The sequence below is a fragment of the Solanum verrucosum genome, unplaced genomic scaffold (assembly GCF_900185275.1).
Source record: "Solanum verrucosum unplaced genomic scaffold, falcon-dt-bn FXZP01000009.1, whole genome shotgun sequence".
NCBI lineage: Eukaryota > Viridiplantae > Streptophyta > Magnoliopsida > Solanales > Solanaceae > Solanum > Solanum verrucosum.
In genome coordinates, this window is record NW_026020231.1 from 5,217,949 (window position 1) to 5,271,421 (window position 53,473).

The following is a 53,473-nucleotide window of genomic DNA, read 5'->3' on the forward strand; positions in this document are numbered from 1 at the left end:
CCACATAACTTTAATAATTATAGATACACCGATATGAAAGTATGTTTTTCTATTGATCTCTAAATGCAATGTGAATTAGAGAATAATATAATAAAATATATTTTCAAATACCTATGCCAAAATGACAAAAATCATAGAGTAACAACTCAAAATTATACAGAGTAAAAATAAATTCTCTAATCGTTGAATTAAATCATTCATATTTCTAATAATCTTTTCAATACGATTTCTTATATTTACTTTTCTTACTAACTTTCAATAAGTTTAACTTGAGCCGAGTATCTATCAAAAATAACAATTATATCTTCACAAGTCGATAGAGATAATAAGACAAGGTTGTACACACACCACTCTCCTTAAATTTCACTCATAAACTTACATTGGGTATGCTATTATTATTGTTATTATAAATTTACCAAATTATCGCAAACACTATCTGCAAACAAAAAGAATAATCATTTTTATATTTATTATCACTGGTTTTGATTTATTTTCTTGTAGGAAAAAACATTTATTTTTCCCTTGTAGTGAAGAAAAATAAAATAAAATAAAAATTATTTTATTTAAAGTCTTATTTAATTATGAAGATTTAAAAAAATCAGTTTTGGAGATTTTTGTGAGTGCGGCCCTCGAAAAGGATTGCTTTTATAGGTAAAGAGTTATTAATAATGGCACTTCATTGATTGAGATATTAAGCAAATAATATTTGATTGGAAAATTTTAAAAAAATATTATAAATTACCTACCTTGTTGATTTTGTTCTGTTTACCAGTCATGAATCCTTGACCTAGTGGTTAGGAGAAAACTCCTCATCAACTAGTCAATCATTATAATCGAGAAGGCTGTTGTTAATTTACCAAAAAACAAAATTATTTATATTTACTAAAAACTAAAAGAGAATATTTTTTAAGAAAATTTTAAAAAGGTATTATAGATCATGAATACCTATCTTGTTGGTGTTCGAGAGATATCAATTTTGAACCCTTGACTTAGTAATTAAGAGAAAACTCCTCAACTAGTAAACCATTATAACCAAGAAGGTCGATGTTAATTTATCAACAAATAAAATCATTTATATTTAATAAAAATTAAATTTAGTGAGTTTTCAAATTTCTAACATAAAAACCCAAAAAAACAGTCATACATTATTGTTCCTTTTCTAAAGTTGCCATCTTTTTTACATTTTTCTTACCGTTTTTCCTTTTCATAATTGTGTATTAATTTTTCCTTTTCATAGTCAGCTAAGGACATGATTTAATTGAGTTAATATTTTAAAAGATCGTTGAATTATGAGAATTTATCTTGAAAAGTTATTGAACTTTATCGTGCATCAATAAAATTACTCAACTTAAAACTATTATTTTTAAAAAACACTCAACTACATTTTTCACTAAAATAAATTAGACATGACAAAATAAATTATTTCTTATATCATATTGTAAATTCCTTAAACTCGAAATTAATTATAAATTTTTTTATGTCGCGTACAAAACTTCCTACGTACTATGACATGATAATTTAAAAATTTATATCATGATAAATGAAGGAAAGCAAGAGCAATTTGGGCACGAAGATTATTAAATACGTCAGAATGTTTATTGATGAACTAATTAGAATTATTCCTTTCACTTTTTTTTTGTTTGTCTATAATCACAAGTCTGGAGAAATAAATTTTGAGTCAGTTATTTGGTTATGAATTTTATTTTTTAAAAGAAGATTTAAAGTTGAAGTTAGAATTGTATTTGGTTATATATTTTTACAATAAATATATAGAATTTAAATGTACTTTTTAAAAAATACATGAAATATGATTAAACATGAAATGGGTTATTTTATAAATTCATTTATTAACAAGAATTTTGCATGATTTACCAAGAGCTTTTATTTTTTGTAAGAATTTTTAGAGAATAAAGAAAGGAGCAGAATAAAGGGTTTCTCAAAAAAAATATTTATTTGTGGGTTTTATGTTTATATGACATAAAAAATAATTTATTTTGATACATTTAATTTATTTTTATTTTAATGAGAAATCTTGTTGAGTGATACTAAAGATAAAAATTTTAAGTTGAATGATTTTATTGATACAAAACAAAGTTCAAAGACTTTGCTAGAAAAATATATTTTTATAATTGAATGACCTTTTAAGATATTAACTCCGATTTATTTGTTAATCAAAGATTAGTTTACCTCGAATAGCTTTAATCATCACATGACTGCCGGTATACGTGTATATTTTCCTATTGATCTTCAAAAGAGAAGTGAATTAGAAAATAATATTATATATTTACACATATATGTGTCAGGAACCATATATAGTAAAAGCTCAAAACATGCAATGTAAAATAATTCCCTCTAACGATTGAAATAATTCATATTGCTAATGTTCTTTTTTATATGATTTTTTTTTTCTGATTAATTTTGATATATTTAACTTGAGTTGAGTGTTTATTGTAAACGATCACTCTATCTTCATAAGATAAAGTTATATGAAGATAGAGTTGAGGTTAATTGTAAGCTTTCGCATGACGCCCTATTCATTTTCATAACCCAACAAGTGGTATCAGAGCACATGGTCCAACGAGTCCATGGTCCGATGGTCCTATGATTCAACAAGATTGAAGAAAGGTTCAGGTGGTTTCAAATCAATTTGATGATAATAAAGATTTTTGTCTAGCTACTTGTGGAGAACAAGTTTTAAACCATATTTTCAACATTTCTGTTGCTGCAATTTTAAAAATAAAAACAAAATATTTTTAAATCATTTTTAACTCATATATTTTAAACCTTATTTTTAACCATGACAAGCAGCAGTGATGAAGATTATGTGAAGGACAAAGATTATCATGCAATTGAAGAAATGGTGGATCAAATTTTGTCAAGAAAATCCAGCCAAGAGGGGAGATTTGCTAGGGTTTTGCCCTGATTTTCTCACCTTATTTGAAGTTTATTTTTTCCTAAAAGTAAAGTCAAAGTATTACCATAAATGCTTTAACTTTTTTCTGAAAGAAAAATATAATATTCTACCATATTTGAGTTATTCTTTCCTTGAAAGAAAAGTTTGGAACTCTATAAATTGAAGATCCCTCTTCTCATATCAAGAACACAATAGAATCCACGATGTAGTCATTTAAGAGTTTTGTTTATGGGGAGATTTATTCTCTCAACAATTTTAATATCTTTCTTTTATATCAGTTTTCATATAATAATATTGTGTTTTTAGTATAAGTTTTTGTCATCTGAGTTATCAACCATATGATATGCAATTGTAAGCTTCCGCATGAGCTTGTTGGTTTATGAAAGGGATTAGGGTGTCATGCGGAAGCTTACAATTGCATATCATATGGTTGATAAATCAGATAACAAAAACTTATACTAAAAATCAAAATATTTATTATATGATTTGGCCAATTGGCCTACATATGAAAAACTAATAAAAAGAAAATATTAAAACTATTGAGGAAAAATCTCCCATAAACAAAACTCTTTATTGACTACATTGTAATGTTATTGTGTTATGCTATGAGAATATGGATCTTCAATTTATAGATCTCCAAACATTTCCTCTAAGGAAAGAATAAATCAAATATGGAAGAAAATTATATGTTCCTTTAAGAAAAAGTTCAAACATTTATGGTAATACTTTGACTTTTCTTTAAGGAAAAAAAAACTTCAAATATGGAAAGAAAATCAGGACAAAACCCTAACAAAAATTGCATATACACCATTTTCGTTAAGTCCGACTTATGAAATTACATAGGTATGCTATTATTATTGTTGTTTTACATTTATCAAATTACTACAAACACTATCTCTAAATAAAAAAATCGTATTCATATTTATTATCACTGATGTTCTTTTCTTGTGTCAAAGATATTTTTTATATTTTTTTTCCTTTTGGTGAAGGAATATATTTGTTGCGTTTAATAAATAGAAAGTATTGAGTCTTTTTTAACTTATGAAGGTTAAAAAAATATAATCAATTCTAGTAATTTGTGTGAATGTATCCCTCAAAATTGAGATACAATACAAATAATATTCGATTAGAAACATAAAAAAAAGTTATGAAATTGTGATATTTTGGTTTATGACTATATTATAGTTAATTATAAAATAGCAGTACAAATTTAACATAATACATGTAATTAAGTTATGAAATGATTATAATTTATGATAAATATAAATGTTTACAAGTAAAAAACTCAAAAGTAAGAATTTAAATTAATTGAAAAAGTTTAATGTGTCTAGTCAAATACAACAAAAAATAAATTTAATGAGTTTCCAGATCTCTGCAATAAAAAAAATAAAATAATATAATGTAATCAAAGAGAAAATATTTTTTTTAAAATTTAAAAAGGTATTTTAGAATACCTATTTAACCATTTTTTCTCGGGGTTACCAGCCTCGAACCCGTGACCCAGTGGTCAGGAGAAACTCCTCAACCAGTCAACCACTGTGTCAAAGAAGGCCAGTGTTAATTTAACAACAAATAAATCATTTATATTTACTTATCACATAAAATGGGTCAAACCAACAATTTTTTAAGGAAAAATTATTAAATACACAACACTTCTTTACCTATTCTCAATATTCCCCTACTCTTTTACTAAAATACAAAAATCCCTTATTTTCCCCCAATTCAACTTAACCGGATACTTTATTAGTTTAAGTATTCGCCCGTTATTAATTAAAGTATCCGCACTGCTATATTATGCATCTGCCTGTTAATTAAGTATCTGTGCTGCTAACAACTTAATAATTTAAGTATCCGCCCGTTATAAATTAAAGTATCCGCACTGTTATATTATGCATCCTCCCGTTAATTAAGTATCCGTGCTGCTAACAACTTAATAATTTAAGTATCCGCCCGTTATTAATTAGAGTATTCGCGCTGCTATATTAAGTATCCACACTGCTATATTATGTATCCGAAAAACACTAAAACAAGAGATTTTTGGTAATTAATGAAAGAGTAGGGAAAGGAAGTAATTTCTTTCTTATACTATGTCATTTGCCTAATTTTTACATTTTTTAATTACTTAAAAATAAGTCCAAAATATCTTAATGGCCAAAGTAAATAGGCCTGCAAATATTTTGAAATTCATATTTCAACAGAATTTCAATGCTTCGATTAATTTCATCAAAGGATAAGAAAGAAATAGAAAAGAGTTACAGTTTTCATTATTTGAAATGACAAAGAAAAAAATGTTTCTTTTTTAATCAATTTTTAGTTTATCTTGGTATTATACAAAGTAGGTCCTTAAAAATAATTTATTCATACGGTAGAGTCACTTTGTATATTTGAGTGAGGTATTGATGAAACCTAATAGTACTTTTCAATATGTTGTATCATTTGTTGACAATTATTTATTGTGTTTCAGTTATCATAATATTTATCTAGTGTTACTCTTTCTTTTCTAAATTTTATATAGTACACATTTTCATTACTAGTTATCAATTTTTTCATTATCGTATTTCTTTTTTCATAACTATTTTGATTTGTTGCATTTGAATTACGCGAAGATTCTTCAAAAACAAACTCTCTATATTTACGAAATAAGAATAAGTTCTGCATGCATTTTACACTCTCCAAACTACTGTTTTTGTTTAATTGTACTTGTGAATTCACGTGGGAAACACTTCAAGCATGGTAGCCAAGAATGTAATTGCTTTTGAGTACAACTCGTATAGGTTGATTTCGACCAAAAAAAAAGGAAAAGTTTTCTATTAGTTACATCCTTAATAAATAGACTTATTAATTGTTGCTTACTCATTTAATTAAGATCTATTAGTTTTTGTGGCGTGTCTACTAAGAATGATAAATCAAGGATTACAATCACATTTTTATATTAGTTTTACCTTTTCATATTCGATATAAGACGTGATTTATTTGTTAATAAAGATTAGTTTACCCCAAATAGCTTTAATCTTATGTATGAACGAAAATGTAAATGTATATTTTCCTATTGATCTCCCAAAGCAATATGAATTAAAAAAAAATAAGTCTACATATTTTTACATTTATGTGTCAGAAATCATATTTAGTAAAATAATCGCCCCCTTTAACGATTGAAATTGATTGCGGTCAGTCTCGCTACCTCTTTAGTTGACGTCCCCTAGTCCCCTAGTTGCTCATTCGCAATTACTACCACAAGAAAATCGTCTTTATTTCTAAAGGGGCTTATGCACTCCACGACTTTCTTATGTTATCGGGTCTCAAAGACTGAATTAATTAGATGTCAACCCTAGTCAGCGAGCTTAAAAACTTTCTCCTTTCTCCATCGGGTCTCGAAGATTGAATTAATTAGATGTCAACCCTAGTCAGCGAGCTTAAAAACTTTCTCCTTTCTCCCATGCTTTCGAATCACCCTGAATGAAGAGTAGAAGAACAAAATGCAAACCATATCATAGATATAAAGTCTTATTTACTCTTCAACAGTGAACTACTGTGTCAAAAAGGCCCGTGTTAATTTATCAACAAATAAAATTATTTATATTTACTAAAAACATAAAATGGGTCACACCAATAATATTTTATTACTTAAAAGTAAAGTTAAAAATATTTCAACAACCTATGATTATATTACAGTTAATTATAAAATAACAGTATAAATTTAGCATAACACATAGGAGTGTGCAAAAATCGAACGATCGATAAATAAAAAAAAGTGTTATTGATTTATTGCTATTGGATTATTGGGGTAAACAATTTTTTAATAGTTTTATTTTAAAAAGTTATCGAGTTATCGGTTCGATATTGATTTTTAATGTTGAATTATTGGGTAAATCCATAACCCATTAAAACTGTAGTAATTTACTACTTTTACCTGTACATAAATATTAAATAGTAATCTCAATACCTCACGAGTTATTTTCTTTGGCCTTTAGCCTTCAATTCACTTCACAAAGTCTTTGAGTTCACAACTTCACATTATACAAAACGTCAAAACCTAAAGTAAGAATCTTATTCCTCTTAATTTATGTTTGTGTTACACTTGTATAGTTCTTTTCATGATAGTTATTATTGTTTCTATTTTATGAGTTTTTGTATAGTTACGTTATTGTCTTGTTGCGTCAAATTTGTTAGAGAAGTCATATATTTTGTTTTATAAGTATTTTCTTATTGCTTAAACCAAAAATTAAATCATTAAGGACCAAAATCGATAAACAAAAATTCTATAAAAAAATATCTTATTGATTTGGTTATTGGTTAAGCGTATTTTAAAAAATCAAAAACTGATAAACCGAACCCGATAATCTATAAAATCGAACTGAACCGACTGATGCACACCCCTAACACATGTAATTAAGTTATGAAACAATTGAATTTATGATGAATATAAATGTTTACAAGCAAAAAATTCAAAATTATGAATTTAAACTAATTGAAAATTATTTATGCTTAGTCAAATACAATAAAAACTAAATTAATGAGTTTCCAGTTTGTACAATAAAAAACAAAGAGAAAATATTTTTTAGAAAAATTAAAAAAAGGTATTTTATAGAATACCTACCTTGTTGGTATTCGAGAGATATCAATCTTGAACCCTTGACTTAGTGGTTACGAGGAAACTCCTCAACTAATAAACCACTATAACTAAGAAAGTCGGTGTTAATTTACCAATAATTAGTAAAATTATTTATATTTACTAAAAGCATAAAATGGGTCAGACCAACAATATTTTATTACTTAAAATAATGTCAAAAATGTTTTAATGACCCAAGTAAATAGGCCTATAAGTATTCTGGTCTTCATATTTCAACAGAATTTCAATGCTTCACCTAATTTCGTCAAAGGTTTAGAAAGTAGATTAAAAAGAGTTACCGTCCTCATTATTTGACATAATGAAAAGAGTAAATGTTTCTTTTCTAATTTATTTTTTGTTTTTCTTGCTATTATGCAATGGAGATTCTTAGGTCTAATTCTTATGGCAGAGACACTAGGTTTGAGTGAGCTATAAATAAAACCTAATTGTAATTTTAATGTGTTATCATTTATAGTATATGTGTTCCAGTTATCTCTGAATGTTCTATATTACTTTTCTTATTAGTTGCCATTATTTCTCTCTGTTATTTTTCTTTTTTCGTAACTATTTAGATTTGCTATAATTGAGTTGCGTGAGAATTCTTTGAAGACAAACTTTCTATCTTTATGAAATAGTCTACACTCATAGACGGTTGTTTTTTAATTGATTTTTGACTCCACATGAGAAACTCTTTATCGTAGCCAAGTTTTATATATATATATATATATATATATTATTATATTCTCTATATCTGTTAATAGTTTGATTTCAACCAAAAAATGAATAGAAGATAAAGAAAAGGACAATTGATGATATGGTAGTTGATAGTTCCAATTGTGAGATGATTAAGGTTTTAATTAATCTCATCAAAGAAAGCAAATTTGTTTGATTTGGTCACGTGTGGTCTAATTGTATATATTTAGACTTATTAATTGCTGCTTACTCATTTCATAATTGCTTTTTTTAAATGTTTAATTAAGGTCTATTACTCTTTGTGGCGTGTCCACTGATAATGATAAAACAAAGTGTTATTCACATTTTTGTATTTTTTGCCTTTTCGTAGTCAGTTAAAGACGTGATTTATTTGTTAATTAAGCTTAGTTTACCCCAAAATCATGCAGGTTTAAATAACCCTTTGTAAACGTCGAAATAAATCAAATGGATTTAAGAAAATACACAATTCTCTTAAAATCAAGTGGCATAATAATAACGTATCTACTTCCATTTCAAAATATTTTTCGTGTTTTCTATTTCTTATAAAGAAAACATTTTTAATTAGGAAAGTACCTTTATTTATAATTTCTCTTTATTAAATATTTACTTTATTTATATATCATAATTCAAAAATCAACAAGGGAAAAATAATTAAAAAGTTAATCTTACTTCAAACTTATAAATTAATAAAATATATCCACGTGGCAGAGTGTGTCAAAAAATTAATATCCACGTGGTAGAGTGTGTTAGTTTTTATTTTATTAATTTGGAGTGAGTCAATTTTGGCACACGAAAAGAAGTTCAAATGAAAAGAAGTGAGTCAACGGTATTTATCTTTAAAATCTAAATGCAGGAACCTTGCTACCTTAGTAAACAAAAAAAAAAATAGCAAAATTAAATTGGGAGGTGACCTAATTACTAATATACGATTTGTTCTCCAATAATTTGGCCAGCTACCACTTTGCTTATTAGTGCCCTTATTATGCCACTTATGTTTTGACCATAATTTTAATGTCTATCCTTTATTTCATCAAATGTTTAGCGACGGATAAAACTTATAACTAGATAATAAAATTTACTGTTATTTCTTTTTAGCGATGATTAACTTTGAATTATCGTCAAGTACAATTTTATTTTGGTTGTAGAAATAGTAATGGGAAGAGAAAAACGAGGAACAAAAAGTTTTAAAAGTAAAATAATGAGGAAGAGTCAAATTTGACTAGACCTATGCGAATGGATCGAATATGTCCAACAAATAAGGGCAAATTTATTTATTCTTGCATAGTTTAGAGGTAAATATGACCTTAATTAAAAATAACGAGTGTATATTTGACCCTAATTATTAATGAAAGATAAATTTGTTCCGTTTCACATAAGTTTAGAGATAGATTTGATCCTTATTCAATAATTTAGCTTATGTTTTAAAGTTTTCTTTTCTGTATTTAGTTATAAATATTGTCATATAAAAGAAACAAAAAAGCTAGCTCTACTTAAGGGGAAGTGCAAAGTGTCACCATATATAATATATGTATCGTGTGGAGTAAAACAAGAGGTAGATATTGCTTCAAGTGCTCCATCATTTTGTTTAAAAATATTTACTGATGTCTTGTCCAAATTGCCTAGCTAAGAGAATAAAAGCATCGAACAATTTGGTTAATCTTAATTCTCAACATTATGTGGCTCATATTTCACAACCTGGATCATTTGAATGCTTGCACAATCAGCCACTTGTCAAATACCACTAATGTTTTTTTGGGGTTTTATTCCATTTGTAGATAAGGAACAAACTTGAGAACCAAAACTTGGAAAACATCAAATCTAAAACTAGAATGTTATTTAATACTTTGCTCATGCCAATATAAAAGTGCTATGATATTAGTTAACCAATCATATGTCGAAACATCATGTTGCCCATGTAATAAATGGAGGCAATTGATCGCGAGTCATTCCACTTGAAGTCAATTAACTGAATTTTAGTAGCTCATCTGATTCACTATTTGAATTTTTACTTTATTGATGAGAATTTTTTACTTCAATAATTAATACAACCAAACAACCTCTAGTTAATAATTTTACTAAGGTTTATTCAGATTTTTAGCTTCTCTTATTTTATTTTTGATAAATAGATAAGCACAAAACTAAAGATATATTAATTGGGGTGACAAACCATTATCAATTATCCATAACATCAAGTGGAACATTACTACGGCAAGCATAACCATTAATTCCCGTTTCCCACCTAAGATTTTCTATGTTGAAAAGATAATCGTAGTCCTTACTATTTGGATGTACATATTATAAATTTTGCTTGTGAGTAGCATGTAAACTATATTAAAGAGGTAAATCATATTAGAAAAGCATCGTGCGATAAATTTAATCAAAAGGATATGCAAAAGATTTTGAAGATGTTAATTATTGAGAGATCATATGCTCAATCAACTCGATCACTTGTGTATCATATAATTAGAAAAAGAGTAATTAAGAAAGAGATTTATGGTGGGACCAAACTACTTTGGAACCCCAAATTACAAAGTTGCGATGTTGATTAAGAAATACTCATTTAGAAGACTTCATTCATTATTCATTAGTAACTCATTTTGGAGTTGACTCAACTAACACCAAAACTTGCCTTTTATTCAAACGTCTTTTGAGCCTCTTTGAATATATTCCACATTTCACACACATTATAAATTTACTCATTTGTCCAAAATACACGTTTTGTTTTTTTTTCTAAATTTTAATAATTCAAAACTATATAAAAAAATATTATAAATAGAAGTTTTTTTTTCATATCAGTACGATAAAAAAATATAATAGAATATTAATCAAAATTTATATAAATTGACTCTCAAGAAATAAAACACGAAAAGTATTTTGGGACTAGAGGAGAACAAAAAATAAAAAAGAAAAGTGGTCCAATGGATATTCACTACTAAAATGATATTTATTGATAAGTACTCTCCAGAAATAATTAATAGTACCAGGTAGTTCTTTAATTTCATAAAGTAATAGAAATTTTATTTATTAGCTAGCTTTAATTTCCTCCAATGAGTAATTCACAAGACGTATTCCTTCCAAATTTTAAGTAATTAATATTTCGAGTTGAATATTAAACTTAAGTGAAAGCATAATTTTAATTACAAGATCAAAGAGAGATTATGAAGTAGTGTTTTAGAAAAATCATTTTCCTTAGATTTGAGAAAAATAAGTTGATTTGAAAAACATTTAAGCCAAACATGAGAAAATTGGAATTTCCGTTGAAAAACATTTTTCAGAAAATGTAATTCGTCGTACCAAACACACCCAAGTCATTGCATTTTTCTTAATGTTTTAAAACGGAAATATACTATTACCTAAATCATCTTGTTAAATTAGTGTCCTTAACAAGATTATAATTAAATCTAATACTCCCCCAGTCCAAATTTACAAATATCTTAGTTTGACTGACACAAATACTTAAAAAACATTACTCATAAATAGGAAAATCAATAAATAACCTTCCTAAATGCTAAATTAAAATCTTCTATTTTAATTGTTTTTATTAGAATACTAATTATTCACCTCCTCAATAATTATGAAAGCGCCAAATTTAAATTATGAGAGAAAAAATTAAAAATATTTCATATAAATTACTCCATCTACGACTTTTATATTCAAAGGAAACCCACTTGTGCACACAATTAAGAAATTTCCAAAAATAAATTAAAATCAAAATCAATCATAATCCCAAAGTCAAATTTCTTATTACCGGCTATTTTCGGTTACCCACCTTTGCTCTCCCTTTGTTATAAATACCCCTCACATTCATTTCAACCTCTTTCACCAGTTGCTCGAAAACCAAAAAATAACAGAGAAAAAAGAAAACAAAATGGTTCTCCTAACACCACCACGAACTCCGGCCCGAGCTGCAACGGCGATAGCCGGCTCATCAAAGCGGCTTATGGTGAATTTCATCGGTTCGATGTCTTTGTTAGCTTTGTGGTTGAAGAAAGCAAGCCGAGGAATTAAAACTCAAAAACTCGGGAGCGATTCGCCCAAATCGCCGCTAGCGAGGCCGAAGAAGTTCCTCGAGACGATTAGTAACAAAGCGATTAATCTGAGGCATAAGAAGAAGGCAGAAGGAGAGCTTGCTGATGAGGATTTCGGCGATGGAGGGCTTTGGCAGAGGGGGATTTTGATGGGAGATAAATGTCAGCCGTTGGATTTCTCCGGCGTGATTTATTACGATAGCGAAGGGAATCGATTGCAGGAGGTTCCGATGAGATCGCCGAGGGCGAGTCCGATGCCGAGTTATCTTAATTACGCTTCACCCAAAGTGAATTAGAGAGAGAAAGTATCAGTTAGTTGATGCTCTGTTTTTAGGCATGTAGTTTTTGTTGGTCAGTTTTCTCTCTGTTTACAGCTTATACTTTTTTTAATTGTGGTTATTATGTTTGTTTGGTTTGGGTTAATTACAAAAGAGATGGCGGATATGTGAATTAGCTGTCCTAATTTTCTATTAATCTGGTGAAAATACTGTATAAAAAGGTTTTGAATTTGGTGGAATAAACTGAATTTGGGCTATTATATGCTTCAGTGGGATGTTAATCCAAGTTGCTATCAATTTGCAAATTCTTGTTCATCCCGGTTTTAACCCCCACTGTGTAAGCGCACCGGATAGTTACAGCCTGCAAACCACATAGCCTTTAAACAACCTAAGGTATGTAAATCGCACTAAGCAAATTCTATGCGATAAATTCAACTTAGAAAACATTGAGGGGAGATCGATCCCAAGTTACGATAATATAAGTTAAAATTATATATACCACTCAAGAGTTTTGGCCAAAAACATCCGTTAACTATACCTAAAACTTAATGTACATCCTTCAACTAATTTATTGAACAAAAATCATCCTTAATGTATTCAAAACTTAGCAAGTTTCATCCTTTGTGAAAAAACGTTAACATACCCATCTACGTGCAAGTCACATGACTCTTAACACCCCAAATATCAAGTTCCTCAAACCAGCCACAATTCAATTTCTTTGTTCTGCTAAAAAAAATTAAAGTTATTCCAAGTTAGCTTTTGTATGCGTCAATTTTGCTGAGTCTATATGAACAATAAAAGAAAGGAAAAAAACAACAAAGCTAGGACGAGTCTTCTTCTGTGTAATGGTTGGACTGTGATTATATTTGATTTGGGTATTGATTATGGGAAGGAAGAAAGGCTTGAAACTAATTTAAAATAGGGTGCAATGAAATTTGTTGATGTTCTGGTAATAAAAATCTTTAACAACAATTTAAGAAAAAATTATTGGGTCTTGTGAAAATGGAGAGAGAGAACAATAAGAGCATATTCATGTCGAAGAAAATACTTTAAAAAATAAAAAAATGCAAGCACAACAAATAAATGAAAGGTCTTTGAATTACATCCGTAAGAAAGTTACCACAAATAATTATGGAAAATAAATCATGATAGCAGCAAAATATCCAATATTGAGCTTCATTGTACAAATCAACTTATATTACGATTTTTATTAAGCTGGAGAATCCTAAATTCATTCCTGGCAAGCTTTATCGGTAAAAAATTAACTCAAAAAAGCTTCAACTTTGAGAAGAAGAACATTATACAACTACTGGACTCACTTTAGGATGCTTATAGTCATGTGACTTGCACATGGAATTGAGTCTGTTAATGTTTTTAACAAAAGTTTCAGGGAAGGATGAAACTTGCTAAGTTTTGAATACATTAAGGATGATTTTTGTTCAATCTGATAGTTGAAGGATGTACATAAAGGATGTTTTTGGCCAAAAAAGAGACTCACCACTCAACATCTTCCTTTTTTCCAACTATTTAACGATTTCGATACCTAAAAGAAATATAGACAAAGCAATAGCTTTGTTTATCTACGAACACGAACACTATTTTATTCAAATCAAATAAGCTATAGTTTTCAATAGTAGAACTTGTTCCAGATCAAAAGGCCATAATATCATGCCTCCAAAATTTTATATTAATACTAATATTATATTAAAGTTAAAGGCTTTAAACGTCGATACTTGGTGATTAAATCGTTGAAAATATTTCAGGGCAGATACGAGCATCATCAAAGGTTTTGATTCCCTTTCAAAACCCACCAATACATTATCAATTGCAATAATTAATATAAATTAACTATATAAAAATCAAAGAGACAATGTCAAAAAATTTAATTTCTCTTGATTAAGATGTTTTCACAGAATTAAAGGGTTTTTTAAAGCAATCAGCCGCAATAGTAGTACGCGGGCATGAACTCAGTCATCTCCTAATTCTTTTGTTTAACGAATAATTGTGATTAAGTTAGTGACCTGGTCAACTTAATTAACTTCTTGTATTGTATAATAGAAATGGGCTAGTATGAAATAAGATAATAAGAAAGTGACACTTTCTCATGCCAATTTCAGTGTATGATTAAATTGTAGTTGGAATTGAAGAATTCAACTTTTGTTTTAAATTCTTTTTTTTCTTTAATTCCTAGTTGGACAAAGCTTTGCATCATAATTATGGTCTACGGGGAACACTAGACTCACATACAATTTGAACCACTCAATATCCAATTTCATTTCTGAAATGATAAATACTTTTTCATCCTTAATTGAAGATGATGAAATGATAAATAATTTTTCATCATTCTTAATTGAAGATGATGAAATGATAAAAACTTTTTCATTCTTAATTGAAGATATAGGATACGATTTTTTTATTTTTTAAAAAAAATGACATGAGATCAATCTCTCTAGTCAGGCTTACACAAAGTACCAATAGGCTAGGCATGAGTCATATGACTTGGTCCAATTGCATTTTTTTCATCTTCCTTGTTTTTTTTTCTTAAAAGAAGAAAAATGGAAGGTCAAAGTCAATTAATGTCTCGTAAATTATTTTGTCTTCCAAGTCCTAACTTACTATTAAGCTATATTGATAATTTCTACATATTCCAAAGAATGAGATCTATTTTTTCTTTTTTTTTGCCCAAACATTTTAGTGATTGGTATGTCATTTCGTATCCATAGCTCAAACGTGAAAAAAGACACTTGAATTAGGTGGAAATTATTGCTAGTCCTCTTATCTCATAAATTTTGTATCCGCCACGCGTCACTATCTCCTTCATCTATATTTTATATTATATGAAAATTTGTGGCAAGAAAAAGGACTAGAGTGTATACGTGTAATATATGAAAATTGTGACATTGTTGATGAGCTTGAGCACATTATTGAGTGCAACAAATAATTGAGCAAAAAAAAAAAACATGATGGTGCCCTTTCGGCCCGGTTACAACATTATCATCATTTTTATCCTCTTGTTATGCCTATTGAGGGCCCAATTAAATTCCATATAAAAGAAATTAAAATCCTCAACTAAACATCACTACATTCTATGTAAATCAGAACACTACAACAGTCCGATTTTATATTTATATAATTCAAAAAAAAAAAAAAAAACTCAAGAGGAAATTAACCCGGTTCAAACAAAACTTATAGAAACGGCTCGATTGAGCTCAAGCACCAGGAGCTGCATCCTTCACTTTATTATGAAGGTACCCGCCGTATTCCCTAGCGTAATCCTTCACATGGCTAGCCGTATCAGCAATTCGGCTTCTGGCGTAATCAACCCGGTCCGAACCGGGCGGGTGTAATCCCCTAATGTATCTATATAACCAAGAGAGAGACGCCAGCGTGGCAACCCCAAATCCACAAACAGATAAAAATCCGGCAATGGCAATAAACAGAACAGTACCCACAGGGACCCAAATTGGGCTTGAGATTAGAACCAAAGGAGTGAAGAAGATTAAACCTAAAATAATTGCGGTAAGTGTGAGTCCGGTGAGAAGGAGTAAGATTCCGCCGGAGATAATTAGGGTTAGAAATCCGACGAGTTGGGTGGAATTAGGGACGTGTTCTTGCAATTTGCGGAGGAATGAAGGGGTAGTCATGTTGCTGTTGAAGCCGGAGGAACGAGTTGGTGGCCTTTGTTGACGGCCGTAGTTGGGTTGTTGATCGGCCATTTTTGTTGCAGAGAAAGAAAAGAGTGTATGAATGTTGGGGAAGAGAGAGTGAGAGTGAAATAGAGGAGAGTACAGGGAGAAAAGGATGGGGTGATGTGACACGTGTGAGGAGGTGGAGTGCATGCAAGAGAAACACGTGGGAGTTATGCTCCTAGATGTGCTTTGGCAGAATTGGACCTTTTCTACTTGGCTGATTTACATTTGGAATACTAATGGTTCATATTTTACTAACCTTTTACCATATGGTTGATTCTACAATAATAATATGTTTAAAATTTTGGTCGATTCCTTGTAGAGTTTACGACCCTGAGTAAAAAAGAAAAGGTAGGATGGATCGAAAAATCAAACTATAAATTAAATCAAAGGGGAATATCATATATAACATTCTTTTGATGGTCCAGTAATTTAAGTTTGAGACTTTATACGGAAGGATGAAAAAAGAAAAAGGGAGTATCATATATAGCTTCTCAGCACCTCTGTTTCAGTAACATTTTCACTCCTTGTCCTTTTTGGCATTCTAGAACAATAGGATTATAACAAGCAAGATTTTTATGCATCATGATTCAACCAATTAGTATACTTTTTTATTTTTTTTTATGTTACCGGGACTTAAAGAAGAAAAAAAAGCCTTGTTAAGACACAAGCTCTATATTTCTTAAGAAAATAAATTCATTGTCTACTTTTCTCTATCAAAACCTGTACACTAAGCAGTAAACATATGATGCATCTACATAAATATAATACATACAACAAAACATGGACCTTCAGTTTCATCAATAAAAATTCTATCATGATTTTTGTTTCTTGTCGGAACCTGCCATTGAACTTTCAGCTGCTAGTTCCATTAACCTCTCATAATCAATTTCAGTTGATTTATACTTCAACTTAAATCCACTTTGCATCCATGACTTTACACAATGCAAAGCTTGAGTGCTCTCATAGGGCGTTAAGAACCTTTGCTTATCTATCTCATCACCTTTGCTGCAGAAAAGGTCTTCAGGCGCCAAAGCAGTTGGTTGTGCAGCCAAAAAGTCTCGAGCCATGGATGATAACCGTGGGTAACGTGCATTGTTTACCTTCCACCATTCCAAGACATCTGTTTGTATAGGAGCAGGAGGTTCTGATAAATATTGGGTGAGCTCATCTGTGGCGGAGGACATGCTTGCCTTGCGTTTCTTACGAGCAATTTCCTCTGCAAAAGAAACACTTCCTCCATCTTCGAGCTCATGTGCAGCATAAGACCCAGAGATAGAAGGAAAATGACTGGTGGAATAGTTTCTTATAAAATGGCTTCTGGCTTCCTCCAAGTGATTCTCCGAATTGAGACTTTCAGGAATGAGCTCGACTTTTATTCTTGGATCAAGAATAGCAGTCATATATGTGAAGGAGTTGCACATCTGGTCATTGTAGCTTCGAGCTTTCGTAGCCATTTCATCAGCAGCACTTTTCAGCCAGTCAGGGCTGTGTCGAGAGTCTCTACAGGCTGCAATTGTTTCAGAAATATGATCCATGAAAAAAAGAACCAAACCAATTGTTAGTACTTTGTTTGTACATATGTCATTGATGGTTTTATAGAAAGGTTCTAAAAATGCATGCATGCTATTCACAGCATTCTTCTCCGCGTTGTTGAGGAGCACCCTACTGCCTAGTAGTTCATCATACTTCCGGATGATAGTTTCCAATGATTTACCTGCCTAAATTTAAAAAAAATATATAATTAAATTCATCAATCATTTGTAGATTAAATGTAAAGCAAAACCATTTTTTAAAAATCCATTCTTGTGTTTCCTCCTTATGATGTTGTCCACTTCCATCTATAAGTAGCAAGAAACAACAACTCATAACTCAATAATGTTGGCGTATCTATGTTTCCTTTGTCCAATCTAGTAGAGTCTAAGCATTTTGAGTGCAAATATTTTGAACTTTTTACTTCGATAATTATCAAAGATTCTCTTTTTTAATATGGTAAACCTTGTGCCCCAATTCCGCTATTCAGAAGCTCAACAGTGGCTGAAAGTGGAGGGTCATTGACACTAATCAAAGTTTTATCTCTAAAAAGACATACTTATCAACTTCCCATTTCAAGCTGAACATGTATAAACCAACTGTTGCTAAGCATAGATTAGAGATTGTTAATCAAGTATAGTCATGAGATCAGAGAAGAGTATAAAATTCATTATAATAATACATTCAACACAATCAAACCCAAACTAATTATACACGTATTATAAAGATTGAAGAACTTCACTCCAAAAATATGACAGTTTAAGACAATCAGAGTGAGCTTTGAACTGTACTGATCCAACATCACAGTAAACTTATACAAGTCAGATATGTGTGTTTGCCTTGTTCTTAAATATTTTTATGAGAAGCTAGCAGCGTGATATTTATAAACATATCGGGAAAGAAAGATACCTTTCGTGCAATGTCAAGCATCTGGTAATTGCCACTCCAACGAGGTGAGGCATCAAGAGGGAATTTCCAAGTTCCTTCTTGATAAGCATTGCAGCATTGGAGAAAATCCTGAGAGATCTCAAAGGATGTGTTCATCTTTAGAACAAATTCTCTTATTTTAGAAATTATCGACTTTGTTGAACTCAGTCCATCATTTATGACTGAATTCAAAGTATGAGCAGCACATGGGAGATAGTAGAAATGACTCATTTTCTGGCTATCCATATCTTCTTTGAGAGTATGGCACGCGTGCAGTGCAATCGGAGTATTATCATGTGTGCAACAGAGGACTCTATTCTCAATATTATAAATCTTAAGAACCTTCAACAAAGCATGAGAAACTTCAGCAGCCCCACAAGGAGAGGATATGTGACAAATATCAAGGAGCAACTTTTGGAAGGACCAATTTTCATCAATCCACTGGCATGTCACACTCATATAAAGTAGTTGCTCGTAAGATGTCCAGAAATCAAGAGTTATAGAGACTTTGCAAGAAATTTGGTCTACTATCACCCTTACATCTTCTTGCATACTTCTAAAAACTTCGCAAAGCACTGATTGGAACTTGTCTTCAGGCCAAAGTTTTACTGTTGGATTAAGAAATTTAAATGAATTCAAAAGCCAAGGCTCATCCAAAGTCGAAGGAGGAAGAGACGCGAGAATAAACCACTTGACAAGCAACCAGTTCAAATGATCGAGCTCCAACTGAGGACCTTTGACATGAGGTTTAGGTTGAAGCTTCTTGACAACAGTAACAGATTGTGGTGCAGGACTTGCAACATTTACTGTTATATCATATCCTGGATGACGATTGCTAAGATGTTTTCCCAAATTGCCTAGTAAAACGAATGAACAACATCAAGGTCTATAGATACTGCATAATATCCATTAATTTAAGCACTTGATTATCAATTCATTAATGTATGACCTATTTCACATGAAAATTAAGCATTAATCGGGAAAAAAGGTTTAAACGTACCGGTGGCTGTTGCAATTGAATAACTCTGTCCACAAAATTTACATTTTCTAGTTTTCCCATCCGGTGCTGTTTCAAAATACTTGAGATACACTGATGTGAGGGCCTTTTTCCTTAGTTTTGTTGTAGGATCTTTCTCTGAAGATCCCGGCCCGATATCTATAGGTTCTACGTTAAGGATTGTACTTGGAGCTTCCACAACGGCAAGGGATTTGGATTCCATTTCTGTTACAGAAAAAATAAATCAAAGAAGATGAATGCAATGAATTAAGTAGAGTGAAAAAAGTACCTTTTAAGGTCTTATAACCAGTGTTGACATTCCAATCCATCGCGAACAAAATCAACAGCAAAACATACAAAATTAGTGTTGAAAATTTGAAATTCCAGTTGTTATCTCAGTGTTGAATATTGTTTCAGTAGAGATTGTAGTGAGAGAAACAGAAAGAGAGAGAGAAAATGTGAAGGAGGAGTTGCAGAGGAAGAAATGGAGGGAAGGAATTAAGTTTGAAGTGGAGAAGGGGAAAGGGAAGCTGAGAGCCAGATAGATTAGTGATGGAAGCCGATCTCAGATCCGACTGATACAGAATTTATGTGGAGACGAAGCTTCAGCCTTTAGTTTTGGTAGAGCCGTCACGCCAAACCCTTCTACCTTTTTTTTCTTTTTTTCTTTTTATACTTTCTATAAATTATTACTAACCCTTTCTATTTTGTTTCTACTCCAATTTAGTCCTAATTAATTTAATTAAGAAAATGAGATCTTGTTTGTCCTATCATACAATTTATGGTAATGAGAAATTATTACTTCACTTTTAGTTTAGAATCAAACATATAAATAACTTTTATTTCTAATTTATATAAATCATTATTAATAAATAATGTTATTTTAACTTCTCAAATAAAACTATTATTATGATGTGAGTCTTTTTTCTTTTTTTTTGAGAGAATTATTGAAAATGTTCCTACATTTGGCACGAATTATTAGTTTCATCCTCAAATTATTGACAAGCTTTAAAACACTCATTTACTTGACTGACTAGACTTAAATACACTCTCAATCTTGTAACCTGAGTGAAATACACCCTAAATTCTCATCAAGTTTAGAGGTGTTTTCAACACTTTTTATTAAGAGTCACATGCTTCTATAAGAGTTTGAAATCACTTGTTATAACGTCATGTGTCACATCGGGGTGTATTGTTGGTGTATCTAAGTTTAGTAAGTCGAGTAGATGAGTATTTTCAAGGTTGTCAATAATTTGGGAACAAACTAATATTTCACACCAAGTTTAAGAGTGTTTTCAATAATTATCTCTTTTATTCAAAATAAATTTTATTAACCTTAATTTTATTTATAATAAAATAATGTTCGAGCTAGTTTGAAGTATAAAATAACTTTCTCCATTAAAATTTAAATATATCAAGAAATTGTCCAATGGTGTGCTATACAGCTGATTTGTGTAAACTTTTCTAACCATTTTTTTAAAGAGTAGAGAAAAAATAAAAAAAAATGTGTGAAGTGATGCCATGTAGACAGCTCAAGCTGTGGAGACTTTCACTGAGTTGGTTGCATCAACTCGGGACTCAGTTCTCTAGCCGCCATTTTTCATTTATTTTAGTTCTAATTTTTTTATTTAATTTGTTTCTCCAAACTCTATTTTAATTATTATTATTATTATAAAAAAGAATTAGTTTTAAAAAAAATTACTATTAAACTAGCAAAGTAATTATGAATTATAGAATGTTTTAGAGTGTGAAAAATAAAAAAACCATTTCTCAATTTTGTCTTCTTTATCAAATTTATCTTTAACTAGTAATAATATTATTTGTTTAATCCTTTCTTTCTGAGTTAACTTTTGAAATTATATTAAGTGCAAATAAAATATTTTACATCGTTAAACTAAAAACTTGTTAAAAAATGATGTTTATTTTTAATTATCAACTACTATGGGAAAGAATTATCCGATATCATTAAATTATAAGGTTTAGTAAACAATCGTGTTTTCGATTGCTTTGTTTTATTTTTCTCAGCTCACTGATGCCATTTGTTTTGGTGGATTTAGAAATAAGGATATTTAAAGTATATCAAATTTAAACGAATAAAATAGCACAATAATTTATCAAAAAATAGAAAAGATTAAGTTCTGAAAAAATTGTCATTTGTAGTACTCATTGGCATGTCACTCACGGTCTCGTGGGCCTTTTGGGCTCTAAACATTTTCGATACACAAATTTTGTCGCTACGATAACATTTGTCTTGTTCACAAGTTATGACAGACGGGGCATACCAATAGTACAAATTACCATACAGATTAATGAAAATTACAGCTATATTTGTTTTCGTCATAATGAATCACATAATTATGAATATTCATTAGCCAAATTACCAACCAACTTGTAAATTTTGTGAATCCTTTTTTTTTTCTGTCTTTGTTCTATGCCCTGTTGAGTCAAACTAACAAATTCAAAAACCACTTTTGTCATCAAATAATTAATAACAGCAGATATACATAATTCTTGATTTTTAATCTCTTCTTGTCCAGCTTCTGGATCTCCCCTTTCTCCAAATAATAGCACTCGGGTCTGGACAAACTTGATATGGAATTTTTGGTGGATTAATTTCCGGGACACTGCACACATTACATTATTAAATCAAATCATCAATAATTTTTATTTTTTTTATGATTTATACCCAAATAAACTACCAAATATTACTAAAATCGTACATGATCACAATTTAAGACTTGCAAGAAAAATAGTAATTCCAATTTTTTAAAAGGATACGTACAAAACATTCTTTATATTATTAGTGGTAAGGTTGGTTCAAAATTTGTTTTAAATTATCAGAAGTACAAATTTCATGTGTGACAAGTTTATAATTGTTCTGATTCCCTTTATAAGAATTTCTATTAATACCTCTGTCAACAAATATATACTATCATCCAAGATGTGATGTTAAGTTTTTTTTTGGGGAAAAATAAGCAAATACCCCATAAAAGCAAAATAATTACAAACATATACTTCTTTACCTTCATACCCCATTAAATAATTACAATATATACCTCCTTCACTAATTTCGCTTAATTGATACTAAATCACTATCATATATACTGTATCGGTATCATTAATGCTGATAATTTCGCTGAATTGATACTACATCAGTATATATATACTGTATTGGTATCATTACGATTTGTTGTTAGGAAATTACTCATTAATCAATGATACTATAAGAGTATATATATACTTTTATAGTATCATTGACAAATGCGTAATTTTTGAACAAGAAACCTTAATGATGCCATAAAATATATATATACTCTTATAGTATCATTGACTAACAAGTAATTTCTGAACAAGAAACCTTAATGATACCACAACAATATACATATATACTCTTATAGTATCATTGACTAATAAGTAATTTCTGAACAAGAAACCTTAATGATACCAATACAATATATATATATATATATATATATATACACTCATTTAGTATCAGTTAAGCGAAATTATCAACCTTAATGATACCAATATTGTATATGATACCGTTTTAGTATCACTTAAGCGAAATTTATCACCCTTAATGAAAGGGGGTATAGACTATAATTATTTATGAGAGAATGTGTACTTCAGGAATTACTTTGGATTTGAGTATGAACTTGTAATTATTTTGGATTTTATGGCTCATTTATGTAGTTTTTCCCTTTTTTTTTTCCAATTCGGTGTCCAGTACTTACTTCCAACTAAATTTGGATTCGCGTTGGAAAGTCCTACATTGGGTTAAAGAGCTTCTTGACAAAGGCGACTCCGTATTCAGGGAAACTCAACCCGATATCTCTGATTAAGGATGAAGAAGTACTTACCACTGCACCACAACCCTCGTTGGTGTGATGTCAAGTTGGCAAGCAGACAAACTCATTTATTTCTTGTACCTCTTTGTTTGTAATGAAGACCCTATCCTTAAATTCTATTGTTTACAGCTATACCATATTGCCTTATTTGTTCCTCATCACATCACAACACAACTATTAATGTAGTGTCTTTCATTTAATAAAATATCCAATTCATTTGATCACTTTAAGCTAATTGTTAATATAAGGAAGGTTCAATATTTTATATCATTCGAATACTCGTTTTAGGACTCAACTAATTTAAATTCGTGTCAGAAAGTTTTACTTTGAGGGTAATGCGTTTCTAACCAAAGACAATTATATTTTCAGGACTCGAACTCAGAATCTCTAGGGGTGGTGATAAGGAAGGTTCAATATTGATTTATTCTTGAAGAACCCTTGTTCTAGAGTCAGGACCACAGAATATATTATATGGAGCAGGTAATAACAGACTTGGATCCAAATGCATGAAATTAGGCATAAATATTCTTACCTCAGTGCTGCTATTTCAATCTGTGACAAGTCCATGTTGGTTGAACTGTTAGGTAAGGAAATAGTCCTTTTCCTTGTTGTGGTGGTGGTCAAAGGTGTTGGTTGCTTGATAGCCACTACTTTGCAATTCAAATTGCTAGCTATACTGTTATGGGCCATGGCCATCCTAGTAACAAATCAATTATAAATATTACAACTAGTTTAGTTCCACTATGATAAAACATATTCAAGAAAATTTAAATCTATAGATGAGATGGTCATAGCTTTTAACATGTAACAGATACATATTTGACTAATCGAAAGTGACAGATAGCATATTGAAACAGAATATGCGCTCTCCAATAATTTAAATATTTGAATGAGATGATCACACACGATTGTGATGTCAAAACAATTCTTGAGGATATGATATTTTGAGGATCATCTGATTGGCATGAATAAAAAATTTAGCAGTTACAAATAATGAGGACACACAATTGCATGAAACCTGCCGGCCAATGGGCAGTGACTGAAACGTGGCAGAGCAGAAAAGATTGGCCAGTCTAGCTAGCACAAATCGTAAACAAAAACAAATTTAGGAGTTCCAACAAACTCAATTAATAATTCACAAATCCTTATCCTACTCTAAATATTTTAAATCAAATAAGAACTAACTTAAACTATTAAAGTACTCCCTAATATAAAATCTAGTTTAAGAGATAAATTGAATCATCGTCTATTTATCCTTAATCAGAAATTTCAAGCATAAAAAGATTTCGGATAAAATGTGGTTTCACCATTAATACTAAAAGTGGCTGTACAGAGGAGAGTTGACCAACCATGGCTGTAGGCCTTGAATGGCTTTATTGCTAGCAACTTCCTATCCATTTCCTATCTACAATGGAATAAATTAATTCACTTATCATTTAATCAATTTGTCCCTAAAGACTAAACTCCATAGTATTAAACGATTTTTCTTATTAAAGAGATGTACTACTCATAATCAAAGATCTTCACGCTCGAAGATGTGACCTAGTGATTAATTAATCAAAAATTCATCAAAAGTAAAAATATTAGGTGATTTCTTTCTATTTATCCAAGTTTTGATAGTGCGCGATATTTGTGCTGGTAGGAGGTAGTAGATACCAACTTACTTGTAGATGAAGCTATGATCATGAAGTCCAACAACAAGAGTTGAAGCTCCAATTTGTCTAACCATTTCAGCAATTTTGCCACCATCTTGATCTCCTTCAGTGACCACAATCTCTGTCTTGGTCTGTAACAGATCAATCACCTATCTCTGTTATCATATATGTATCAGTAACATTACAAATTTCTAAAACAGAACATCATGGTAAAAAAAACAGAGTAACCTACGTTGGGAAAATTGTTGCAAAGGTCTTGAAAAGAGAGAGCTAATTGAAAACCTTTAAGGCGAAGAAGCCTAAGTTTGTTGCTGGTTCTGGATCTCAAATTTGGGAAAACGTGAAGAAGTGTTACTAAATCTCCATATCGTAAGAGATTATGAAGAGCCCATTGTAGAGCTGTTCTTGATACTTGTACATCTTCTACTATTATCACTATTTTCCTCACATCCATATGGAAAGAAGTTAAAAAAAAAACTTTGTTCAGAGCTCTAGTTTTTCTCTTTTTTGATGTATAGTAACAAACAAAACATAAACATAAGACTCTGTCTGCTTATGTTTTTTTTTTTAATTATATTTATTGAAAGTAATAATATAGTCGAATTATATAGGGCCTGGAAACTGCAGGCTGTGCTTGTACGCCAAATTGGACCGCGCAAAGACTAGAAGTGGAGCGTAGTCAAATGAACGACTAGGATTGAATTTGAGCTAAATAATATATCATAATTAATAAGTTCTAATTATTTTCTTACTATTTTTTTAATACTTAATAAACCCCTTTTTCTTTTCATTCGTAGCTATATAAAATATATTAAATTAAAACAAAAATAAAATCACAATTAGCCATGAAATAGAAAATATCAAACTCATTCATTTATTAAATCAATAGATTTTGACTCAGTACAATTTAAGTTGTGTACAATAAGTCGTTGTGATCAGACCCTTCTCTGGACCTTGTGCATACAGGGGCGGAGCCACCTTGTACTAATCCGAACCCCCTTTGGCGGAAAATTACATTAATTATATATGGTTAAAATAATTTTTTATGTATATATAGTAGATGTCGAACCCCTTCGACTATTTTTGTGTCTATTTCTATAGATTTTGAACCCCTTATTAAAATTTTTGGCTCCACTACTGTGTGCATAGCGAAAGTTTTAGTGTACTGAGTTGCCCCTTTAATTTAAGACATCTAAAAATTGGACTAATATGTAAAATATTAACGCATAAAGTATTTTTATGGTACACTGGAATTTAAAAGGCTTTGATTTAGTCATATTTGTGTACCAAAAAACTCTTTTTTGTACCCAAATTTATGTTTATATGTGTGTGATTATGAGAGATTTAATTTGTTAGAGTGGGATACAACATAGGATTTAATGTGAACAAAAAACATTTACTCATGTAGATTTCATGAGCAAATGACTTTTAAGATGCTCAACCGTTCAACAGTGTTCAACATTAATCATGCAACTTTTGTTTTCATTTCACAATAATACCAGTATTTTAGATTTTGCACGCTTCTTTTAAAATAAAATTTTAAACAATAATTATTTTTCTTAATATATTAAACAATACTTATATTATATTACTATTTCTTTTATATAAAAAAAAACAAGTGAAGTGACGAGAAACATGCTCAGAAAATTGTGGTTATCTGTTTTTGGTTCTTACTCCTTTGTCCTCTTTTCATCATCTTTTTCTTCCTAAGTTTGTTCTAGGTTCAACATTATTTTAAAATAAGAAAACTTATTTCTATGTTAATTAGATTACAAATTCTAATAAGACATAAATTAAATCAATTAAAGAAACTAAATATCAAATCCTAAACAATTTAATTTTTTACTAAAACTTTGAATCATTCTAACATACAAAATGCATACAACCGTAGTTAATAACAATATTATATTCGATGTAATTTATATATAAGGGAGTAAAATATAAGCAAACCTGACTAATATCTCATAGAAAGTAGTAATATTTTTTTTAAAAATATGAAGCCTCAATTCAAATAAAATAGTTCAAATCAGTATAAAAGAAAAAATACGGGAAGTGATATATTATTCAATAATGTGAACACTCACTCTGAGGAGGAAGTGACTGGTGAAAGCGATATGAGTCAAAAAAGGGTCTTTTGTAACTGATCTTAGATTATACCTTTTAAATTAAGAGCAGTAAAACATCCTCTCTTCACTTTTACTTCTTCACATTTTAAAGTAATTTTTTTATTTTTAATATTATATCAAATATAATTACTTTTTTCTCAAATTGTACGTCTAAAACCTAAGATAGTAAAACCATATACATTAATTAATATGGTAATATGATAAAATATTCATATTAATTGTTATTATTTTTAAAAGATGTATCAAATTTAAAATGAATGAATAAAAGGGAACGGAGACCGTACTATCTTTACAAATGATTCTCAATGGCATTTGAAACTTTTCTTCTTTTTATTTTTCTTTTTGGAAAAGTTTATTGAATTTTTTTCTGAGGAAAAACAGCCTCGAGATCCTAAAGTACAAAGGCATGCAACAAGAAGCGGTTTGTTAGTAAATGTTGTTTGTTTTAATAATTAGCTTATTCAGACGACAACACTTTATTAATCAAACGCTATGTACGTTGTCTGATTTGTCTCTTCTATATATTCTTTATTAGTATAATTCATTAATTTTTTGTATATATGCTAGCTAGAGAAAAAAAGAGTGCTATTTGTGTAAATTCACACACCAGAATAATGATATCAAAAGAATAATGCTTTAATTTCATCTATATTCTTTATCCACCAGGAAGATAACAAAAGAACAAGGATTTAATTAATTAATATAGTATATAAAGTTATAAACTTCTTTTTGTAGTCTTAATGGAAATTAGGCAAATTCCCTGCTATCAGGCTCTAAGTTGCCAAGTTGGAGAACATGTCAAAGAGAGATCTAAACACTCTCTAAAAGTTTGTCTGCATGAAATATTATATGTAAAACTATAATATACCATTAGTTTTACGTAAACTTACCTCTATTTTATGAAGGTAGAATATAAAGAGTAATATTACTAAGTTTAACAAGTAACGGTATGCAGTAAATGCAAGCTCGGATTTAAACCTTGCAACAACACTTGCAAATTACCATTATAGTCGAGCTCAATTATCAGCATTTACTTTTCAAACCTTATAGCATGAAATCGCCGAATTTTACTGCTTGTTGCACCCAGCTCATAATCCATTAACAAAAGCATCCATCCAAGAATGTCAAGAAAGTTTGTAAAAGAAGTTAGAGCAAAAGCAAAGATGTCTATCTCTTCCTCAGGAAGTGATGGTATCAGCTGATCATTTACCACTAGTATAATTACCAAGCCTTACAGCTTTGAATAGTTTTCGACCATAAGATTAAATTGAACATGAATTCTCATTTTGAGACACGCCTCCACACCTGTTTTACAGGACCACGCACATTGCCATGTCCTCTGCCACCCAGTGAGGCTTGAGATGTCCTAGACGAGTGTGGTCCATTCTCATGATCCAGATGGACTATTGGGATCTCTACTCCAAAGGTCTGGCAACACATAAACAGGTCTCTTAATAGAATGAAAAAATGATGAGTGTTTATAATGACAATATCGGACAACATTACCTCGTTGTCTATTCTCATTTGTTCAGAGAGCATCACTCTGGATTCATGCTCTGGTAGACCATAAGAAAGACAGTCAAAGAACTCGTCCTTATGGTAAACAGGCTGCAGAACAGAGAGAAGTCAATAAATAACCAGCCAGAATTAGAAACGCCACATGCACAGAGCATCGCAAACCTTAATTAGAAAGCTTATAAATTTACACCAGCTTGCTTACCTTCCTATGGTGTACGTCTCTGGCATCACCGTTGCTGAAGATGTCCCAAACTTCTTTCTTGTTGAACTTTTTGTTCATTCTCTCGAAATCAAAGTCCACTTCAAATCTTCTTATGACACCGGCATTCTGAACATGGAAACAAAAGTTATTTTCAGGAAAGTTATTAACAAACCAACAAGGAAAAAATTAAAAAAATAATTAAGAGAGCAAAACTCACATTTCCCTATGTGCAAAGGATTTGAAAGGAAAAGGAGATCTCCACTAGGGGGAGAGGAATGAGGTCAAATTTGTAGTTGTTAATTAGAGGAAAACAAGATATATATGTATCCAAACATTGTCTATTTGGATCCAGATTTAGTCGGAGATCCAATGCAGGTTCCGGACACCGAGTGGGAAGCCCAAAAAAAAACCAATGGTAAATAGCGAGTGTACATGTGAGACGTAAATGAAATTTTGGACTAAGAGATGTGGATAAAACAGGAGGCCACAGGTACAGAAAATACTTGAACTTTATTTTTGGCTTGGCACCAAGGAAAGTGAAACAAGAGATGGAGGCAATATCTCTATACAAGAAACAGGCCAAAATACCAGTTTAAACTAGCAATTCAAAGAAGTCAAACAAGTGTGTTGAGTTACCACATTTGGCCGTCCTAGTGAACGGCCTTTGTGCGAATGAGGGACATGAATGCATAATAAATAAACATCCCCTAAGACTCATATCAATACCTATGTAGGCTTAAATGAAAACGCAAACAGAAGAGATAATTACCTGATCTCTTCCCCGAGCAGACTGATTTTTATCATGAGGAGATGATGTAGATCCCTGCAAGTAGAAGAAGAACGGAAAAAAAGAAAGGGTATTGTTGAGCACATGAGAAACAAGTAGAAGAATATTGACTAGTGTTGTTTTGGGACAATGTGATCCAAAAAATTAGAAGGAAGCACAAACACATAACAGAACCTCCAAAGAAGGAGGAGTCAGCTTATGGCTTACCATGTACATTAACCTAATGGTCTAGCTTTTGTGAAGTGTTAAAGCATGACGGAAGCCAGGGTGGAAGATGCTTACATCTTAAGTTTCATGGGGTTGAGAGCAATTTTGGTTAGTATTTGCAGCTTTCATTTTTTAAAATCTTTAATGTAGTTTACAAGTAACTTCATGCAGGAAGAATAGACTTGATTGTTTGCTAATCAACATTCAGCAATATTTATGGTTTAACTGATCAATGACAAGGACCAAATTAGGTTTACCCACGAAACATAATTTTAAAAAAGGGTGACATCAGCTTAATTGTTTACTATAAATGGCCAAATCATATCATGAGGAAGAACAAACTAGTAGATGAGGGACAAAGAGTGGACATACAGTTTCAGTTGTGGGTTTCATCAGTGACTCCGAGGTTTCTTCACTGCTATTTGATGGAAGAGGCTCCATTACCGGTGCTATAGCAGTCTTTTCTTCTATGTTTGCGGTCTGCAGTGACTGAGATGGAGAGGACTGCCTCGCTCCTAACTGTTCTACTTCTGGCAAAGAAAATGTCACTTGTCGGCCAGATAGCAAGGAAGGAAGCGTAGTTGGGGAACCAGTACTATGACCCAGCAACAAGGGATGATGGTGTTCATAATAACGGGATCCACCAACTACAGAGGTATTGACATTCTGGTGTTGCGCTTGCTGTTGAACTGGGGCCTGTGATGCCATCAAACTCGGTGGAGGCGGAGGAAATTGGTGTTGAAAATAAGAAACTCCTCCTGAGGACCCAACTAATCCTGGCCAATAACTAGGCACAGCAAGCCTACTGATATTTGCAGGTGGAGGAGGAAGAAATGAGCCCCCAAAGCTTGAACTTGATGCTGATAGGTCACGGGGACGGGGCTGATTCAACTGGAATGATGTAACAGGGAGGATGGGCTGTGCACAGGTAGTAACATTTGCTACTTGTGCAGCACCATGAGATGTTAAGGCAATAGTTGTAGGAGTGGGGTGACCAAAACGAGGCTGCAAAAGATTTTCATGCAGAAGGTTAGACAAGCATCCAGGGTGTAATCAGAAAAACTAATCCGTATAAGAAAAATATACCCGTAGTATCGCAGGATCGTCAGGTACAGCAGATGTAGTTGAAGGTGAAGGAGAAGATATAACCTGCAGATCCTGAGGCAACTCAAGGCAAATTAAAGGAAAAAGAGAAATCCAGTACGAGATCATGTTTTCGGAAGAAAGAAAGAGTATTTTATAATGTCTATAAATGGAGATCTACTGTTTATTCAGTTGATGTTTCAACATTAAGAAAACCTTCCAGCTCTGGTAGAGAATGCAAGGATTTCTTCCTCATTAAAAAAACCTCCATCTTTTTCTCCTCATTCCAAGGCACTAATTTCATATAAAGGATACCTTTTCTATCATGTCTTCTTTTTAAGAAACAAAACTGTATGCAGATTAAACAAAATGATAAATGCAGGATGTTCACCATCCAATGTCACTCACAGGCCGGCTGCCACAAACTTCCAATACCGCAACGCAGTTCTGCTTCAGAATTATGGGATATTCTCCACTTTCAACATCAAAGGACTTGTACTGAACTCTTTTGGCCGTGTAACTAACACCATATTGATGTACAACAACAACTAGCCCCATCCCAAGAAAGTTGGGGTCGGGATCATAGATTACCAAATTTGTTTTAGGGAATACAACAGAATTTTCAAGGAAGGAACAAACTAACAAATTTTATCAAATGACTGAAAAACTCACCTTTATGTTGCTTCCGCGTAAGTATATATAATCGTAGATTCGGTCCCGTCCAGGAATCTGAGGGCCATATTTCAAGCGTCCTTCCGACCCAAAGAATTTCACTGCAGCCAGATATAGATTATATAATTATGCATCAAAAGGGTACATGATCATATGAAGACAATTCAACATGAGAAGAGTGTTCTACGCCTCCAATACTTACTAATACATAAATCTGGACAAATAACTGAATTACTGTCAGTAGCAGCTACACTAGATATATTTAAAATTATTAATAGATGAACAAAAAACAAAATCCAGGAACTAGAAATCATCATATTACTTAACTAAATGGAGACAAGTACATAAAAGATTCACTTTCTTTATTTGGTTGCTTGCAGCAAAAATATTTGTTAATTTCTTTCCAGAAAAAAAGTGTTTTATTTCCAATTAGTAATTGGAGAAGTTACTATACATTTGTGGGAAAAGGCATAAATTCACCCTTGAACTTGTTTCGAAAAGTCAGTTACACGCTTAAACTATCCTGACAACGTATTACACACCTTTACTATTTAAAAATGAACTTTTTTACCCCCTAATCTTTTTACTATCACCCTAGCCCGCTCCCCCCTCCACTATCAAAATCCTCTCCCCCACCCCAAATCATATACTATTTTAATGCTTATTCGATTTCACCATTTTTATTATATTTGATTTTTCTCTTCGACTTTGTTGGTGATTGATAAAATTGATGATTAAGTTTAAAAAATAAAATATAATGATGGATTTGTTGGCGTGGGGTGACAAAGAAGCGGGAATTGAAGGTTGTGGAGAAGAAAATTTTGATATTGACAATGGTGGTAGTGATATTTGGTGGTGGGTTTGTACCTTTTGATGGTGATGAGTTTGTTTATGGGTGTCAAATTTTGTTGTGGATCTTACATTATTGTGGGGATAATGGTGATAGTATGCTTTCGATGGTGGATTTGATCGCAGGTGGTGAAATTTATGGTGACTATTTTGATTTTCATGGTGAAATATATAGATTTGGTAGTAATATGGCGGCAATGGTAGTGGTTTCATGGTGGTGTTCATTGAAGAAGAAACAATTGAATAATATGGAGAATTTTAGCCAAAATTTGACATGACATCTAATGTGGTAGTGATGGCATTGATGTGGTGCAAGTGTGATACACTTTCCATTGTGAGAGTGGTGCTACACGTCTTAGGCGATAAAAACATTCAGTATTTAGTGGTAGAAGTGTGTAATAGGTCATTATATTAATTTAAATGTGTAACTGACTTTTCGAGATAAGTTCGAGGGTGAATTTATGCCTTTTCCCTACATTTGTAACCATATTCTATTTCAATATTGACGATAAGCTTCAAAACAACTGAAAATTTCAGAAACTTAATCTAAAAATATGCACTTACTGAAAGATGAGCTTATTTAGGAATATAATTATAGTAAATGTTATTCCCTCCATCCCATAATGAATGCTGAGATCCAAAGTATGAGGAACTATTACGAAATACAAGTAAATTTTGAACATTGATCCTTTCGTTAATTGAGAATGGAAGTTTGGGTTTAGAGCTAAATAAAGAATACTACAAACAACAATAACATCAAAGTAAAATTCCACAAATGGTGTTTGGAAAGGGTAGTGTACGCAGACCATACCCCTATCTCGAGTAGAAACAAAAAAAAAAAATACTAAAAACCATTTTTAAAATAATTGAAAATATCCCTACTAAGGCTACCTTGGTGAACTCCCAAGGTAACATTGAATTTGTAAAGATTCTTAACTAATTTAAGTGGCCTCTCTAGCAAGTTGTTTGGTGTTGTTAGGGTTAATGCTTTCCCTAACAAAGTAGTGTGAAAGAAAAGTTCTATTTTACTTTTCACTACTTTTTTTTCTTTCTTTTGTGAAGCTACTTACAATTACGTACCCTATATTTTCCTTGTCTACACTTTCTTTGCCATTTTTATTTCCTAGAGGAGATACATCGCCCATCTTGTAAACCAAGTGATTGATTTTTCTTCTTTTTTGTCAAAACCAACTGATCTTTAATTCTTCCTTCTAGGATAAATTACATCTTTTTGCCTTTTTTGTCAATGCTCCCAACAAAACTTTAATAATAGCACCAACAAATACGATAACTGATGATATTTGTATCGGTAGCTGTCACTAGATGATCCAATTTGTCAGTGTTGATCACCGGAAACTCTCACAACACACATACATACCAAAATCACTACAGAATTCCAAAAATCACCCAATGGCCATATTAACTGGAAAAAAACAACAACAAGAGAAGTACTATTTCTGTGTGGTTTTGTACAAAACAATTCACAATGAGTTTATAGTACCACGAAACCACTAAGAATCCATACAGATAACTGATGAAGAGTTATCAAAACACACAGATTCAAAACAAAAAAGGAACAAAAATTAATATCAAAGTGAGGAAAGGACTATTTTTCTGTGGTTTTGAATAAAAAGAACTGAAAATCGACGCCAAAGAACCACAAAATCACTTAAGAATGAAGAGTTATCAAAACATACTGATCCAACAAAAAAAGAACAAAAGTAGTATCAGAGTGAGAGAATGACTATTTCTGTGCGGTTTTGTACAAAAAAAAAACACTCAAAATCGATGTTATAGAACCACAAAACCATGAAATCACTTAGAATTAGTCCAGATAACCAAGGAAGAGTTGTCAAAACATAAAAAAAGAACAAAAAGTAGTATCAAAGTGAGGAAAGAACTATTTTTGTGTGGTTTAATACAAAAACAAACTCAAAATCGATGCTATAGAACCACAAAACCATGAAGTCACTAAGAATCAGTGCAGAAAACCAATGAAGAGTTATCAAAACATACAGATACAACAAAAAAAGAACAAAAAGTAGTATCAAAGTGAGGAAAGAACTATTTTTGTGTGGTTTAATACAAAAACAACTCAAAATCGATGCTATAGAACCACAAAACCATGAAATCACTAAGAATCAGTCCAGAAAACCAATGAAGAGTTATCAAAACATACAAATACAACAAAAAAAGAACAAAACGTAGTATCAAAATGAGGAAAGGGGTTTTGTACAAAAAAAAAAACTCAAAATTGATGCTTCAAAACCATGAAATCACTAAGAATCAGTCCAGATAACCAATTAAGAGTTATCAAAACATACAAATACCACAAAAAAAAGAACAAAAAGTAGTATCAAAATGAGGAAATGACTATTTTTGTGTGGTTTTGTACAAAAACAACTCAAATTGATGATTCAAAACCACAAAAATCCTTACATATAACCAATGAAGAGCTATCAAAACATCCCGATCCATCAAAAAAAAAAAGAGTACATCAGATACTCAGTGAGCGAAGGAGCATTTCTCAGTAGTTTTATACAAATTTAAAACAACTCAAAATCAACCCGATCAAACCACAAAATAAACTACTAAGAATAACCAATGCAACGTTATAAAAACATACAGATATAGCAAAGAGTGAGAAAAATGTATACCATATTGAAGACCAAGGCTATGAGGGTTAATTTCATCTAAAAATCCTTCATAGCGCATATCAGATATCGAAGTGACAGAAATAAGAGCTCCGATCCTTAATTCGGCCGTCCTTGCTCTCTGATGAATGCCGGTAGTTGCTGCTGCTGCCATGAGAGAAGTGAAAACCTAATAAATCGGTACCGATCAATTTATAGAGAAGAGATTACAACAATCCGAGCGAAGGAGAAGAAGGAAAAAAAACCACTTCACGTTTTATTTGAGCACTTGTCAAATGCGAGGGAAGCACTGTTTTAGCCTCTTTTCCTATTTTGTATATTTGTATTTATGTAATGACCTGTTTTTCCCTCCTCATCTAATTTTCCTCTTTTGTTTATTGTGTGCTTTCCCACGTGAGATTTTGTTTTTTTCTTTACCTTCTTTTGTTTTATCATAATCACTTGTTTTTTTAAAAAAAAAAAAAAACTAGGGATTGGATTCAAACTGCTATTCAGCCTATTTAAACTTTCAAAATATTTTATTTAGATACAATAAAGTCTTTGAATTATATATTTTTAGTTTATATTTTGAAAAAATGTATTTTCATTCGTGTATAAGGTAGTTAAGTTAATTATATAAAATGTGTTATTTCCTTTAATTAATCGTATCAACCTCAAGTAGAAAATGTATGGGGTTTTACGACTTATTGAGACTAATGAGTGTAATTAAAAGAGATGAAATGTTTTATTTGTTCAATTTTACTACCTAATAAACGGATGAATATATAAAAAAATAAATCAAAAATTAAATATATTATGCATCTATCATCTATTTTATTTTACGAGTGACTATTATTTAGGTTAATTTTCCTTTTTTTAAAAATTGTTCTAAGTTGGATGGCGATCAAAGTGAAAGATTGTATATCTCTAACGTGTTTTTGTGGTTCATTTATTTTTTATGTCCAGAAAATTCGATATAAACAGCTTTGGATAAGAACATGTATTTAGAGCTGTTTGATTTGTGTGTAATTTGTTTGTTTTTATATATTTAGTGGCATAAAATTATGATGACCAACTAAAAATATTGAAAAAAAAGTGCATAGTCTCTTCATTTAAAAAATAAATAAATATATTGTTGAACTCTGTAATTATTTGTAGACAATCATAGGATTTAGCGAGGACTATATACTATTTTGTTGACAATAATTTTAATAAGCTATAATTATGAGATTTAGCGAGGACTATATACTATTTTGTTGACAATAATTTTAATAAGCTATAATTATGAGAGATGAACAAGTAATTGTTTTCACTTTAATTTGTTTTTTCCAAATGTATGATCAATACACTCATTAAAAAAATTGTGAACATGTGAAAATTCAATCATTTAATGATTATTTAGATAATTGGAAAATTTGAGATGTATAGAGCCATCACTGTCTTAGATGTTTATTCACTCAACTTCTAAGGTCACAAATAATATTAATGTCGATATATATTTCTTGATGTTTTTTATTTTATAAATTAAATCTCTTCCCAGAAAAATCATGTGGAAAAGAATAAAAGGAAAAGATCTTAATATTGAAGTTATGATAAATACTATATTTTTAAAGGTTAATCTTTCCAAAAAAGAATTTCTTTTAGGTATATTGCAACATTAGGTTTTATTAACACTCTTCAAAATAAAAAGCTCCATTTAAAAGGAAAGAAATTTATATAAACTACGTATTAATTCTTTAGCTAATATGATCACTATTAAACTAGGTCTTAGGCCTAACTCACACCCCAAAAGCTAGCTCAAAGGGAGGAGAATTGCCAAAGCCTTTTAAGGAGCCCACCCATCTCATTAATCACCAATGTGAGACTTTTGTCATTCTTTAACACTCCACCTCACGACCAGTGCTTCGCATTTGGTGTGTGGGCAATTTTGATTTTAGGGGCCCAACATTGGTGAGATGGGCCCTGCTTTGATACCATGTTAAATTAGGTCTTAGGCCTAACTCACACCTTAAAAGCTAGCTCGAAGGGAGGAGGATTGCCCAAGCCTTTTAAGGAGTCCACCCATCTCATTAATCACCAATGTGAGACTTTTGTCATTCTTTAACAATCACAACAAGTTTTTTTCTTTTTATTTACTTAATTTGTCATATTTATACAATCACGTGATGCGTAGACATGTTCACTAGTAACATGTATAACTAACATTTTATGCAAAGAGCAGACTTGTTCACTAGTAACTAGTAAGGTATGTAACTATCATTTTACGCAAAGAGCAGACATGTTCACTAGTAAGGTATGTTGTAACTAACATTTTGACCTAAGTTTTGATAGATGTTTATGACTTTTTCTAGTTTATACCAATTAGAGGTGACAAAATTAGCTCATGAAATTATATCCCACGGATTACTTAGGTGTATTTTTGATCATTTGTTTTTTTCTCGGCAGCTATTTAAATAATACAGTAGTTGTTTTTGGTTTCCCACCCAGTGTCTTGAGCCCGCATTAGAGTTCTGAAGAAATCCAAATCGCATACTGCAAGGCTCATTCGGGAGTGGCGCTCCCAACAAAATTTTTCTCATACCCATGGCTCGAACTCGAAACCTCTGATTAAAGGTGGAGCAATCCCACCACTGCGCCACATGTTAATTCCCTAAAAAATAATTATTCTAAGTTGAATGATGCTCAAATGAGCCAAGTGAAAAAGGATGGCCCAGTCAAGTCTTTATAAACCAGTAGCATGATAGTATTAGAAATTAGGGGATTGGCTTCTGCTGTTTCTATCCACAGAATCAAACTTTAGAAAAACAGACTTCTTCCACCTATTTGAAATGTTGAGAAACAATTAGAGAGGACTAAAATCAGTAAATTATGCAGTCTTCAGCTCAATTTCTTCAGCCTCCAGCAACCCCTCTTCCTCCTAAACAAATTCAAGCCACAACTATTAGCAAATGTATCAAATTTTCGCGTAGAGAACTTGCCATCAGTACTAGTTCATCCTTGCTTTTACTATTAGGATCCCAAGCTATTGAGCCATTGAATCTATCAAGGGCAAGAGCAGATGAACTTCCTCCCGATAAAACAGAACCAGAGCAAGAACCTTCAAGAAAAATTGAATATTGTTCAAATCAGAATGTAACAAAGAGAGCATTTCTTGAAGTATCAGTTGATGGGGAACCTATAGGAAGGATTGTTATCGGATTATATGGTGATAGTGCCCCGTTTGGGTCATCAAGGTTCAGTAATCTTGTTAGTGGAGCAGCAGGGGTAAGCTATAGAAGAAAAGATTTTGTGAGGATAATGCCAAATTATGTACAACATGGTGGATTGAGGTCATATGGTGTGGATGCTGAACTTGCCAAGAATACTGGAAGAACAATGGCAATCGATAACCTCGTAGATGAATGGGAGAAACAGAGTGAAATGTGTCAGGGTACCAAGAATGTAGCAACAAGTGTTAGCCTTATTGTTAGAGACCCTTCAAAACCACCTCCAAAGATGAAGCTGGTTGCTCGAGGAGGGAAGCTCGAAATCGATCAAGAAGAAGTAGGAAAAGATGTGAATGGAACAGAGTTTACAATTGCCCTTAAAGACTCACCTGAGTTAGATACATCTGCTTTAGTTATTGGGAGTGTCTTGGAGGGGATGGATGTTGTTGAGAAACTTGGCCAAGTCAAAACTGTGAAAGAGAATACAAGTTCTCCTTATTTCAGGTACTGGCAATCTCCCATTCACTTAGTTCAGGTGGCTACTAATGATATTTGACAAAACAAGAACATATAAAATAGACTAACCAATTAAGAAGATCATAGTATATACAAGACATAACCAACCAATTTTCTGGTTTTATCGACAGGGCGGCCAAGTTGATAGGAGATAAAAGAGCTGTAGTTGCAGAGAGAGGCTTCAACAGACCTTACTCAAAGGTGAAAATAACAAATTGCGGCTTGATGGAATGATCAAAGATGCCGTTGAGAGATTTTTGTCCTTCCATTTCTGTTGAGAGGAAGAACTGCTCAAATAAAAGTGTACAAAAATCATGTACAAAATAAATTCCTCCTGAAATTTTTACCTCTTCAGAAAGCTTACAGCAATGGTAATAATGGTGTCTTCCCCTTGTTTACTTTCTCTATCTAAAAAAAGCAGATTACAATCCTCTTCCAAATAACTAGTCAATAATACAAAAAGCCTCTCTGGTCGGAGATATCATATGAAACAATGTCTTGCTAATTACCACTACAACAAGCCTAGAACAGAGGCTCATCCTTTAGAGTATTCTTCAAAGCACATGGTTTTAACATGCACGTAAAATATAGGCAATAAGATGCAGAAACTGTCTCCACCGGGAAGGTGATCTTATCACCCAGTCTTAATGGTGAAATTTTTTTTCCTCGTGAACCATGGGGTGTACTCCATCACATGGATAACTTTGCTGAATTAACTTGGACGAACAAGCTTCCTTCGTTTAGCCTGTGGGGATGTAAAAAGCTTTTGCACTGAAGCAACAGGATCATCCACCTGCATAGACCAAAACAAGATAGGTCAGTTGCTTTCTGGCGATAGAATTTTTTCATTCATTGCATTACTCGGACCATCTGGTATCAACAGATCAAAAGGAAGCTTATCCTTGCACTGTCTCAAACACCACAGACAAACCACTAACAATGGGTTTTAAGGGCCAACTCACCAGATAGAATTCCTCTAACACCACTATAAACTAAAACATTAAATTCAAATAAACAGCTGCGCCCAAGCAAAATTTTTGACAAATTAAATGAGCTATAAAATCAGCTGATAAATCGTTTTCAATTATCAGCAAACAAAAAGACAACACTGACAACTTCAATTCTCTGAATTATGCTTGGTCTAAGCATGGATTCAATTCTCTGAAGTACATAATGCAGTATTCAAATGCTTCCTTTTTTTTGGAATTACTAACATCACTAGTTTAATGTAAATGATCTTGCCTCAAGTTCTCAAGTTATATATCCAAGAACCTCAAATTGTAGTTATCCAAGTCAAGGGCATGATGAAACTGATTTTTTGTAAAGGAATAGAAGGAGCAGCATTCATCAATAGATCTGCCAGACACCAACCTAAATGTGACAAATAAGGTTTGCTTTAATTAGCTACAGATTGTTATCTGCTTCATATTTTGCTAGCCCAATTACTACTATAATTAACTAACAACATGTCTTTATCCTTACTGACATGCTACTTTATCTATTAGTACTAGTTTACTACTTCCTTACCTTAATCAAGGAAGATGGAGTATGATTGGACAAAGGAGAAGAAGATTTCTCATGACGTTCTAAAGCAGATAATGTTTGTTCCCATCCTGGTGGAGAGCCACCATTAGATGCTATCCAGGGGCAAAAATATCTGTGCAGCTTGAATGGATCAAACTCCAAAGCTTTATCTAAGGATAGAATTGGCAACTCCTTCCCTGAAAAGATAACATAGTCTGTCAGTTACACTTATACGCCCAACATAGAAAAAATGCACCTCCTTTTTCTTTTCTATTGCTAACAATATTAACACCCCCACCCCGGACGCCAAACAGAAAAGCATTAGGATACTGCATTTGCAGCATGCAGGGAGATGTACCTCCTTAAACACTTAAAATTGAAGTATACATACTAAGAGTGCTGAGTGTTGTTCATCAGAAGAATTTCTGCATGAAAAAGTGATACTTCTGTGAAATTGTATATTGGTTGAAAAATCTCTTTCCCAAGCGTATATGTCTGATATATAGGCAAAGCAGATAAAACACTGAAAGAGGCAACATGATGGAACTCAAAATGAGATCACGGAATAAGGAAGGGGCCTGCCTAGACTTGAAGCTAGAGAAGACTGAAAAACTTGGGCATCATGAGGTGTGGTCTTTGGATAGACAGCAGAATGTAGATAGGTGTTGTACTACTGATTCATGGACATAAAAGAGAATACCAAAAGGAAGATGAAGCCTAGCACTTCATATGGTCCTTTTGAAAGATGTTCAAAATAAGAAGAGACCGAACAGTCCTTGGACAGCAATGCAGGTCCGATATGCATTTCAACGCATGCATACCAAACTTGGACCATTTCATGAAACTGGAACTATATTAAAAAATGCTGAAAAACTAGGTTAAACATGGACATTTCTGGAAACTGGATCTGTATTGCTAAAGTGCTAACAAACTTGGTTCACCCTCCAATTGCCACTTTAAATCCACTTCATGGAACAAATTGCAACAGTGCCAATGCTAATGGGCAAGCATGATTATAGAACACTACACAAATTGCAACAGTGCCAATGCTAATCGGCATTCATGATCATAGAATATTGTACAATTTACAATAAACTGAATTACCTCGACTAGATGATCCAAAATCATTTCCAAACTTGTCCTTACAATGTTCCGTGACTGCTGGATCAACCTTGTTCATACTTTCTGCATTATCAGCCATTTCAGTGGTGTTACCAGAAACTTGTGCTGCAGCCTGGTTGTTTTCGGGTTGAGCTTCTGTAATCACTTCCGAAGTAGACAGTGAAGTTCCTTCCTCAGTATTTTCTCCTGCAAGAAACTCTGGATTTTTGCATACACCAGATGAGCTCTTGGTTACTAAATCATCCTTAAGCTCAGATTCAGCAATAAACCATGCTCTCAAATTCCGTCCAATGATTGGCAGAGATATTTTTGCCCTATAATTATGTGTTACTGGAGGAGGACCACCGGCAATCGTCAGGTTGAAATTTGGTGGTCTTCTATCTAACATAGCGTTAGCAGAAGTTGCAACTTGTCCTGTGCATTCTCTACTCTCATCACGATCACTGTTGCCTGAGAGAAGATTTTCATCACCGTCGGTGTGATTGATATGGTCATTGTTGACCTGTGTGTATCCACTTACTCGTAGAAATTCCAAAGGCCGAGAAACCATGGAAAAATCCCATAGACCAATACAAGCCCCACAAAACTTGCAGTCGAGAACAACAGAATTTGGATTGATTACTGCTTCTTCAGAAGCTTGATTGTCATCATCTGGCTTGCTCTCAGAAGTCTTATCAGTACATGAACTGTAGACAGTAATAGTCTGACTTTTTCTGCTCAAAATAGACTTATCTGAGAGATTAGCATCCTTACTAGATTGATTCAGTTGATCCTTGGGGTCAACCAAATATGGCAGTCTGCGGAGTTCCCACCCACACAAGCTAATGAGCTTTTGTGCCTAAACATGATTCAATATATCACAATATCAAAAACCACAAATTGCGATTCAATATATCACATATCAAAAACCACAAATTGACAAACATAACTACTTCATCTAACAAAAGCAATTAATTTTTAAAAAAATCAGCTCATATAATATTTTAAATAAGTCTAAGCTAAGAAATTAAATTTATAGTTTGATAGGATATAGACACTGCTCACCAACCCCACCTGCGCTCCCCAAAGAAGAAGAAGAACGATAAAGTCTCGTGATAATTCTAAGATTTCTCAACCCCCACCCCTTCCCTTCAAAAGAAAAGAACCTAGGGATATAGGGTTGGCAATCAACCGGAAAATGGATAAGACAAATTTTTATAGCAAGATGTACACTTGGACACTAACTCTTGCCATCATGCTTATTAAATCAGAGAGATCAAGTCCAGTAAGGGTTAGCAGCACTTTTGTACTTGTCACCATTCACCTGCAACGAAAAACTACATGCTCACATTTCCTTTAATACCTGATAATATGTGAGAGAAGAAACTGAAGTGGGTTCATTTCTGGTTTCTTCTTGGGGAGTTTGCATGGATTCATCACGTTCCACAGTTAAAGATTCTCGCAGAAATTGTTCCAGCTGAGGGTTTCTCAAGAAATCAATGGCCTTAGGTGAAATCACAGGAAGAGCAGCAAGCTGTGATAGAGCAGAATGCCGAATTTTATACTGATCAACAAGCACAACAGTAGCCGTAGGTGGAAAATCTGCTAGTTTTTCATCGCAGACATTGTCAATCCAAGGGCAAAGTAGCTTGTGTCCACTATCTAGCTTCAAGCTGAACACCAAGGCCACTTTGTCAACTGATGCCCACGAATGGGAGAACCATGAAATGAGAAGCACAAATTAGTTACAAAAGGAGAATGAGGTAACAATGACCAAGTGCTTCTGTTTTAAGAAACATAGTGAGATATCAAATGCCACAAACGTAGTAAAGATGTAGAGCTTACCTTGTTGTTGTGCCCAAGATGGCGGAGTAGTGAAGAGCATTCGTGATCCACATGCGTCACAGGCAATGGTATCCATATCCACATTGATCCAACCCCTTCTAGAACAGTTAACAGCACTGATTGTCTGCCAAGGAACAAAAGCATTGTGGTATAAGATTTACAACATGGCAGAGTGGAGACAGTTTTCTGTACAAATAGATTAGCAGAAGGAAAATCACACAAGGAAAGATGCTTTTTTTTTCAAAGGAAAGATGTAAACCTAATCTTTACAAGAACATAAAGAAGAAATAAGTGGATAATAGGAATGTAAAGGAGATGATAAGTTCTAAAGGAAGAAGAAACACACACTAAAAAATCTATGACGAATCTCCTAGGATAAGGATCAAAGCCTGTATAAGCTCGAGCAGTCAACTACAACAATTAGCTTTGGAGTTGTCCTAAATGATTATACTTCTCGATTACAACAACTGAGAAAAATCTTATCATTCAAGAGGTACAGAAAGAAAGTTTGTTATCTGTTCCCTTATGCTTCTCTATTACAAGAACAACTGAGTAAAAGAATATGGTGAAGAAGCATAAAAGAAAGTTCTTGAGGCATTACATGTTTGTTACTTAGGTTTGGCAATGGGGTGCAGGAAGGCCGCCATTCTGTCCCCCCAACCACAAGATTTAACTTAATGGATTCTGGATTTTTAGAAAGATGATTATAAGTGCTAATAACTGGGTTCTAGATTTTCAGAACAACTCAACACAAATACACTATTTGAAGAAAAGTTACTCAGTCGGCTGAACCCATAATTGGGCTTCTACCTCCTCCACTTGCCCCGTTTATACCCCATCCACCTTACCTGCTCAAGCTGAACTGCCCTTTCCAGGTGAAACTCTAAAAAAGTCTTAGTCTGTATATCTCAGGGATGTAGTACTATTTAATTTAGTAAGGTTTATGTATGCAAGTACTACAACAACAACATAGGGTAAAATGTACACATAGAGAGACTATTCCGGATAGACCCTCGGCTAAAAAAAGGATTATACATGTAAGTAAATCTCAACATTTAAATTAAGAAGTTCATATCATAATCATAATAAGAAGGGGCAGTAAAATATGGAACCTGTGGTTTAGCAAACCAAGTCATAGACTTAAAAGTTGATATCCTTCTAAACAAATCATCCCGGTCCCATGGTCTACACGGCGGAGCTTCCCCTGAACCTTTAGTAGCTAATAAGTTGTACTTGTTAACTGTTTTGCCAATTGATGACATATCCGGACGCTTCTTGCCTCTTGACAATTGAACTCCAGATGCACTACACCAACCAAATCAAAACCCCATAATTAATCACCGTAGCTCAAAGTTGAAAGTAACAACATTCATGAAATCTGTACGCCGAACAAACAAATATAAAATTGTAAAGAGAAGGAAAAGGAAACCTGGAATTGAGTTTGGATTTAGGAGGAGTTCGAAAGATCTTATCCATGGCGTCCTGAAATCGCTTCTCTGATTCTTCAGCCATTTTTTCAGTGTCTTAATTTGTTCATGGAGGAGTAATCGCTCAGCTGCCGAGAACTTCTTTTTCCGGTGCCCAAATTAATTTTTGAAAGGGAAAAAGTATACAAATTAAACTTTCGAGAATAAAAGATAACTTTACCCTTCATTTGTAGATGATTCTAAATAAACCCGTTAAAAAGGGATCAAATATATTCTTAAATTATTCGAAAACATCTAAATATACCCCGTTTAAAGTTTGGCTCACTCGTGCCTTCGCCGTCCAATTTTTGGCATAGATATGCCCTTATGGGTGTTAGTTGGTCTGCTGGAAATATCCAGCTCATTTTACATTTCTTTTAAATGTCAAATAGAATTGTCACGTTATTTTTACATTACCACATGACATTTATATTATATAGGAAAGGGGTCAATTATGCCTCTAAAATATTCGGAGCTCTTTTAAAACACCTATCTGACCCATAACAAAGGGATCAATTATACCCCTAATCCGACCCATAAATCAACCCCTCTTTGAACTTGATCTTTCCAATATTAATCTCCTCTGACGTTGGGTATTGTGTTGGCTGATGTTGAACCAATCTCTGCCACAATTCAATAAACCTCAATCTCAGATTCAAGATTACAAGTAACCAATAGCAGAAAAAACAGGCCTCAATCTTGGATAGGTGTTTTAAAAGAGTTCTGAATAGTTTAGGGGCATAATTGATCCCTTTTCCTTTTAATATAAATATCATATGGTAATGTAAAAATGACCTGGCAATTCAATTTGGCATTTAAAGAAATGTAAATGAGCTGCATATTTCCAGCAGATCAACTAACGCCCATAAGGGCATATCTATACCAAAAGTTGGACGGCGAAGGCACAAGTGAGCTAAACTTTAAACGGAGTATATCTAGACGTTTTTGAATAGTTTGGGGGTATATTTGACCCTTTTCCCTTATTAAATAAAAATAGATAATGGGTCCTTTGGTTTTAAGTTTTAACATTACTTATATTCAAATGGTTGAAATTAGTTATTCTAACATTATTTTTCTATTGGTTATTTGGTATGTTAGATTAAAAATAATATATCTTACATCTTAGTAGAAAAAAATTGAGGGATTTCAAGGGTATTCTTTGTTATTTTTCATTATGTAATAAGTAATTTTGTTATTATTCTTTCATAATGTGATTGAGATAATTTATTTCGGTACTAATTACTAATTTAAAATAAATTATTTAAATATAAGAAAAAAAAATGAAATCTATGGTGTAAAATAAATCATAAATATTTGTAAATTGATATATTTAATATAAAAATGTGTTGTTCGTTTTGGGATTGAGTAAAAAGAAAAATGAGTTTTATAAATTGGTAACATATAACTAATTAAAGAAAAAATAAGGCAGAGCAAAATTTTTATTTCAAGACTATATATGCTTGTCCAATATACCAAATGACCCTTAAAGTAACACACTTCCGTGGTATTTTAAAAGACACTGTATATAAATGTGTATTTTAATTTAGATTGAATTAACATGATACAAGTAAATATTTAAATTATTATAAAATTGAACAAGTACATACATTCTAAAATACGGAGAAATATATACATTATCATCGATTGAAAAACTGTTGTAATTCCATTATCTTCCTCACTTCTTTTGACTTAAACATTTCTTTGATAATCTTAATATTCGGGTCAGATTGTGCATTTTTCAATTAATATCATGGGGTATTTTTCACCTCACTAATACATGTAATCATTTAATTTTCTAAATAAAAATTTGAGTATAGATGAAATTACAATATATTCGTTTGAACATAACACCTCACAATTTTCTGACTTAAACATTACAGTGAAAACATGCATACCATTAGAAAATTAAACATAAATATGTTTAGGGTAGTTGTATGCTAAATAAATATGAGCGTGTACGTCAAACTTTTTTTATGTTATAGGCATATATCGATTGACTAATAAATAATTCTACTCAGAAGAAAGAAGAACCACTTGATTCGGAATGTTATTGATTTATGAGATAAGGTGAGATATTTTAGGATTAAATTTATATATATATTTGATAATCATGATATTCGAATCAGCTTTCGCACACCTCAATTAATTTCACAAGATACTTGTCACTTCACACCAACATCAAGTACTAGATAACTATATATGTCCACCAAAGTTAAGAGCCTCGCTGGAATTGATAGAAAATATAACTAATCTCAAAATAAATTCATATCTCAAACTTGAAGTTATTTTATCCCACCTAGAAGGTGAGATAAATTAGTCTCAAGATTATAGCAGAGAAGCTCATAAAGTTATAAATGCATGATCATAAAATTAAAATGTATATACTAAGACTAATTGGAAATAAAACACCTAATAATAAAATAAAAAGGTAAGAAAAGAAATACTCTTCCTATTGTTAGATGAACTAACTAAAAAATTACTACCAAGTAAATATGAAAAGGAACTTGAGGATGTCATAATCTTTAGTAATTTGCTCATTAACCTCAAAATCTTTAAGAAAATGACGCCAACACTTGTTCCTATTTGCTGAGCAACAATTGCCTTCTCTTCTTCTTTCAAATTCTTTGCAGACTCCCTAAGCAAATCATAAGTAAGACGAATTAATATTAATTTAAAATAGTAAATATAAAACGAAAAATAAATATATATGTTTTAGAGAACATTACATGTGCGAATGTAGGAAAATAAGACGATATTGATAGAGTCAATGTCTTTGGATGAGACATGTTAAGTAAGCTATCAATTACAAATCTCATAAAAAATTCATGTCGAATTAATTTGAGCTTTGTCATGTCTAGCTCTAAGTGTTCAATATGATGTAGCAATTGTGTTGGAATCCACCATTGTAGTCCACGTTTGTCCATTTCAGAAAACTTTGTGATCTATATCATTCGAAGAAGAAAAAAAAGTGAATAATTCTCATAGACGAATAGCTAGGTACTCATTAAAATTAAAATATGTACGTACCTCATCCCAAATGCACATGGACAATACCATAATGTTGCTGAAATTGTTAAGGTGAATTATCAATTTCTTGAACCAAGCATTATTGATCGTAGGTGCTTTAATAAGTAGTTCAATCCTGGTCTCTACGAGCTTTGAAGAATCACTTGGTGCTAAACAAGGTATATATTGTGTACCTATGTATTTGAAAGTAGATAAATTGGGAGTAGAAATTTCAAGTCGTTTGGTAAAAGATAAGGTCAAAGTTCTAAGTGATTGGCTTGAAATTTTGGTATATTTTCGTGTCTCACAACCAAAATACAAAGTTTCAAGATGAGGAAAATCTGAACATAAGTCTTCATTGAGACCGACTGGAAATCTCTCACAATCCAAGTAAAATTCTTGTAACATTGTACAAGCACGAATATCCATGTAAACTGCATTGTTGTTGAAATCACTAGGGTAAACAAAGTGAAATACTTTTAAATTTGGAGCAATAACTTGTATACTTTTCATATAATCATAGTGCTTCACATAAAGCTTCTCCAAATTGTCTAAATTAGACAACACTATAAACATTTCTGGCTTATTATAGTTCCTCCATTGTCTCTCACAATTCACCAATCTCAATTCTCTAATACAAGGGTACTTACTAATAAACCTTGACAAAGATTCTCCATAAAACCTAACACCATCCAATTTCAACTCTTGTAAAGAAGAAAATTTAGCTTCACCATTGAGCACATATTCACCAAGTGTGCAACAACTTAAATGAAGAACACTAAGACATGTGGACTGAAAAATATAAGGCAAATAGTAAAAAGAATTCTTTAACTTCAAATACACCTCATGGAAATCGTTTTCGTCCATCAATCTCATAAGATTTTTAACATTTTGATCACCATAGCAAGAAATAAATCGAAGGCTTAATATCCGTTTCTCTGCCTTAATTAACATACTTTTCGATGTCTCAAGAGAGTCAAGGATCCAATCTGAGAATTTCATGTTACGTTTATTTTGTAATAAGAAAATTGACTCATCGAAAGACAAGAGAGATGGGGTGTTTCGATTCCAATGTTTGGTAACAAGACGGACATTAACTATGTCGTGAAAACTTAGGTAGGAAAATATCGAATGTAAAATATGATCCGGCAATCGTAACGTTGGATCGACATAATTAGTATGAAAATCAATTGTTTGAGACATAACTATTATGGGGAATTGAAACAACTCAAATCATATAAACCCTAACTTTAGCCCAATTTATTCATATTTTCTCAACAACTATATACAAGTACAATATAAGTAACTTTTTTTAAAAAACTAAAAGTTATTTGACAAGCAATCGAAAATTGGGGCCCAAGTTTTCTCTCCATTTTTTTTTTTGGAATAAATTAAAGTTGTGTAGATACAATATTAATTGTCTATTAATTAAAAGGCAAGTAATTATATATATCAACAGATCGGCGCAGAGTATTTTCCAATTGATTTATGTTCTTTTTCACATAGGGATTATTAAGGAAAAACTGGAGAAAAAATCCAGCTGGAAACAATTACTTGGACTAGGACTCTAGGAGAGTAGGAGTAATACTTGCGGAAGATTTATTAATATATAGTCCTATTCGGGTTTCAATTTACTTGACATAGTTAATTCTAAAAGTCAATTAAGAAAATCTTTTATTGTGATTTATATGCTCTATTTTAAATATTTACTTGACATAGTTAATTCTGAAAGTCAAATTAGAAAATCTTTTATTGTGATTTTATGTGCTCTATTTTAAATTGTTAATTTTTGTAATTTATGATCCGTTTGGAGATGCTATATGAAATCATTATTTAAAATCAGATTGATTTGATATTGAAATTTTGTTTGGACAAGCAAATTAGATTTTCTTAAAGTTGTACTATTTTTTTCTCATAAATATGAAAACCCACAAGTTGTGAAGACTATAAAAAAAATCAATTCTTATACAATCCTTTACTTAATGAGCAAACCATATATATATATATATATATATAGTTCATAAACAAGATATCAAAATATCTTAAGACGTCGCATTGATCAATCACATATCTCGATGTTTATTTTATAAATAAATATGTGACTAAAGTCTTTGAAATACACATAATTTTATAAGATTTACTAATCAACAATAGTTATTTGTAAATTGATGTCCAAATGCACAATCAAAAGAGAGAAGGCTGACTTTTGAAATCCTAACTACGCCATATAACTAATTGACCAAACTAATGAAATTGATGCCATGTAAATTTGAAAACAAACTACACCTCGTCCTTTACACTAATTATGTTTTCTACACAACAAACTTGAAAATCTTTTAGAAAATGACTCCAACACTTGTCCATAGTTTCACAGCTACAATTTCCTTCTTGTATGCTTTTCAATTCCTCGATGAAATCCTGTACAAAATTAGCAAAAATGTTGAGATTAAGAAAGTAAATATTATAGAATCATAAATTGAAAAAATCAAGATTTAGAACATTACATTTGCCATTGGTTGCAATCGAGACAGTATCAATAGAGTCAATGTGTCTGGATGAGACATCCAAAATAAACCATTCATAATATATTTCATCAAATATTCATATCGAATTTTGATCTTGCTCATATCTAGTAATACATGTTTGATATGATGTAGTGGAGGTGTTTGCTCTCGTCCAATTACTTTGCTCCGTAAAGTTTCACCTTCACATTGAAGTAACAGGTTCTGAAGAGGATAAAATATATGCATTATATAACAAAGTAAATAGTATAACAAATAATAGTAAAGGTTTAACCTCGTCGTTGTTATCATCATCATCATCATCATCACGAATGCACAAAGAAAGTCCAATATTATTGCTAAAATCTTTAAGACGATCTCTCAAATTGATGAACGTCAAAGGTTTATGGATCTTCTTCACATGATATGCTAGTCCAATCTTGGTCTCTAAAAGACTTGGTGCATCACTTGGATTTAAGAATGGTTTAAATGTTGTACCTACACATTCATAGGTAGATAAATTGGGAGCAAAAACTACACGAGTTCTCGAATCCTCATGCATCCGTGTGAAGAACAAGAACAACGTTCTGAGGGATGAACTCAAAATTTTAACAGTCTTCTTTGCTTCACAAGGACCCATTAACAAAGTTTCAAGACGAGGAAAATCTGAGCAGAAATTTTCATGATCAAGACCATTAGGAAATTTCATACAATCCAAGTGAAATTCACGCAACATTCTACAAGCACGAATATCCATATTGACTACATCTTCTCTTTGACCACGATAAACAAAATGGAATACTTGTAAACTAGGTGCAATAACTTGTACGTTGGTAATATAAGAAAAAGGACTCATAAATTGCACGTAAAACTTGTTCAAACGGTCTAATTTAGGTAACACTATTGACTTTAGACTAAAGCAACTCACCAAACTCAATTCTCTAATATTAGGGCACTTACTAATAAACATAGATAGAGTTTTTCTCCTTACCTTAACACAATCCAATTTCAACTCTTGTAAAGAATATAATTTTCCTTCCCCTTGGAAAAGTACATATGGATGATCTAAGGTGCAACGACTTAGATGAAGAACAGCAAGGCATGTTGATTGAAACATATACGGCAAGTGGTACCTACAATCTTCGAATTTTAAATATATCTCATGGAAATTATTCTCGTCCATCAATTTCAGTATTTCATATGCATTCTCTTGATCATTAAATTGAACGTGCAATATACGATTTTCAGCGTTGCGTAAGTGAGTTTTACTAGTGTCAAGAGAAGAATGGATGCATTCCATGTAGTTGTTACGCATTTGTTGTAAGATGTCAATTGAGAATCCTTTACTAAAGAAAAGGGATTGGTTAAAGTTGAAAACAAAGTATAAGGGTGAGTTTTTGTGCCATGTCTTGGAAACAAGACGGACATTAATTAGATGTTGAGATGTTAGGTAAGAAAATATGGAATGGAGAATATGATCAGGCAATTGTAACGTTGGATCGAGTGAATTAGTATGAGAAATTTTTGGTTTTTTAGTGATTTGTTCATCAATTGTTTGACACATGGGGAAGATGTATTCAGACATTATGTGGGAAGTGAAACCCTAATCAATCTGATGGTAATGTACTAGAACAAGAACTCACTATTTATTTGAAGGAAAAATAACCTTTTAAAACTTTGGGCAAAAAAATAGAAAATGTTTCCGATTTGTTTTGAGTAACCTAAAACTCTAGTACTTATTTATTTAGAAAAGAGCTGCCGAATATCATAATTCATATCCGGAAGAAATTGCACGGTTTGCTCTTAAAAGTTATTTATTTTTGCACTTAAAAGGTATTTATAATTTTTAGTCCCTATTTTTAAAAATAAAAATCAATGACCAACACAAAAATAGCGCACAAATGACCTTATGGATAACAAAATTAGTCCATAAAAATATGATCCGCTCAATTTCTTCAATTGGTTAGCTTATTGATCCATGTATTATTAGCTCTACCCAATTTTGTACAGCCCATCCAAAAATTGGTTGATATGTCGCCCAAATTGATTCATGAAATTTTTGTTAAATTTGTTTCAAGAAGACATTTTTTTTTAAAAAATTGATTATTTATATATAGTCATACTAAATATTATAAAAAATAAAAAAAAAAACAAAGAAATTAAAACTTAGTAAGAATCAGTCGGGTGAGTTATGACCCGTTTTCAAATCCATTTCAGCTCAAGTAATTATTGGTGGGTCAATAACATACTCATTTATTAACTTAATCTATTTTGTTTTATCCAAACTCACTCATTTATTAGCTTAACACATTTTTACCCATCCAAATTAGGTGCAACCCATCCTTTTAATATCCCTGATCATATGTCTCACATGACCACCAAGATGGATTGTAGTGCAGTGGTGCGACTGTTTCACCCTTAATCAGAGATCTCGAGTTTGAGTTTTGATCATGGAAAAAATCCTATTGGAAGTGCCATGCCCAAATGGACCCGCAATACGCGATCCAAATTTAGTCGTGGCTCCAATGTGACCTCTAAACACTGAGCGGTTGGCTGTTTTACACTAGAAACTGGAAAGGGTCTTTTGGTTCAAATTCAGGATAGATAATCCTATTTTCTATTATGGGAAAAAAAAATCATAATTTCAGTATAAATTTATTCTGATTTTAGCTAATTAATACCCACAAAATCACAAACAAACACATAACAAGTTTAATTCCAAATTTTATGCTAACATAATCTCTAGTAATCCTCTAACCAAACGGTCACTTAATAGTCCTTCAAATTTAAACTGCTTCCAATTATTTCGTGGTGCCGAAATCACGATGCATATTAATACTTGTTGGAGTAATATAGTTATCATTTTCTAAAAAAAAAAATCAAATTAAAAAGGGACCCATGTAAATTGTCACCGTAAAATTCAAGTCTAGTAGATTTTGCTCAAATAATATAATTGTATTAATAAATTTATTAAATATATTCAAAAAAAATAATTTAGAACCAAATTATTATGCTTTAAATTGTCATTATAAAATTCAG

At 31.9% G+C, this 53,473-nt stretch overlaps 7 protein-coding genes across 8 annotated transcripts; 2 read left to right on the forward strand and 5 right to left on the reverse strand.

The window, feature by feature from the left end:
* The first annotated feature begins 12,064 nt into the window (after positions 1-12,064).
* On the forward strand, positions 12,065-12,832 carry LOC125832154 (uncharacterized). The gene has a single exon (XM_049511304.1). The coding sequence runs from the start codon at positions 12,106-12,108 to the stop codon at positions 12,559-12,561; it is 456 nt and encodes a 151-aa protein (XP_049367261.1). The 5' UTR covers positions 12,065-12,105; the 3' UTR covers positions 12,562-12,832.
* A 2,899-nt stretch (positions 12,833-15,731) lies between these two features.
* On the reverse strand, positions 15,732-16,273 carry LOC125832153 (oleosin G-like). Its single transcript, XM_049511303.1, has one exon. The coding sequence runs from the start codon at positions 16,257-16,259 to the stop codon at positions 15,753-15,755; it is 507 nt and encodes a 168-aa protein (XP_049367260.1). The 5' UTR covers positions 16,260-16,273; the 3' UTR covers positions 15,732-15,752.
* Positions 16,274-17,014: 741 nt separating this feature from the next.
* LOC125832131 (zinc finger BED domain-containing protein RICESLEEPER 2) lies at positions 17,015-20,050 on the reverse strand. The gene is made up of 4 exons (XM_049511273.1): positions 19,979-20,050; positions 19,693-19,914; positions 18,675-19,549; positions 17,015-17,953 (listed from the first exon to the last, which is right to left on the reverse strand). Exons 1-4 carry the CDS (start codon positions 20,016-20,018, stop codon positions 17,048-17,050), a joined length of 2,043 nt encoding a protein of 680 aa, XP_049367230.1. The 5' UTR covers positions 20,019-20,050; the 3' UTR covers positions 17,015-17,047.
* Positions 20,051-22,122: 2,072 nt separating this feature from the next.
* On the reverse strand, positions 22,123-25,725 carry LOC125832155 (uncharacterized). Of its 2 annotated transcripts, XM_049511305.1 has the most exons (4): positions 25,425-25,725; positions 25,202-25,323; positions 24,070-24,234; positions 22,123-22,313 (listed from the first exon to the last, which is right to left on the reverse strand). In XM_049511305.1, the coding sequence occupies exons 1-4, from the start codon at positions 25,644-25,646 to the stop codon at positions 22,208-22,210; spliced, it is 615 nt and encodes a 204-aa protein (XP_049367262.1). In that variant the 5' UTR covers positions 25,647-25,725; the 3' UTR covers positions 22,123-22,207. The 2 variants fall into 2 exon arrangements, 1 of the variants encoding a protein (XP_049367262.1); XR_007443218.1 differs by lacking the exon at positions 22,123-22,313 and having other exon boundaries at positions 24,133-24,234; positions 25,202-25,347; positions 25,425-25,559.
* A 2,874-nt stretch (positions 25,726-28,599) lies between these two features.
* On the reverse strand, positions 28,600-35,444 carry LOC125832312 (protein decapping 5-like). The gene is made up of 8 exons (XM_049511451.1): positions 35,294-35,444; positions 31,788-31,888; positions 31,119-31,190; positions 30,405-31,037; positions 29,808-29,861; positions 29,039-29,164; positions 28,825-28,926; positions 28,600-28,746 (listed from the first exon to the last, which is right to left on the reverse strand). Exons 1-8 carry the CDS (start codon positions 35,442-35,444, stop codon positions 28,600-28,602), a joined length of 1,386 nt encoding a protein of 461 aa, XP_049367408.1.
* A 2,595-nt stretch (positions 35,445-38,039) lies between these two features.
* Positions 38,040-39,427, forward strand: LOC125832150 (peptidyl-prolyl cis-trans isomerase CYP26-2, chloroplastic). The gene is made up of 2 exons (XM_049511299.1): positions 38,040-38,979; positions 39,123-39,427. The coding sequence occupies exons 1-2, from the start codon at positions 38,138-38,140 to the stop codon at positions 39,223-39,225; spliced, it is 945 nt and encodes a 314-aa protein (XP_049367256.1). The 5' UTR covers positions 38,040-38,137; the 3' UTR covers positions 39,226-39,427.
* LOC125832136 (uncharacterized) lies at positions 39,373-45,013 on the reverse strand. The gene is made up of 7 exons (XM_049511279.1): positions 44,891-45,013; positions 44,574-44,766; positions 43,462-43,585; positions 42,980-43,314; positions 41,620-42,475; positions 40,519-40,712; positions 39,373-39,784 (listed from the first exon to the last, which is right to left on the reverse strand). The coding sequence occupies exons 1-7, from the start codon at positions 44,971-44,973 to the stop codon at positions 39,704-39,706; spliced, it is 1,866 nt and encodes a 621-aa protein (XP_049367236.1). The 5' UTR covers positions 44,974-45,013; the 3' UTR covers positions 39,373-39,703.
* Between the last annotated feature and the right edge of the window lie 8,460 nt (positions 45,014-53,473).

Coding starts and splice junctions, on each gene's coding strand:
- LOC125832136 (XM_049511279.1), bottom strand. CDS start 44,973: ATGGCTGAAGAATCAGAGAAGCGATTTCAGGACGCCATGGATAAGATC. Junction 43,315..43,461: donor ATCTTGGGCACAACAACAAG/GTAAGCTCTACA, acceptor CGTGGGCATCAG/TTGACAAAGTGGCCTTGGTG. Junction 39,785..40,518: donor CTCCATCTTCCTTGATTAAG/GTAAGGAAGTAG, acceptor TGGTCTATGCAG/GTGGATGATCCTGTTGCTTC.
- LOC125832155 (XM_049511305.1), bottom strand. CDS start 25,646: ATGGATGTGAGGAAAATAGTGATAATAGTAGAAGATGTACAAGTATCA. Junction 24,235..25,201: donor GATCATAGCTTCATCTACAA/GTAAGTTGGTAT, acceptor ATTTGTTACTAG/GATGGCCATGGCCCATAACA. Junction 22,314..24,069: donor ATTGAAATAGCAGCACTGAG/GTAAGAATATTT, acceptor TAATGTGTGCAG/TGTCCCGGAAATTAATCCAC.
- LOC125832312 (XM_049511451.1), bottom strand. CDS start 35,444: ATGGCAGCAGCAGCAACTACCGGCATTCATCAGAGAGCAAGGACGGCC. Junction 31,889..35,293: donor TAGCCTTGGTCTTCAATATG/GTATACATTTTT, acceptor ATCTGGCTGCAG/TGAAATTCTTTGGGTCGGAA. Junction 29,165..29,807: donor CTGCTCGGGGAAGAGATCAG/GTAATTATCTCT, acceptor TTCCATGTTCAG/AATGCCGGTGTCATAAGAAG.
- LOC125832131 (XM_049511273.1), bottom strand. CDS start 20,018: ATGGATTGGAATGTCAACACTGGTTATAAGACCTTAAAAG. Junction 19,915..19,978: donor TGGTTATAAGACCTTAAAAG/GTACTTTTTTCA, acceptor TTTCTGTAACAG/AAATGGAATCCAAATCCCTT. Junction 19,550..19,692: donor TTCAATTGCAACAGCCACCG/GTACGTTTAAAC, acceptor TCGTTTTACTAG/GCAATTTGGGAAAACATCTT.
- LOC125832154 (XM_049511304.1), top strand. CDS start 12,106: ATGGTTCTCCTAACACCACCACGAACTCCGGCCCGAGCTGCAACGGCG.
- LOC125832153 (XM_049511303.1), bottom strand. CDS start 16,259: ATGGCCGATCAACAACCCAACTACGGCCGTCAACAAAGGCCACCAACT.
- LOC125832150 (XM_049511299.1), top strand. CDS start 38,138: ATGCAGTCTTCAGCTCAATTTCTTCAGCCTCCAGCAACCCCTCTTCCT. Junction 38,980..39,122: donor ACAAGTTCTCCTTATTTCAG/GTACTGGCAATC, acceptor TTTTATCGACAG/GGCGGCCAAGTTGATAGGAG.